The sequence below is a fragment of the Ichthyophthirius multifiliis genome (assembly GCF_000220395.1).
Source record: "Ichthyophthirius multifiliis unplaced genomic scaffold scaff_1120509251422, whole genome shotgun sequence".
NCBI classification, from domain to species: domain Eukaryota; phylum Ciliophora; class Oligohymenophorea; order Hymenostomatida; genus Ichthyophthirius; species Ichthyophthirius multifiliis.
This window is the reverse complement of record NW_004085889.1, coordinates 1-60818: the sequence shown is the minus strand read 5'-3', so window position 1 is coordinate 60818 and position 60818 is coordinate 1. Positions and strand designations below refer to the sequence as shown.

General features: G+C 15.7%; 12 protein-coding genes across 12 annotated transcripts, besides 109 other annotated features; 5 read left to right on the top strand and 7 right to left on the bottom strand. All coding sequences in view use genetic code 6, as the record gives it.

The window, feature by feature from the left end:
- Positions 1-5: 5 nt before the first annotated feature.
- Positions 6-51: a microsatellite.
- Positions 50-101: a microsatellite.
- Positions 102-162: 61 nt separating this feature from the next.
- Positions 163-222: a microsatellite.
- A 327-nt stretch (positions 223-549) lies between these two features.
- Positions 550-617: a microsatellite.
- Positions 555-618: a microsatellite.
- Positions 619-1038: 420 nt separating this feature from the next.
- Positions 1039-1122: a microsatellite.
- Positions 1123-1465: 343 nt separating this feature from the next.
- Positions 1466-1495: a microsatellite.
- Positions 1496-1913: 418 nt separating this feature from the next.
- Positions 1914-1963: a microsatellite.
- Positions 1918-1965: a microsatellite.
- A 522-nt stretch (positions 1966-2487) lies between these two features.
- Positions 2488-2537: a microsatellite.
- Positions 2538-2740: 203 nt separating this feature from the next.
- Positions 2741-2800: a microsatellite.
- Positions 2801-3971: 1171 nt separating this feature from the next.
- Positions 3972-4023: a microsatellite.
- A 198-nt stretch (positions 4024-4221) lies between these two features.
- Positions 4222-4249: a microsatellite.
- A 1282-nt stretch (positions 4250-5531) lies between these two features.
- Positions 5532-5613: a microsatellite.
- Positions 5574-9306, bottom strand: IMG5_200630 (ubiquitin-activating enzyme e1, putative; the record flags this gene model as incomplete). The annotated part of the gene is made up of 13 exons (XM_004024022.1): positions 5574-5881; positions 5925-6201; positions 6247-6365; positions 6421-6640; positions 6707-6754; positions 6808-7242; positions 7287-7442; positions 7497-7710; positions 7765-8284; positions 8336-8510; positions 8569-8640; positions 8707-9090; positions 9142-9306. The coding sequence occupies 13 exons, from the start codon at positions 9304-9306 to the stop codon at positions 5574-5576; spliced, it is 3093 nt and encodes a 1030-aa protein (XP_004024071.1).
- Positions 5877-5922: a microsatellite.
- Positions 6643-6705: a microsatellite.
- Positions 6653-6703: a microsatellite.
- Positions 6760-6796: a microsatellite.
- A 1047-nt stretch (positions 9307-10353) lies between the features above and the next one.
- Positions 10354-10421: a microsatellite.
- An 898-nt stretch (positions 10422-11319) lies between these two features.
- Positions 11320-11419: a microsatellite.
- A 169-nt stretch (positions 11420-11588) lies between these two features.
- Positions 11589-11638: a microsatellite.
- A 245-nt stretch (positions 11639-11883) lies between these two features.
- Positions 11884-11941: a microsatellite.
- Positions 11893-11946: a microsatellite.
- A 23-nt stretch (positions 11947-11969) lies between these two features.
- Positions 11970-13988, top strand: IMG5_200620 (vacuolar import and degradation protein, putative; the record flags this gene model as incomplete). The annotated part of the gene is made up of 6 exons (XM_004024021.1): positions 11970-12140; positions 12233-12307; positions 12624-12920; positions 12983-13147; positions 13198-13824; positions 13863-13988. 6 exons carry the CDS (start codon positions 11970-11972, stop codon positions 13986-13988), a joined length of 1461 nt encoding a protein of 486 aa, XP_004024070.1.
- Positions 12159-12220: a microsatellite.
- A 188-nt stretch (positions 13989-14176) lies between the features above and the next one.
- Positions 14177-14254: a microsatellite.
- A 290-nt stretch (positions 14255-14544) lies between these two features.
- Positions 14545-14605: a microsatellite.
- Positions 14578-14623: a microsatellite.
- A 110-nt stretch (positions 14624-14733) lies between these two features.
- Positions 14734-14768: a microsatellite.
- Positions 14769-15726: 958 nt separating this feature from the next.
- Positions 15727-15764: a microsatellite.
- Positions 15765-16078: 314 nt separating this feature from the next.
- Positions 16079-16107: a microsatellite.
- Positions 16108-17524: 1417 nt separating this feature from the next.
- Positions 17525-17613: a microsatellite.
- Positions 17535-17648: a microsatellite.
- Positions 17604-17648: a microsatellite.
- A 379-nt stretch (positions 17649-18027) lies between these two features.
- Positions 18028-18081: a microsatellite.
- Positions 18082-19767: 1686 nt separating this feature from the next.
- Positions 19768-19850: a microsatellite.
- Positions 19780-19850: a microsatellite.
- Positions 19851-20565: 715 nt separating this feature from the next.
- Positions 20566-20607: a microsatellite.
- Positions 20602-20659: a microsatellite.
- A 713-nt stretch (positions 20660-21372) lies between these two features.
- Positions 21373-21411: a microsatellite.
- A 605-nt stretch (positions 21412-22016) lies between these two features.
- Positions 22017-22054: a microsatellite.
- Positions 22055-22481: 427 nt separating this feature from the next.
- Positions 22482-22538: a microsatellite.
- Positions 22521-22571: a microsatellite.
- Positions 22532-22569: a microsatellite.
- Positions 22572-22597: 26 nt separating the features above from the next.
- Positions 22598-22653: a microsatellite.
- Positions 22654-22743: 90 nt separating this feature from the next.
- Positions 22744-22800: a microsatellite.
- Positions 22801-23074: 274 nt separating this feature from the next.
- Positions 23075-23112: a microsatellite.
- Positions 23080-23120: a microsatellite.
- Positions 23121-23276: 156 nt separating this feature from the next.
- On the bottom strand, positions 23277-24350 carry IMG5_200610 (hypothetical protein). The gene has a single exon (XM_004024020.1). The coding sequence runs from the start codon at positions 24245-24247 to the stop codon at positions 23636-23638; it is 612 nt and encodes a 203-aa protein (XP_004024069.1). The 5' UTR covers positions 24248-24350; the 3' UTR covers positions 23277-23635.
- Positions 23508-23549: a microsatellite.
- Positions 24351-24980: 630 nt separating the features above from the next.
- IMG5_200600 (protein kinase domain protein) lies at positions 24981-28399 on the top strand (the record flags this gene model as incomplete). The annotated part of the gene is made up of 5 exons (XM_004024019.1): positions 24981-24983; positions 25325-26015; positions 26321-26638; positions 27647-27696; positions 28166-28399. The coding sequence occupies 5 exons, from the start codon at positions 24981-24983 to the stop codon at positions 28397-28399; spliced, it is 1296 nt and encodes a 431-aa protein (XP_004024068.1).
- Positions 27271-27342: a microsatellite.
- Positions 27703-27742: a microsatellite.
- Positions 27922-27972: a microsatellite.
- Positions 27923-27972: a microsatellite.
- Positions 27927-27972: a microsatellite.
- Positions 28109-28153: a microsatellite.
- A 372-nt stretch (positions 28400-28771) lies between the features above and the next one.
- Positions 28772-28857: a microsatellite.
- Positions 28801-28840: a microsatellite.
- Positions 28803-28857: a microsatellite.
- Positions 28858-31166: 2309 nt separating this feature from the next.
- Positions 31167-31210: a microsatellite.
- A 75-nt stretch (positions 31211-31285) lies between these two features.
- Positions 31286-31314: a microsatellite.
- Positions 31315-32269: 955 nt separating this feature from the next.
- IMG5_200590 (threonine aldolase, putative) lies at positions 32270-33184 on the top strand (the record flags this gene model as incomplete). Its single annotated transcript, XM_004024018.1, has 1 exon — positions 32270-33184. One exon carries the CDS (start codon positions 32270-32272, stop codon positions 33182-33184), a length of 915 nt encoding a protein of 304 aa, XP_004024067.1.
- Positions 33185-33447: 263 nt separating this feature from the next.
- Positions 33448-33490: a microsatellite.
- Positions 33491-33647: 157 nt separating this feature from the next.
- IMG5_200580 (hypothetical protein) lies at positions 33648-37780 on the top strand (the record flags this gene model as incomplete). The annotated part of the gene is made up of 9 exons (XM_004024017.1): positions 33648-33720; positions 33772-33944; positions 33989-34357; positions 34475-35476; positions 35558-35758; positions 35811-36401; positions 36438-36617; positions 36673-37071; positions 37115-37780. The coding sequence occupies 9 exons, from the start codon at positions 33648-33650 to the stop codon at positions 37778-37780; spliced, it is 3654 nt and encodes a 1217-aa protein (XP_004024066.1).
- A 230-nt stretch (positions 37781-38010) lies between these two features.
- Positions 38011-38051: a microsatellite.
- Positions 38052-38576: 525 nt separating this feature from the next.
- On the top strand, positions 38577-39308 carry IMG5_200570 (hypothetical protein; the record flags this gene model as incomplete). Its single annotated transcript, XM_004024016.1, has 3 exons — positions 38577-38651; positions 38761-39028; positions 39277-39308. The coding sequence occupies 3 exons, from the start codon at positions 38577-38579 to the stop codon at positions 39306-39308; spliced, it is 375 nt and encodes a 124-aa protein (XP_004024065.1).
- Positions 38653-38714: a microsatellite.
- Positions 38812-38856: a microsatellite.
- A 120-nt stretch (positions 39309-39428) lies between the features above and the next one.
- Positions 39429-41912, bottom strand: IMG5_200560 (WD repeat protein; the record flags this gene model as incomplete). The annotated part of the gene is made up of 9 exons (XM_004024015.1): positions 39429-39448; positions 39507-39526; positions 39899-40120; positions 40234-40298; positions 40342-40602; positions 40749-41094; positions 41165-41426; positions 41530-41705; positions 41851-41912. The coding sequence occupies 9 exons, from the start codon at positions 41910-41912 to the stop codon at positions 39429-39431; spliced, it is 1434 nt and encodes a 477-aa protein (XP_004024064.1).
- Positions 40160-40223: a microsatellite.
- Positions 41460-41516: a microsatellite.
- Positions 41471-41518: a microsatellite.
- Positions 41478-41518: a microsatellite.
- Positions 41479-41518: a microsatellite.
- Positions 41711-41749: a microsatellite.
- Positions 41719-41757: a microsatellite.
- Positions 41911-41962: a microsatellite.
- Positions 41912-41960: a microsatellite.
- A 164-nt stretch (positions 41963-42126) lies between the features above and the next one.
- Positions 42127-42179: a microsatellite.
- A 726-nt stretch (positions 42180-42905) lies between these two features.
- Positions 42906-42984: a microsatellite.
- Positions 42916-42985: a microsatellite.
- Positions 42947-42981: a microsatellite.
- Positions 42986-44371: 1386 nt separating the features above from the next.
- Positions 44372-44397: a microsatellite.
- Positions 44398-45124: 727 nt separating this feature from the next.
- Positions 45125-46640, bottom strand: IMG5_200550 (nucleoside diphosphate kinase 7, putative). The gene is made up of 7 exons (XM_004024014.1): positions 46532-46640; positions 46302-46468; positions 45979-46246; positions 45789-45929; positions 45560-45733; positions 45277-45507; positions 45125-45235 (listed from the first exon to the last, which is right to left on the bottom strand). The coding sequence occupies exons 1-7, from the start codon at positions 46637-46639 to the stop codon at positions 45200-45202; spliced, it is 1125 nt and encodes a 374-aa protein (XP_004024063.1). The 5' UTR covers position 46640; the 3' UTR covers positions 45125-45199.
- Positions 46641-46824: 184 nt separating this feature from the next.
- Positions 46825-46861: a microsatellite.
- A 1040-nt stretch (positions 46862-47901) lies between these two features.
- Positions 47902-47937: a microsatellite.
- Positions 47938-48130: 193 nt separating this feature from the next.
- Positions 48131-48165: a microsatellite.
- Positions 48133-48165: a microsatellite.
- Positions 48166-48267: 102 nt separating this feature from the next.
- Positions 48268-49130, bottom strand: IMG5_200540 (ribosomal protein, putative). Its single transcript, XM_004024013.1, has 4 exons — positions 49020-49130; positions 48810-48868; positions 48599-48760; positions 48268-48543 (listed from the first exon to the last, which is right to left on the bottom strand). Exons 1-4 carry the CDS (start codon positions 49090-49092, stop codon positions 48388-48390), a joined length of 450 nt encoding a protein of 149 aa, XP_004024062.1. The 5' UTR covers positions 49093-49130; the 3' UTR covers positions 48268-48387.
- Positions 48915-49009: a microsatellite.
- Positions 48917-49004: a microsatellite.
- Positions 48927-49005: a microsatellite.
- A 333-nt stretch (positions 49131-49463) lies between the features above and the next one.
- Positions 49464-49506: a microsatellite.
- A 29-nt stretch (positions 49507-49535) lies between these two features.
- Positions 49536-49581: a microsatellite.
- A 473-nt stretch (positions 49582-50054) lies between these two features.
- Positions 50055-50088: a microsatellite.
- Positions 50082-51336, bottom strand: IMG5_200530 (hypothetical protein). Its single transcript, XM_004024012.1, has one exon. It carries the CDS (start codon positions 50568-50570, stop codon positions 50148-50150), a length of 423 nt encoding a protein of 140 aa, XP_004024061.1. The 5' UTR covers positions 50571-51336; the 3' UTR covers positions 50082-50147.
- Positions 51337-51367: 31 nt separating this feature from the next.
- Positions 51368-51407: a microsatellite.
- Positions 51408-51514: 107 nt separating this feature from the next.
- Positions 51515-51552: a microsatellite.
- Positions 51517-51549: a microsatellite.
- Positions 51553-52652: 1100 nt separating the features above from the next.
- Positions 52653-52734: a microsatellite.
- Positions 52667-52732: a microsatellite.
- Positions 52735-52805: 71 nt separating the features above from the next.
- Positions 52806-52845: a microsatellite.
- A 368-nt stretch (positions 52846-53213) lies between these two features.
- Positions 53214-53266: a microsatellite.
- Positions 53258-53316: a microsatellite.
- Positions 53317-54866: 1550 nt separating this feature from the next.
- Positions 54867-54902: a microsatellite.
- A 1720-nt stretch (positions 54903-56622) lies between these two features.
- Positions 56623-57634, bottom strand: IMG5_200520 (hypothetical protein). The gene has a single exon (XM_004024011.1). It carries the CDS (start codon positions 57471-57473, stop codon positions 56985-56987), a length of 489 nt encoding a protein of 162 aa, XP_004024060.1. The 5' UTR covers positions 57474-57634; the 3' UTR covers positions 56623-56984.
- Positions 57635-57677: 43 nt separating this feature from the next.
- Positions 57678-57705: a microsatellite.
- A 274-nt stretch (positions 57706-57979) lies between these two features.
- Positions 57980-58009: a microsatellite.
- Positions 58010-58017: 8 nt separating this feature from the next.
- Positions 58018-58082: a microsatellite.
- A 578-nt stretch (positions 58083-58660) lies between these two features.
- Positions 58661-58746: a microsatellite.
- Positions 58747-59453: 707 nt separating this feature from the next.
- Positions 59454-59552: a microsatellite.
- Positions 59463-59536: a microsatellite.
- Positions 59497-59540: a microsatellite.
- Positions 59553-59582: 30 nt separating the features above from the next.
- Positions 59583-59674: a microsatellite.
- Positions 59641-59674: a microsatellite.
- A 979-nt stretch (positions 59675-60653) lies between these two features.
- Positions 60654-60698: a microsatellite.
- Positions 60658-60691: a microsatellite.
- Positions 60658-60700: a microsatellite.
- Positions 60701-60757: 57 nt separating this feature from the next.
- Positions 60758-60795: a microsatellite.
- Positions 60796-60818: the final 23 nt, after the last annotated feature.

Here is a 60818-nt window from a genome sequence, read left to right as displayed (position 1 = left end):
TAGATATTAAAAATAATTTTAATTTTTTAATTATAAATACATTTTTTTTTTATTTTATTATTATTATTATTATTATTATTATTATTATTATTATTATTATTTTAATAAGATTAAAATTATTATAATTATAATTTAATTTTTATATTTATTTAATAATTTTCAATTTTTTTTTTAATATATTTTTATATTTAATTATTTTATATTATTAAACTTATATTTTTAAAGATTAAATTTTAATTTTTTTCTTTAATTTAATAGTTTAAAATTTATAATTATATATATAATTACATTATAATTTTTTTTACAAATTTACCTTATTTACCATATTTTATGTTAAACATTTATATATTTATTTGAAATATTTTTTTTATCATTAATTTTGTTTATTAATAAAATAAATTTTTTTTGATTTTAATAATTTTAAATTTATTTATCAAATATATTGTATTTAATAAATTAAATATTAAAAAAATTATATTTAAATTTATATAAAATATATTTAATTTTTACTAATTAAAATATTATAGATTTTAAAATATTTAATATTTTTATTTTTTTTAAATATATTAATTTTTAATATATATAATTTATTTAATATTATAATTTTTAATATATATATTTAACAAATTATTATAAATTCATACATAAAATTAACAAATAAAATAATAATATAAGTTTTAAATATTATTATATAATTTTTTATTATTTAAAATTAAAAATATATATTAAATTTTCTAATATTTATATTAATTAGTTATTTAATATTTAATTAAAGGTAAATTAATCATTTTTTTAAAATAAGAAGACTAAATATATTATAAAATAAATATAAAATTTATTATATTTTATAATTTAATAATATATTCCAATATATTGTATTTAAAATTTATATATTTATCTAATATATACTTTTATTTTTTAAAATAATTTAATTTAACAAAATAAAAATTATTAATAATAAAAACTAATAAATTTATGCATAAAAATTGATAAATATTAAAAATATTAAAATTTGTATATAAAAACAAAAACAAACATTAATTTATTTTATAAATATATAATTTTAATTTAAATAAACAATTTTTTTTTTAAATCATATTATTTATTATTTTATAATATATATATATATTTATCATATTTTATTTTTTCATAATTATATACTTTCTGAAATTTCTTTCCATCTATATATAAAATAATTTTTATTTAATATAAAAAAAAACTGTTACTCTTATGTTTATTATTAATCTTTTTCAGTTTAAAATATCATATCTCTTATATATTATAATTATAGTACTCTTTTCTTTAATATTTTTCCAACTTTTTATTTATTTTAATTTGTCTAAAAACTGCAATAATACATTATTTAAGAACTACTTTAGGAAAAATTATTCATAATAATAAAAATTTCACTCATTTAAAATAGTTTATTTTAAACATCAAAAATAACAAAATACCTAAACATAAAAATTATTTAAAAATAATTATTAAAAATAATATAAAAAAAACTTTTTAAATGAATTTAATGCAAACTTGTATAGTTTTACATCAGATTTAATTTGTTTTTCGTTTTTATTAAATTAATAAATATAATCAGAATTTTTAGTATAGAAATTAATCTTTTCTTTTTTTTCATATTAAATCATTTATTTATCGATTTATTTTTTAAAGTTATTATTTTTTAAATGTCCAAATATAATTTCAGCAGCCTTATTTATTATTGTAGAAGCATAAATTTCATGAGAATGATTATTTCTTTAATTTGTTTTATGCCTAAAAGCAAAAAGTGACAAAACTATAATAATAAATCCAATAAATCCTTATGCAAAAATTTAATAAAAATTTTATGTTGGTATTTTCATATTTTATAAAACAAAATAATATAAAATTCCAACAAAAAACTAAAAAAATAAATTAAACTATATTAAAATAAAAAACATATATATAAGAAAAAGAACTATATATATTTTTTTACTTAAACATTTTTTAATTTTAGTTGTTGCTTTTTCATATATTCTAACTCCATTTCTAAATTTGCTTAATATCCATTATTAATTTGAATTATTATTATTATAATGCCTTTCTAATTAAAAAATAATATTTTCATATTATTTAAGTTCAGGAGGGAATTCTTACATATAATAATCTTAATATTTTGACTTTATTTTATTTTTTTAAAAAAAAATAAAAAATTTTTATTTAAAATAATTACTATTTCAGGAGGTTAACTTTCAAGAATATTAACATTAAATTTTATTTATTTATTTGTTTTTTTTATAACAGTAGAATTATCTAAATAAACACTTTCTTTAAAAGCATTATTCTAGTGAAACATATAAATAATTTATATATTTATAAAAAAAATACATTAAATTAAGCTTAATTATGAATAGTTTAAAGCCATTTTTCAGTTTCTTGATATGTATTTGCACTAAAATAATATCTTTTATTCGGCTTATTAACTTCAATAAAAAATGCATATTCTCTTTCCTTTTAATAAAAAATAAATATCTTTTATAAAAAATGAATGTCTTATTATACATTTTCTAATTTTATTATATTTGAAACTGTACAATTCTATAAATCTATGATTCCTCGAGGGTATTTATCAAATTAAGTCTTAAAATATATTAGACTTTAATTATGAATAATTACATATCTTTCGTTCCAATCATAATTTATTGGACCATCTCCTTTTTTTAATAAAACACCAGCCGTTTTATTAATAATATTCTATTAAATATAAAAAACTTGATTTATATATATTTTTTTAAAAAAATTATATATAATACTTTTTTGAAAACTATATTTGTTTTCTTTTAGCTATTTGTTTAATCTTTTATTTAGTCATTATATTTTGTATTTGATTAGATTTCTACTTTAGAAATAACAGAATCTTAATCAAATATTCGGTTATTTTTTTCTACAATACTAAATTTTTTATTTCAATTAAAATAAATAAAGTAATAATAAAAAATACTATTAATAATTTGTAAAATTTATAAGATTAATAAAGGAATCAATTTTTTAATTAAATATCTGATAAGAGTTAATAAAATTATTTTAAATATTTAAGTATTTTTTATGTTTCTATTCTATTTATTATATTGTTAAATTCTTCCATTTGTTAATTGTTATTAGCATTGATTTATAATAGTAATTATAGTTTCTTTTTAACGAATCTAACATTAAATCTTCAAGCTTTATACGATTTTATTTTTTTTATAAATGTAATATTTATTAACAATATTAATTACATATTAGTTAGCTTAATCGTAACCAATTTTATATTTAATTATTTTATTTATTTACAATATACCATTAAAACTATTTTTCCAATTCTTTAAATTTTCAATATTAAATTATTTTTAAATTGATAAACCTATTTAAGTATCATATCCATTAAAATAATCAATAGTTTCATTAATTATATCAATGTTAATAGGTTTCTAACTATTTTAGAAATTTTAAATAATACCCTATTTATTAACTTATGAGTCGATTTAACAATTAAAAAGGTTGAAAGCTTAAAACTTTTAATTTTTTTTTTTTTTTTATCTTTAATAAAATTTAATTTGAGTTTATAATAAAAATACATTAAAGACTTAAATGTAGTTGTATTGAGAATATTATTTTTTTGAAGTTAATTTTATATATTTACCAAAAATCATTTCATTTATAAAACTTGGTAAAGGAGAATTTATTATGTAATCTTTATCTTCGAAACTTCTAAAAATAACTGCATCTTTTTGTAATTTTAAAATATCAGTATCAATAATATAATCAATATACTTCTGTCCTATTTCTAATTACTTTTTAAAAATAAAACAATTTTAATGTAAAAAAATAAAATAATTATTTTAATAGCTAAAATTTTATATGTTTATTTATTTACATTAATATTTAATGGAAGTTATATTGAATAGGTAATTTGTTTCATTTTTTTTATTTTTAATTTTGTGTTTTTTTACTATATATAAGAGTTAATATAAAAATATAACATATAAGCTTTAAAAAAAAAATATATATATTATATTTTATATATAAAAAAAAGAAAATAATAATAAATTTTTACAATAATTATTTATAAACTAATTTTATTAATTCATACAAAAATAAATTTTAAAAAGTTTTCATTTATTTTATTATTTAATTTAAATACCTTTAAATAAATTTAAAATAAAAGAATGTTATTATTATACAGTTTTTTATTAACTCCATTAATATTAATATATATCTATTAATATATATCCTTTTTAATAAACATCTTGATTTAATTTCAGATATTCCTGATTTTCTATTATGGTAATAATGTTATCTTCCATTTGCTTCGACAATAATTTTATCATTAATTAAGAAGTCTACATTATAAATATCAATTTAATAGTTACATTTTATGTCCTCATCTTTAAATATATTTTGTAAAACTTTTTAAACATCAATTTGCCAATTACTTTCTCTTAAAACTCTAGTTAAATTATTAAGAAAATTTTTTAAGTTTTCAGGAATACTTTTTTAAGGAGTATATAAACTTCTAGAATACAAAAACCTTCCTAAAGATTTTTATATAAAATCAACATTATCATATTTTTAAATATATTCAAATAAAATATCATGTTTATCAGATGTTTATTAATAAAACAAATTATAGAAATCTATAATTTCATTTAAATATAAAAATAAATTTTAGTCAAAAGTTTGAAAACTAATAAGATTTTAATTTATAATATCTATGATATATTAAAAGAATTCTTTATTAAAAAAATTTGCATAAACAAATGTTTTTAAATAAATTTTAAAAAGCGTATAATTATTAATAGACTAATTATTTTCCTTAAATAACTCTAATAGTCTTTTTTATATAGCGTCATAAAATTAAGTAGCTCCCATAGTGTTTTCGAAATAATTATTCATAACTTACCGTATTTAATGTTCATTCATATTTTTAAAATTAAGAATATAGTAATTTTCTAAATTTACGTGATATTATTTATTATTTTTTTATTATTAAAAATATTCGTAAAATAGCTCCATATATTCAAAATTATTATTTAAATTAAATTATTTTAATTAGTTTATCATACAATCTCTTATTTCATTTTCTCTTATTTAATGTTAGTTTAAAAATTACAAGCATTATATGTAAGTTTCTTTGTCTTAACAATTTCTTATGTTATATAATATTTTTTGTTTTATTTATGTTTTTAAATCAATATTTAACTTTTGTTTATTTAATATTTTGTTTAAATCTATAAAATACTATGGTTTAAACTCAAATTATTAAAGCTTTTTTATAACTTAATATTATTATAATTTTTAATTTATGTTTATTTATTTAATTTAAGAATTTGAGTAATTATGAATGCATTAATTTATAAAAATTTTCAACATTTTATTTTTGTTAAATATTTTTTATTTTATTTTAAAAATAATTAAATTTATACTCTTTATTCATTTTTTAAAAATAAATATGAAGAAATAATAAATACAATTATTTATATTAATAAAAAATTTAATTTTTTAAATAAAAATTTTCATTTAATTCATTATTTAATAAAAGGCCATATTACAGTCTATCATTTAATTCTATATTTAATAACAGGCATATTACAGTCTGTACTATCATCTAATGTTTCTCCATTAACAATAATTTCTAAAAAAGCTTTACTTGCGGGAACCTTTTATTTTTAAAGTTTTTAGTACAATTCTAGAATATCTTAGTTTAGCAAATCTTATTATTGTTATCCTCCATATACATTATAAATACATAGCTTTCCAACTGAAATAATTGATAATTTAACTTTATATTAATCTTTAAAATTATCTATTAATTAACTTAATTTCATAGGTCCATTAATTTCAATTTTATCCCAATTAGTAAATCCTTAAAAAAAAAAAAAAAATTATAAAAAAAAAAAAAAAAATACCTGGAGGTATAGCCTTAACAGGGCCTAAAACAATTTCATCATATTCTTTATCTTTTTAAGCAATAGGGGCTAATGTATCAGCAAACAAATATAATGGAATTGCTAAATTAATAAAAGAATTTTTCTATTGATAAACATTCTTTTATTAAATTTAATTTTTTAAATATTTTATAATTTAAATAATATTTAAACTAGCACCTAAAGAAGCCATAATAGCTGTTGAAGGTACTGTTTTATTAGAAATCATTTTTATTTTTTATTTAGATGCCTCTTCTATCTTTTTATATTATTTTAAATATTATTATTAAATTATTTTTCTTACTTTGTAATTTCTTGCTCTTAAATTAGATGTAGTATAAATAAAATTTTATTATAATTCTTATTATTCATCATTTTCTAATTATAACAGATAAACCTTTTATGAATGTTTTATTTTCAATTCTTTTATAATATTTAAATAAAAAATAAGCCTAATATAAAAAATAACATATATTACTTTAAAGCTCAGCTATTAGATTTAAATTAATTTAATCATCATCAATATTTTTTTTCTCTACTTAAAAAAGTTTTTATAAAGTTTCTTTATTCTAACCTAAATACTTAGCTATTTTATCTTTTGGTAATTATCCTTTTATATCAAATGAATAAGCAATTATATTAGAAACTGATAAAATAAAATCTAGATGTAATTAATCTTCATAATTAAGTTCTAAGGCCTAAAAATAAATAAAATAAAAAAAAGAAAACAAAACAAAAAAAAGAAAAGAAAAAAAAAAAAAAACTTAAGGTAATCTCTTATGTCCACTCCAGAAAGGTTTTCCATCTTCATTCTATATATATATAAAAACAAAAGTATATTAAATAAAAAAGTAAAAAAGGATACTTTATGATCAATAGGAAATCCTTATAACAATTAAATAATTTAATCATAAAAGTTTTAATAAAACAATTTAAACGCAATATTAATACATTATTCATAATTAGGTTATAATAAAACAGTAGCATAAGTTTATAAATTTAGTAATTTTTATTTCAAAAAGCCACTTTTATCTTAAAATTCATTTTTTAAATTTTAGATATGTTATTGTCCATTTTTTACAAATTTGCTTATTTCTTCAATCCCTTCAACAAAAAAAACTTAAAATTAGTCTGAACTCCATTAAACTGTATGTTATATTATATGAGGAAAATTACTCAAAACACATAAAGGTGCACTTTCTTCACTAATATCATGAGAATCTTAATAACATTAAGTCTATTTTGGGACTATTACTTAAGTATGGCATTTACTTTCTTAAATTCCAGAATCGAATAATGGCTTTTGTTTATTAACACAAAAATAAAAAATATATTTTTTTTTACTTTTCCAAACCAAACGCATTAAGCATCTATTAATGCTCTAGTTTATGTATTATCAACTGATGTTATAACTATATTAAGGTTATCCCAAAACAAATCATCGAAAATTTATTAATTTTTAAGATTAAAAGATTTATTAAAGTTTTTAATTTTAATTTACTTTTTTATATAAATATTTATTGTTTTATTTTTTTGTTAAAACAAAAAAATTACTTTATTTATTAATTTTATTTAATTAGCTATAACTTCAGATTTACTTTTCCCTAAAAATTGATTAGTATATAAAAATTAAGTATTTAAATTCGAAAAGTTAACTTTATCGAAATCTGTAATAAATATTTATCCATCTAAACTACAATTATTCAAAAGTAAGCTTATATTTTTCAAATATTCACATCCTAAAGATCCAGCCCCTACTAAAAATATGCTTTTATAAAAAAAAAAAAAATTAAATTATTATTACAAATATTAAAAAAATTACTTTTAATTTCCTAATTTATTAAAAAAAACTTTCCCAAGAACCGAAAGTTAATAATTATCATTTAAAACTTATAAATTTTATTAAGGACATAAAATATCAAGCATTTCACAATGAATAATTTATTTTATTGGTTTATATAAACCTATATATTTTATCACTTCTTAAGAAACTAAAGCTCCCCATATATAACATATTGGTATGATATTAGCTTATGAATACAATACAATATTTTTTATTAAAGATTCATTTATTTAATTTGCATTAAGATTTTTATATTTTCCTTATATCTTATTTATTATTCCAATCACTTATTTTGCATTATCTTCATTTAAAAATTACGGTAATTTTTTATTTTCTTAATAATATTCAAATAATCCATTTAATATAATATGCAAATCTTAACTTTAGGAAGTTTAAGTAGAATCAAAAAGCATAAAATCATCTTTTTGGGGATTTTCAAGTATTTCTTATAAAGACTTGAATGTTATTTATTAAGGAACTTTAACTTAATATACAATTCCTTTTATAAATTAAATAAATTATCATAAAAAAAACATTTTTAATTATATACCATTAGATTTATAAGGAGTAAATTTCGTTGTATCTTATTTTATTGTAAATTTATAAGCCGATTTTATTTCAATTTAAAATTATTTTCCATTCAACTCTGTCATTCCTTATACTTCTTAAAACTAAACAGTATCTCCATTTTAAAATTTTAATTTTTTATCATCTTCTACAGTAATCTATTTTTTAAAATAAAAATTAAAAAAAATTATTTAAAGCAAAAAAAAATTAATTTACTTATGCCTACTTATCTTAAGAAATAGAGCTAATACTTGCCTATTTTATTTATTCTCCATCTATATCTTAAACCTTTTTTTTTAAATAAAAAAAAGAAAAGTATAAATATATATTAGGAAGGATTTATTTTTTAATAACTAAATGTTTATCCCCAAAATCAACAAAAAGGAAACCATATAAACCTAAATTAGCACTCAAAATAAATCCTATATTATTTTTTCTACAAAAGTTATTATATTCAATAAGTTTCTATTTATCGTAAAAATCTGTAAATACAACGACATTAAACTAAGATAGAAATTCATTATTAATTTCTTCTTTATGAACTTTAATTTAGCAATATAAACTTAATTATTAAAGAGTTTCCAAACTGGCATCAGCTCTTGAATTTTTATTTTTAATATGATTATCTCTAATACAAAAATTAACATTTTAATCATTTTTATCGCATATTTTATTATCATATATAACTAATTAATTAACTCCTGATAAAATTAAATTCTTTGCTATTTCAATACCAACCTTTTTTTTTTTTTTTTTTTTCAAAATATTTTTTATTTAAATTTTATTTACACCAAAAACTCCATATAAAAAAATATTTAATTTTCGAATTTTACATTAGTTTTCAACACCATATACTGCTGTTTATCTAGAAAAATATTCGTCTTCTTTTTCTTAACTACTTAATTGATTTTAATTATGGTCTACTTTTTTTGGATTTGAATTTCCACAACCCATGTATGTTAATAGTTTTTATTTAAATGGTATATATATATATATTTTTTTAAGTTATAAAAAAAAAAATTAAAATTGTTTTTGATTATTATTCCTAAATATATTTAGATTTTTTTGTAAATTATAATTTATATTTTAAACAAATATATTAAGAAAAAAATTATTATATATTTTTTAATTAATATTATATATTAATTCTTTATAAAATTATAAAAAAGTTCTTTTTAAAAATGACTTTTTAAATAATCATATATAATTAATATTAACAAAAAATATAATATACTAAAAGAAAAAAATAAACGAATTATTATCTTTAAAAACATTTTAAGATAATTTTATTGGAAATCCTTTTTTTATGAAAAGAATTGTATGAATATTTAATAAAATATTCTTCAAAACGTAAAATTAATCCATTAAACGATTACTGATATACGTATAAAATACATTTTTAAATATTAATAAAAATAAATAAATTTAAATTAATATGCCGTAAGTATTCTATAAACAAAATCTTTTTTTAAAAATACGGAAAATACAAAAAAGTCGAACTTTTATCGATGATATTAAACAAATAAATAATATAAAAGAATAATATCCTAACTAAATAAGCTAGTAATAATAAATTATAATAAAACCTTCAATTTTATATTTATAATATTTAAATTGTTCAATGAGAAATAAAAAATATTTACAAACGAATATACAATATTTTCAAATATATATATTTTATTCCTTCTTAAAATCTGAAAAATAGGCTTGTTATATTTTTATATACTAATAAGCAAATACTTAACTTTATTAAAATTAGTAATCTAAAAATATTTTGAAATTATATTTCTATAATCTAAGAAATCATTTAATCTTCTCAAAATAATTCAAGCATCAGCTGTATTATTTTTAAATAATTAATATTTCTAAAAAAATACAATCTATAATTTGCTATATATCAAACAAACGAGTAAAATTACTGGTTTAAAAATCAACAAAAAACCTCTAATAGATTTAACCATTAAATTGCATATTTTCTATTTATCAATAAAAAGAGAAATAAAATAAATTCATTAAAAAATAAATAATTTAAAGAAATAAATAAAACAATAAATAAATATTTAAAGAAAATATTAGTCAAAATAAATTAAAAAAAAAAAATTATAAAAAATAATATATAATATATATATATTAAAATTTTATAATAGAATCAATTTTATTATATATTATTTTTACTATAATTTTTTCTATAAAATATAATTTATAAATAGATTTTTATTAAAAAAAAACAAAAACATTATAAGTATATAAATTAAACATTTTAATTTTTATCCAAAAAAAATAATAAAAATATTATAATATAATTAAAAAAAAAAAAAAAAAAATGAATTTCATTAAAGGCTTATTTGGAAAAGGAGAAGAAAAAAATAATATGCCTTAATACATGAAGAATTTTCAAGTTTAAGCTGAAGTATATAAAAGAGAAAATAAAAGTTCATAAGTGATGTAATTAAACAAAAAAAATTAATAATTAAATATTTTATATTTTTTTTTAAATATAAATATAGAATGAATAAAGCAGTTTTAACCTTTATGAATGATAATAAAACCAATTATTCTTTTTATTTATATTGTAAAGAAGAAGAATAAGAACTTTTTTTCCCAATCACTGCAAAACTTGATTTAAGATAGTATTAACAAATTCAAAAGATTTTTTTTTTTATAAAATAATATTTAAATTAAAAAAAAAAAAAAAGATAAACATTTGAAAATGGTGACACTAAAATTATTAAATATGTATTTGATTTAGAAAATAGGTAAAAATAATAATTTTTAAAATATATAATTTCGAAAAAAAGCCTACAAATAAGATTAGAATTTGATACATCAATAATAGATGAAGAATAAGTACGATTATTCGAAAGATATTTTTCGGAACTAATTTTCTTAAATATCTAATAAAGGCCAATAAAAGACGATGATGAAGAAAAAATAAAATCTAACTGCAAGTAATTATATTAATTTTTAATATATATATATATATATATATATATATATATATATATATATATATATATATATATATATATATATATATATATATATATATATATATATATATATATATTTAAAAAAAAATAAATTTATATTTTCTATACACGTGTTAAAAAAGATTTAAAAGATAGCAATAAAAACACTCTTTCAGATGTTTTCTCTGTTTAACACGTAAAAAAAAATAAAGATATATCCCACACACAACGCACGAGTGAGATTATATGTGTGTAAAAAAAAAAAAAATATATATATATATATATATATATATATATATATATATATATATATATATTTTTAAAATTAAAAAATAAAATTAAAATTAAATTTTACTAAATANACNCTAGTTAAAAAAGTAAATTTTTTAAAAAAAAGTAAAGTTAAGACCGAAAATTTAAATAAAAATTAAACCTTATTTACTAGATTTAGTTTTTCTTTAAGTTTTAAAAAACGTTTAAAAAAAAGTTAAAAAGTAAATTAATAACCGAAACTAAAATAAAGAACAATAGTAGTATAATTAAAGTAGTAATAAAAGTAAAAAATAAAATAATATATATATATATAATAAATATATATATATATATATATATATATATATTTATAAAAAAAAAAAGCTTGAAAAAAAAATGTAAAATCTTTAACTTTCTTAAACTAAAAAAAACTCATCAAAATAAGAAGAATAAAAAAAAGAAGAAGAAACATCAAAAAATGAAGATAAATAATATTAGTAAATAATAAAAGATAACTTAAATAACTAAGAATTATAAAATGCTTATATAGAAATATTAAATTAAGAAGTAAAAAAAATCTAAAATTATATATAAATATATATAATATATATATATATATATATATATATTATATTTTATATATATATTTTATACAAAAGGGTATAAGATTTGCATAAATTGGTACTTTATATTAATTATAAGAACATTTAAATTAAATGTTGCCAAAATCATATGTACTTAAAATAATTAAACTAATATTTTATAAATAATTAATTTTAGGGAATAATATTTGCAATAAAATAATATGAAAATTTTAATTTTAAGTTTTAAATATATAATTCTTCAAAATAAGTTATTCATTAATGTACTTTAAGTGATGGACATTGTCTAAATATTGATTAATAACAAAATACCATTAAATGGTTAGAATTTACAGAAAAAGTTGAAATGTATTTAGTCAAATTCGATAAAAAATATATTGCTAATGAAGCAAATTTTATGATTCATTAATGCTTGTATGAAAAAAATAATAAAATACCATTTTTAAAGGCCTTTAATGAGGACGAAATTGAATATTAAAGAAGATTCGCCGAAGAAGATGAAGAAGAAATTAATAATAATTACAAAGAAGACAACCGAGAATATATAAAAGACGAAGAAGAAGTTCAAAATTAAATAATCGAATTTGACAATTCACTTGTATCATAATTTTCTTAATCGAACTATAAATCTAATGTTAAAAATATTCAATAAGCAAAGATTTATGACAGAACTTTTGTTTCTAAAGGCTAATACATTGAAATTTTCAGAGTTAAGGAAGATAATGAAAACCAAGATAATTTAGAAGTTTAAAATAATTTTTATTAGATATAATTTTTTTTTTTTTTTTTAAATAACAAAAAAAATAGCATCTATGTTAACTTCCTATAATAAAAGGATTAGATGGTTAATCATTTGAACCACGAAAAATTCTTTTATAAGACGAAGATACTAAAATTCTATTATTAAATGAACTAGAATAAAAAAAAATATATTATTATGATATAGAATCTGGAAAAATAATATAAGAATTCGTAAAAAATAAAAAGAAATATTTAAAATAAAATATATATAACAAAAAAAGAAATGTAATGAAAATACAGTTTAAGATTTTGCTCCTTAATAGAAACATCCTGAAAACACATGTTTCTATGGTATAAATAGTAAAAATATATTTTTAATGGATCCTAGAAAAGCAGAAGGAAAAGCTACAAGTGATGTAGTTTAAAAGAGCAAAATATATGATTAAAATAATAAATTTACATGTGTTTAGAGCAATGAGAAAGGAAATTTTGTAATAGGAAGTGAAGACGGAAGTATTCGTTTGTTTTCGGAAATTGGAAAAATGGCTAAAAATAAATTTGTTGGTTTTGGAGATCCTATTTTAAGTATTGACACTTCTAAAGATTTGAAATGGATATTGGCTACATGTAAGACTTATTTAATTTTATTGCCAAGTTATTCGGCTAAAGATTAATAAAAAGATCTTTATAATAATAAAGTTAATTACTAAGATAGAAGAATTCCTAAAAAACTAACTCTTAATTAGGAAGATCTTAAAGCTTTAATGGTTAATTAAATAGGATTCACATCTGCTAAATTCGATGATTCAATTAATTCTTTGGAAAGATTTATTGTTACTTCTATTGGAAACTTTACAGTTGTTTGGGATTTCTAGAAAATCATTAAAGGTGTTAAAGATTGTTATGAAGTTATTTTTTTTTTTTTTATTTTATTTAATTTTATTAGATTACTAGATCAGATGAAATTATTTAATGTGCAGAATTCAAGTTTAACTCAGAAAATAAAATATTTTCAGCTTCTAAAAGTAAATTGGAGGTTTAGAAAATTCATAAATCTAAAAAGAAAAATTGATTAAAGGACATAGAGTAGAATTTAATAAGAAAAAAATATTATTATCTTATATTAAAATTTTTAATATTATAAATAATATTTTTTATTATTTTTTATTATAGAAATAACTTTAGTATTAATTTAAAAAATACATAAAACAAAAAAAATTTAATTGAATATAAAAAAAAAAAAAATTATTAATTATTATTTATATATATATATATATATATATTTATATATATATATATATATATATAAATAAATATTCATATAGATATATATGATATTATTCTACATATTTATGACAAAGAATTTAATATTAATTTTTTTTTTAAAAAATTATAACTATCTTTAGTGTTTTTTTTTTTTCAAAATAATTTTTATTATATTAAAATTAAATAATCTTTAATTCTCACTAATCGATATTTTAGTTTTTTAATTACAGAAGTTTTATTAATATATCGAAAGAAATAAATTAAAATTTATAATTATCTAATCTTAAAAATATATCTTCTTTCTTTTTTTTATATGGAGTAAGTATATTTTTTTTTTTCAAATGTAAATTTTTATAATAATATTATTTTATATTTTAATTATCACTATTATTCCATTATTTTATTATTATTTTTATTTTATTAATATTTTATGTTTTATTACAAATAATATTTCTATCAAGATTATTCTTAAAGCTTTTTTTTTATTATTGTTCAGTTTTGTTTTAAAAAATATTATATACCCTATTTTATTATTTATATAATTAATTGCTTATGTAACTATTTTATATATGTGAACTTTTTATATTATATATAAGAGAATCTAATATAGCAAATTTTTAAACAGCTTATAAAATATTATCTCCTTTTTTTTATTTGTAAAGCCTCTTCACTATTTTAATTTATTCTAAAATTTATACATATATATATAATATTATATTTTTATTATAAATGCTAAATTATTTTTATGTTTTATAGATATTTCGTCCTTATAAAAAGCTATAATATATTTTATTCAGTTAAAAAGTAAAAAAAAATTTAATAGATATAATATATTAAATCTTTATTTAAAATAAAAAAAATATATATTATTTATTAATATGAATTATTATAAACGAATTATTAATATTTCAATTTTTCATTAAAAAATAAATGTATTAATATAAAAATATAAAAAATTTGAAATAATAATATACATAACCCATTAAATTTTATATTATTATTAATAAAAATATATAAATACATATAAAAAAGATTTAATTAAAAAAAAAAAAAAAAGTAAAAAGTTTATCTAAAAAAATAAATAAAATAATATAACCAAAATTAACTAACAAAAATCACCAATTTTATCTCATATCAACACATCTTTCAATTAGAATTTTATTAAGCCTGTCATTTTCTGTCGCTAAATATTTTATTTTATCTTCTAATTCACAAATAACATTCGGGAAATTAATTTCGGCTCTTTTTTAAGTTGCGAAAAGTTCCTCGTTTTTTTCAACCAATTTTTATTCTAGATTGTCTATATAACTTTTCATCTAATTCATTTCGTTTTCAGTTTATTTTAATTATTAAGCTTTTGAAGAATAACTTTGAAAACTTTTTAATTAAACTTGAAGATTTTCTATTGTTTATCTTAATTATTATAATTCATGGTTTAAATAATTGTTTCTTTATTCAAAATTTGCATTTTTTTATATTTGTATTTATAATTCTTCTTTTGAATCTTCTTAATATTATAGTCTTTGTTACATTTTTTGGAATTCTTTACTTAATTAATTATAGTTTTATTTAAATAATTATATTTAGCTTTGATTTTCTGCTTATTATATTGTTAAATCTTCTATTTCTATATCTTTTTTATCACATAAATCCATTAATTTCATTTAATCATCTTATAATTATTATATTGTTTTTTATTATTCATTTACAACTATTTATAGTTAACCTTTTTTTATTTGTAAATAAAAATAAAAAATATTTTTTTTTTTTTTATAAAAAATAATTATTTTATTTATTTAACTAATTTTTCTTTAAAGTTATTAATTATCAAATTTTGCATAAGCATCTATTTTTTCAACATTTTATTCAATTTATACTTTATTATTATTATCTTTGATATTATTATTAATTATATTTTATTAATTTTAATAAAATTCTTCCCTTTTAAAATCGATTTTATTTTAATTAATATTCTCTTTAGTAGGCTAATAAGAAGAATCAATTTTTTGAGGAAATAACATTGTATTATTTGCCTATTTGAAATTATCATTTACATAATTACTTTATTATCCTTATTATATTGCATATTATTTATTATTAAGTTATATAGGATTATTTAATGTTGAATTAAATTATTATCGAACATTAAGTATTTATTACTATTGGAATTAATTTTATTATTATAAATTTTATATTAATTCTTAATGTTAGTGAAGCATTTATTATTTTTAATCGCTTTAATAACTTATTGGAAGTATTTATAGCTGTTAATATTTTTATTGCATTTTTTTATGTTTACTTTTTATTTAATAACAAATTAATTTATATATTATTTTATTGTTTTCTTTTTAAATTTGATAATATAGTAAATCAGTATTTATTTTAAAATAATGTCTTTAAATTATAAATATATTTTTAAAACAAAATATATATATTTTATTTTTTAATATAATTAAATTCAAAATCATAAAATAAATATTAAAAAGAAAAAAAAACATATATATATTTTATAAAATATTTATATAATAATATATTTATTATTTCTTTATTTATAATTTTTTTTTTTTTTCACATTTATTAAATACTTATATTTTTTTCTGATTAATAGTAATTCTATTTTTCAAAATTATACTTTTCTTAATTAAAATAAGAATCACTAGAATTATCATAAATCATTTTATCTTATTAACCTGATGTGTTTTTATTTTAAAAAATATGCTTTTCTATTCTTTTATTAGATTTAACAAAAGAAATATGCTTTAATTTTCTTTAAGTTATATTTTCAATATCTTCGGTAGAATAAAATTTCTTCTTTTTATTAAAAAAATATTCTTAAAGATGATAAAAATACAACTCAGGAGCGTTTTCTTTTATTTTACTTAGCCTAATTAAATAAATATAAATATAAAAAAAAAATATATAAAAAATACTTCTAAACAGATTTTTAAGGTTAATAATCTTATTCTTCTTTCCAATAAACCCAGTAAAAAGCTTCTTATAAATTATAAGGTTCTATTTTAACAGCTGTATTTCCTAAATCGAAATCACCTAATTTCAATTATTATTATTAAACTTTTCGTTATTAAAGATTATCTTAAGAAGAATTTACTTCTATCATCTATGAACTTAAATCGTTTTTTCTTTTTAGACTACTCAATTAAGATTCATTGTCATATTGAAGTGCTTAAGATTAATTTATCTATTCTTTTTTTTTTTAATCATCGTGAGTAATAACTTTCTTTTGCAATTATTATTAATTGCTAAAAAGAATGGAATTATTTTTGATTATTTATTATTTCTATAAATTTATTTAATGAACTTATTATTACTGTTTTTAATGACTTTATTATACTTATTATTATAAAATTTTTTACTTTTATTAAAGTTATTATTATAATAAATTTTACTATTTCTATTATATTTATTATTATTATTATTATTATTATTATTATTATTATTATTATTACTAAGTCTTTTACTTTTTTATTAATTATTGATTTTGTAGATTTTAAAAATCTGAGTTCACTAAAGAATTTTATTATATTTAGTTTTCAAATTGCTTTATTGATTTAATTACTTTTATCTTTTTTTACTAATTCATTTTTTTTTTATTTAATTTTTTTAATTTATAAAAATAAATTATAATTTATATATTTATAAAAGTTTATAAAATTGTAAATTGATTATATTTTTCTAATTATTTATTATTATTAAATATTCTAAAAATTTATTATTTATAATCGCATTTTTATTAAATTATTTTAATTATTTTTTTAATTATAATATTTAAATTTTATAATGTATATAAAATAAATATTAATATCTTTTTTTTATTTTATTATATGCAATAAAATTTATTTTTAAATAAATATAATTTAATTTTTTAGTCAATATTATTTTATATATATTATTTTCATAAAATATAAATATATTTTACCAAAATTATATTTTTTCTTTTAGTTATAGTATATAAATATAGAAATATTATATATATGATAAATTAAATATTTTATTTTTTTTATATTAATACAAAATATATTTCTACATCAAATTTATTAAAAAATAAGTAAGAAATAATTTTATAATTTTTATTTATTAATCAGTATATATTTATAATAATTAATATACAAATATTTTTATATATTATTATTTAAAAAATTCTAAATATAAAAATAAAGTTCTTATTATTTATAAAATAATATTTATTTAAATTATATTTATGAATAAATTTTATATATTTAATTAATTTAAAATTTTATAAAATATATACCAAAAAATAGTCTTTTTATAAATTTTTATTTTATTTTTTCATATTGAGTTTTAACTAAAAATATGACCGTAATATAATTTTATTTTCTTAAAATATATTTAATAAAAATCATTTTATTATAGTATTTCAAAGTTTATTAAACATAATATAAATTACTATAAAATATTTTATTTTATATAAATAGTTTTTATTAAAACTTAATAATGCTACTTCCTATTGTTTTTTATATTTTTGTAACAAAAAAATTAAAATTAAATATAAAATAAAAAAATAATATGAATAAATAATAAATAAACTATTAGTAATATATAAGTATTTATATTTTTGTATTTATTTCTGTAATATTATTATTAGATAATATCTTCATTAAAATTTTATTTTAGATTTTTCAGAATGAAATAATATTAAAGGTTTTTTTATTTATATATCGAGATTGAGTAGATTGTAATAATAATCATCTTCATAAAAGTCATTTAAATTGCAGATTTATGGTTTTTTTTAAACTAATATTAGCATTAATATTATTTAAATATATTATTAAATCAGATTTCATTATAAAGGTTTTTTTTTATAATTAGCAGTTTATGTTTTTAAAAATTGTGTCTAGTATCTTTATTTCCTTTTAATATTAATTTTATTCAACAAAAAATTATTTTTCATTTATTTAAGAATAGAATACCTCATTTAAAGCTTTCTAAATATTTGCATTAAGTAATTAAATTTCCTAATTTTTTACAAAAAAGATATTACACATTCAATTATAATAATAATATTATAAAATTAATTTTTTCTTTTTTAAATACAAATTTTTGAAAATTTAGTACTTTTACATAAAGACATCTTTTTTTTTTAATCGAAAAAAAAATCAATTAATCCTTTTTTTAATTTTTATAAAAAAAATAAAATATTATATAATAACAAAAAACTTCTAAAGAATTTAATAAAATTAAAGCTTAGTCATAATAACTATTATATCTATATATAATCTCATCAGGAAAAAAGAGTTTCTTCTTATAAAATAAGAGTCATATATAAAACAAAATTATTCAATTAAATACACGTATTAATAAAAAATTATTCCATTATAGGACCATTTTATAGAGAAATGCTTTTTTTGTCAACTAAAGATTTATTGTCTATTGTATTTTTATTGTTTCTCTACGACATAATTTATATATATTTCGATTCTTAGTTAAATATCGATATCGTTATTTTACATTATACATATTTTTACTAAACTATTCATTATCAATATAATAATATACAGTATCAATACTATAAATAACATAAGAAAAAATATCACAAAAAGAGTTACATAAATATATTCATATAAATAAATATAAATATATATATAAATATATATATATATATATATATATATATATATATATATATATAATCTTATTAAATTCATTTTTTTATTATTTTTATAACGAAATAAATGCTAAATATATGTACATTAATGAAATATAAAATAACTATTATGTATAATTTAAAAAAATCAAGTAAATTATATTATATTTTTAGAACGTTTATATTTTCTATTATTCATTTTTTAAAAATCTCAAATTAAAAAAAGGTTATACATAATCCATTTTTATCACCTTTTTTTAGATTGTGTTTTTAAAAATACCAATATTTAATATAATTTTATTTTTAAACAAATAAGAATAAGAAATATCATTAAATAATATAAAAAAATAGAAAATCTTGCATTAATCTATCTTAAAAATCAAGTTAATTCCTATTTTGAATGAATTAACAAATCAAAGTTATTTTTTCATTTATGTAAAATAAAAACTTTATTGGTTTATAAATTAATAATTTTATTTTAATTTTAAGATAATATTAATATATGTTAGCGGATTTTTTATTATTATATAAAATATGAATTATGTTTATTTTAGTAGAATTTTCTTTTTTATTTTCAATAACTGGATCATTAAATATTTTGTAAAAAAAATAATTGATTTAAATTTAAAATAATTATATTAAAACAATGTTTGCTTTTATATCAAAAAAAAATTATTAAATTTAAATAATATATAATATTAGCATATTAAATTAAATAATGATTAAATATATATATTAATTTGAAAATTGAATAAACTTAATAAAAAATATTATAAAGCAATTATTAAAAAATTATTATAAATATATATATATATATATATATATATATATATATATATATATATATATTTATAAATTATATTTAATAATACTAATATTTTTAAAAAATTAATTAAAATAATCATTAAATTTATATTTAAGAAATATAATTTACACAAGACATTATTGTTATTAATAAATAGCCAGATATACTATTTAAAGTATCCTTAGTAGTAAAGTTTTCAATAATTTTGCAATGGGTAATAATATCATAAATTGAACTTTTTATGATAACAAATGAAAAAATACCAATAAGTTCATCTGCATCATAAAATATTTCATCTTAATAATAATCTTTTATACATTAATTAATAGCATCTTATGTTTTAACGATTATTTTTAACTTATGGACAGGGCTTCTTTAAAATTTAATTTATTCAAGTTATAAATAAGCTTATTAATAAGGAAATTCCTATTAAAATGAATAAAAATTATGGATAAAAACAAAAAATTACTTAATTTATTAGACAAAATTTCTCAGATATATTAAGAAAATTTGGTTTAATATTAATTTTATTCAATTAAGAAACTACAATAAAAAATTAATTGGCTAAATCTTTTTCATAAATAGAATGAGAAACATAAATAATAGAATAAATATAATCATCTTTAAACAAAATCGAACATAAAAAATTAATTAAATTTTCATATGTAATAAATTCTTCGGCATATTTACATTAACAAATTAAATCATCTAATTTATAATATTCTCGAATAAGTTCAATATATAAAATAACAAATTCTTTTAAATTACTTATTATTTATTTCAATTAATTTTATTTTATTTTTTAAATACATTTACCATATTCATTTATATAATACTAAACAAAATTATCTTTTATAACTCTCAAAGGCTTTTATTATTCGTAATTATTTTCTTCTTATAAATGATTTTCGATTAATAAAGTAATTGATTTATAATAAATAGCAGCTTAAAATAATTCATAATTACATTTTTTTAAATTCTCACTATTTATTAACAAAGTATTTGCATTAAAAAACTATATTTTTTCATCTTCTTTTTATTATTATAATAATTTCTTTTTTATTTTTTATTTTTTAGTACTTTTCATTGATATATTTTATGATTTATTTTTTACCAAATATTCTATTGTATCACCTATAATGGTTTCATGTATATTGCTTATTTTTTCATTTAAAATAGAAGAGTTTACCAAAATTTACTAAGATTTTTCTAAATATTAAGGCAGGCTAAAAGAAGAGGAAGAAGAACATGAATTACAATTTTTTTTTTTTTTTTAATCTTTTGCAATTACTTTTTTATTAATCGCATTATTATTTGAAGATATAGATTAATTTTAAACATTTTAATTATTCTGTTTATTTCCATCTTTTTAAAAACATATTTCACTATTTTTATTTATTGAATGGTTATTGTTATTATTATTATTATTATTACTATTATTATTTTAAATTTATATTTTATCTAATGTAAACCTTGCATTTTAATGTAATTCTTCTATATCTTTTATGTTTTCAGGAGTATTTTAATATTGTTAATTTATTAAATTAAATATATAAGCAGACCATTCCTAATTCTTAAATCTATTTGTTTTTATTAAAAGCTTAAAATGATAAAGCCATTCGTTTACATTTTTTTTCTTTTTTTAATAACACAAACATGATGGACATTTTTTTTTTATTTATTTCTAGGATAATAATTATTCGTGTAATTCATCTCCGTCAAAATAGCTTAAGCTTTAATCTTTTGATATTTTTTCTATGAAATTAATTTTATGTATTGTTTATTTATTTATTTATGAATTTTATGAGTATTAATCTTCTTGATTTATATAATTCATTTTTATTTATTTGGATTTTTAATGAAATTTTCTATATTTTTTGTATTATATTATTATTATTTTTTATATGATATTATACTTATTTTTTATAAATAAATTTTATAATAATATTTTATATATAAATGCTTTGTTTTTTAATACATAATCAACAAATAATAGTCATATAACATATAAAATAAATAATCAAATACTATATATAAAATAATCAATTTTATTATAATAATACTATACATTTTTATTAATATTAAAATAGTTATTAAATTTTTATCTTAAACATTTATATAAGATATATTTTATTTTATATATATTTTATTAAATTTTTTTAATTAATATATTAAATTTTTAATATATATAAGAAAGTTTTATAATCATACTATATGATATTTAAAAAATATTAAAGTTAATTAAAGTAATTCAAGCTTTTTTATACTTTTAAAATATTATTTTTATAATTATCAATGATGATTAAGATACAGAATAATTTTAATTACTCAATATTGTATATAAATTTAATTATATTCAAATAAAAATAGTTTTAAAAAGATCCAAAATATAGCATGCTAAAAAAATTTTTATAAATTTAATATACTTTTAATTATATCAATTAACATATATATATATATATATTAATAATAAAAATAAAAACATAATAATTAAAACAAAAAAATTAAAAAGTGATTAAAAATAAAAATGCAATAAATAAACAAACGATAAAATTACGATAGATTTATACCTAGAATAATTCATTAAAACTTTTATTAAATTGAGTTTAACCCATACAGCTAAGAATCTAAAAATCCTCTCAAAATACTAAACTTCGGAAAACAAATAGTATAACCCTAAACCAAATATTAATAATAATATTTCAAAGATTCATAACCAGATCTTTAATCATAAAAGAAAGATTAAAAAAAATTTGATCTAGTCCCTTCTCAAATTCTGGAAACACCGCCTTTACGTGACGATTTTTATCTCAACTTAATAAGTTATAACAATTAAAAAACTCTTTCAATATCAGTTAATTAGAAAGTATATCTATATAACACATCATCTAAAGAGTAAATAATAAAAAAAAATCTTAAAAAAAAATAAAAATAAAAAAGTATAAAATCAATAAACATATGTAAATCAACCGAATACGTTAGTTGCTTAAAATTTCATGAATATAATGAAAACCAATTAGCCATATCAGACAGTAAAGGAATTGTTTAGCTTTGGGACTTAAACAAGCTCCAAGCGATATCTACATTACAAAAATAAGGAAAAAGAGTTGGCGTATTAGCCTGGTAAAATGCATTCGTATTAACAGCAGCAGGAAAACAAAGAAGTATTTATAATTTAGACGTGAGATAAAAACAATCTATTTGTTAATCTTTCGAAAGCGGAGGTCATTAAAGGGAAGTATGTAGTTTAGCCTGGAGTTTCGATTCTAATTATTTACTTTCCGGGGGAAATGATAATAAGGTTTTTGTTTGGAATAAATTTAATTAACAAAGGCCTATTCACAAATTGAGTTAACATAAAGCAGGTGTTAAAGGGTTAAGTTGGAGTAGTTTAAAACATAGCCATTTTATTACTGGCGGAGGAAAGTTTGATGGCACTTTAAGACTTTGGGATTCTTTTAGTGGGGAAAATTTATAAGTTGTCAATACTGGGGCTTAAATATGTAATATTGTTTGCTCGAAAAATAATTATCCAGGCTTTTTTTTATGTACTTTTGGATTTCCTAGTAATAAAGTTATGGTTTGGTAAGAAAAAAAAACATAAAAAATCGAAAAAATTAGCGAAACGGAAGGACATTAGGGAAGAGTTTTATATTCTACAATTAATAGTAAAAACGAAGAAATAGTTACCTCGGCTAATGATGGATTTATTAAATTTTGGGATTGTTTTACTGATTTTCAAAAAAAAGAAAATGAAAATTAAACTTATAGTTTACTTTCTTAATTTTATTATTAATTAAGATGATTAGCTGATTTTTTATTTTTTAAAGATATTTTTATGTTTTAATTATTATTTGTGAATATAGAAAATAAAAATATAAATTATTTATTAAATTAATTTATATTTAAGATTTTAATTAATTATGAAGTGTTTATTAATATTAATCAATATATAAAAATATATTAAATTATAAATAATTATTATTTTTATCTTTTTAAGTTTTTTATTTTAATATATAAAACTGTATTTTTTTTTCTTTTTCTATAATTGTAATTATTATATTTATATCATAACATTGGATTCAAATTTTTAATAGTTTTTTTTTTTACAATTATTATTTTTATAAAAGAATAATACAATATTATTTAATTTATAAAAAAATTAAATTATATCATTATTATTATAAATATAGTTAAATATCAATGTTTATAAAAAAAGTAGTAAAATAAATTATATTTTTATAAAATTATTATAAATTTCGTAAATTTATTTAATAATAGAAATCATTTTATTTTTTACATGTAATAAATAAATTTAATTATATTTATAATATTAATATTTAAAAGTTTAAATCTATAATATAAATAAAATGGTCTTAAATAATCATAAATTAATATATTCATTAAAATAAATACATGATTGTTTTTTATAATTTTATATATTTAATTATAATATAAAAAATATGTTTTTGATTCATAAAAAAATTAAAAAATATACTTGTTAATCTCCTCAAATAAATAAAAAGGAATAAATAATTAATATATATAATATATAAAAATATTATATTATATTAATCATAATTAATTATAAAAAAAATTATTATAATTTATATTTAATCACAACACAATAATATAAAAAAGAAAAAAAACATCATATTGCTTTTTTAAAGATAAAAAAAAAACTAAAAAATCTAATATCCAAAATAAAAAAAAGAAACCTCCTAATACAATGGATAAAAAAGACTACAAAAAAATAAAACTACTTGGTGAAGGTTCTTATGGCAAAGCATATTTAGTCGAACGTATAATCGATAATTAATTATGTGTAATAAAATAAATTGATATTTCCCATATGACCGACTAAGAGAAATGCGATGCAATAAACGAGGCAAACATATTATAAATATTAAATCATCATAATATAATAAAATACCACGAATAATTTAAGACTAAAAAAAATAAATTATGTATAGTAATGGATTATGCTGAGGGTGGAGATTTATCTCAAATAATCTAAAAATAATAAATTATAAAAGAAGAGTAAATTATAGATTGGTTAACTTAAATTTGCTGTGCATTAAATTTAGTTCATTCCAAAAATATTATCCATAGAGATATTAAATCATAAAATATTTTCCTTACTTAAAATAAAATTATTAAACTTGCTGATTTTGGTATTGCAAAAATACTATCATGTACACGTGATAAAGCAAAAACCTTTATAGGTACACCCTATTATTTAGCCCCTGAATTAATCCAAAACAAACCCTATACTACTAAGGTTGATATTTGGTCTTTGGGGGTCCTTATATACGAACTTTGTGCTTTAAAGCAGCCTTTTGATGCGGGAAATATGCATGCTCTGGTACTTAAAATTATAAAAGGGGTTTATAACCCAATACCTGGTTAATATTCAAAAGAATTAAAATAGATAATATCTGAAATGTTAACAATTGACCCAGATAAAAGATTAAGCGCATAATAGATTTTATAAAAACCAATAATAAAAAAAAGGAGCATAGCTTTTTTACAAGAAACGCAGGCTTTGATGAAAGAAATGATATCAAAAGAAGTTAATAACAATAATTAAATAGAGAAAAAATTACCTGAATTAATTATAAATATTCAAGAAAACAACAACTAAAAAAAAATATAAAAAACACTGAAAATAAAAAATTATATAGAATTTAATCTCCAGTAAATATAATAGGTGGAAATTTAAAAAATGAAGAAAGAAATAAAGACCCTCCTTTAGATAATTTCAATGATTAATTTTTCATTATTAATAAAAAAGAAAACGAATAATAACCTTCCCCTCCTTTTAATTTCGAAAAAAAAAAAAACGCACTTGAAAAAATAAACCCTGTAAATAATTTCGTTTTGTAATAATAAACACCGCCTTTTGTTCGTCCTAATAATAATGTGAGAATAGGGAGCCCTAATACACGTCTTCCTTAATTAAATTTTTAACCTCCTCAACCTATTATTCCTCCTTTGGATAAAAATAAATTATTCAATGAAGGATAAAGTAAACTTTAAGGAAATATTCAAAATTTAATTTAAGGAAATCAAATACAAGTATTAAAAAAAATGAATTTATAAAAAAATTAATCTCCAATTATAAATAAAAATAAAAGCAATTAAGATATAAAATAATACTAAATAAAGTAAAGACTACCTACTGCCTGTAGCAAAATAGGAGGAAGCAAAAATTAATTATTAAATATAATTTAATAAAATGTAAAAATTAATAATAATTTAAACGAAAATATAAATAGTAATAATTAATAAAAACAAATAACCACAAAAATATAGATAAATTAAGAAAAAAAAGACGAACTTAATAGATATAATAATTTTTTCGAAGTAAATAATACTTTAATTTCTAATTATGAAAAAACAATAATTAATGTAGTAAATAATAATTTTAATAAAAAATAAAAAAATTCTTCAGTTCATTTAACAGTTAGTTATAGTATTTCTTAAAATAGTTCAGATGATATTAAAACATAATTAATTAAAAATAATTCTAAAGAAAATATTTCTAATTTTATAATATTTTAATAGGCATAATGTTAGGATTATTTCAAGGCTTAAAATATTTAATTTATTGCAAATTCTTCTTAATAAAATCTTTATAATGATAATTAAGAAATATTAAATAATATTACTAAAAATAATAATAATAATAATAATAATAATAATAATAATAATAATAATAATAATACATAAATTTCTATTTATGAAAACACAAATTTTATATAAGCAGATGGAATATAATCAGTAGACAGTTTCTATTGTAAGCAAAAATAATAAACTATAAAAAATGATAATAATTTGCAAACACAATAAAAATCAAATTCAGACAATGAATAAAAATAAAAAAGAAAAATTATTTATAAAATACCTTTTGATGAATTAAAATAATAAAAAATTATATAAATAAAAACAAAAAAGCATATAAGTAACAATAATATTGACAATATCAAGAATTCAAATCAAAAAATAATCTAATATAATATAAATAATAACATAGAAAAAGAAGTCAAAGATGTTAAAAGAATGTTAATTGAATTCAATGAAATGGTATTTATATATAAAAAATAATAAATCATATTAAAAATATAATAAACAAAAATAGATTTCTGGAAATTATTAAAGTTAACTTTTTAATTTAAATATAGAAAAATCAAAACTAAGTTTAGATTAAATTTAGGATAAAGAAGATTATCTTGATGATGATGAAGAAATAAATATCATATAAGATTATTAAAAGTAAAACATAAAATAAGATATTATTAATGACGAGAAAATATATAATAATAATAATTAATAAAATAATAATGATATATAATAAAATAAAAGTTCAATTAATAATAATTAACTAAATATTAATACCAATTAAAATTAATTATCTCAAAAATAATATACTAATTAATAAATTTAATAAATTATTTCTTCATAAAAAGTATCATAAAAACGAATATAAGTAAATATGTTTTTAAAAGTTTTTTTTTTTTTTAAAGAATTATTTTTTTTTTTTTTTTATTTTTAGAATCTTAAAAAATATTTAGAAAAAGAAATAGGAACTATGCATTTTTCAAAAGCTTATAAATTAGCACTTTCAGCTTTTGAGAAATAGGAAGATTTTTCAGAAAATAGCCCATTCTTTTATTAATTCTAAAATATGTTTCCTACCCTTAATTAAAAATATATTTCTAAATATTCTACTTTATTATATACCTTAGTTATGATTGAAAAAACTTAAGTTGCTATAAATAATAACTGATATAAATACAAATATAAATATTTAAAACAAAAAAATTGTATATATTAATATAAATTAATGTAAATTATATATTTATATTTTAAAATATTATTAATTTTTTTTTTTCTCTTTTTTCAATTTATAAAAAAAATATCACACTACCTTTTAAATTTTTGTATATTTTAATAACTTATAAAGAAATAGTTATTTTAATTAAATCAAAATTAATTTTTTTAATTATTATTAATAAAAAACATTACTCACAAAACAAAATATGAATATTAGAGACTATTAATATATGTTTTATTATTAAAGCAAAACAAAAAAATTGAAACAATTAATTATTTTTATATAAATGTAAAAGAAAAAAAGACTATATTAGTATTAATTTACTAATGAAAAATTAATAAATTTTAATCATAAATAAAATTTTAATAAAAATTATTAAAATTTTAATAAAATAATAAAAATTATTAATATTTTAGTTTAATTTTTAAACATCAAAAAATTAAAAAAACACTATTAGAATCTTTACATTAATAATAAATGCTTGAAAGAAATTTAAGTTCATAAAGAATAAGAGAAAGAATAAATTATGATAATTTTTTTAGTAATCAAAAAAGCATCAGTAGATTTTTAAGTTAATCGACAGAAAGAGGATTTACAAACAACTCAAATTCATCTAAAAATACCTAAAACACATCTCATATTCCAAAACAAAACAGCTTTTTGAAAAACTCTACTCAAAATCTATTCGAAAAGAGTAAAAACTTAAAATAAAGCATAATATTTTAAGTATAAGAATTACAATATAAAAAATAAAACTTCTAAAAATATCCACAAAAATTAAAATCTAATTAAAACTCTATATAGGAGATTCATAAACTAACTAATAAATATTAGAAACTGCTACATAATAATTTTTAAAAAGATTAAATATAAAATAAGGAAGTCGAATATGTAACAAGTATTTTGCAAAAAAAGGAAGATGATTAAAATTAAAATAGTTTTTTGGAAGATAATTAAATTCTGAAATAAAAAATATAAGAACTTGATTTATAAATATAAAAATTAAATGAAAAAATTGAATAATTTGAATAAAAAATTAATGAAATAAATATTAAAAATGAAGATTAAAAAAATTAAATAAAAAAAAAATTTTTTAAATAAATAGAATAAATAAATTAAAAAAACAAACAAAATATACTTAAAATATAATAAAAAAATCTCATAGATTAATAAAAATTAATAAAAGACTAAACACAATAATTAATATAAAATTTATTTGATAAGCTAATTATTTAAATATAAGAATCATAAAAATAAATATTAAAATAAAATCATTCAACCAAAGAAAAATAAATTGATTATCAAAAAATAGTAATTTAATAAAATTTAGAAATACTTAATTGTTTTTAATAATTATAAAATAAAATTAACTTTCCTTTTCAAGAAAATATTCATAAAAACAATATAACTTTATCTTAATAATATATTAATCATACTACAGATAATACTTCTATATAAAAACCATTTTAATAATAAGAAAACCTAAGTAATATAGAAAATCAATTAAATTAGGAATAATAAAAAACTTTATAATAGCAAATGTTGACTATTAATAATATTAATAATTAAAATGAAATTAAAATCGAAGAATTAAAATAAATTATTGACCTCTAAAATTAATAAATATAAGAATTAAAATTAAATAACTCAAAAACTTTAAATAATAATAATTAAATATAAAATTCTTAGTTAGTTAATAGTAATGAAAGTTAAATAATTTTTTTTTTTTAATTATTATTTTTTTTAAAAAAAAATAGCTATATATGAATTTAGTTCTATTAATATTACTTGTTATTGGACATTTCAAATTAATTGTTTTGGAAATTTTAATAAATTAATTAATGAAGGGTGGGAAATAAAAAGTATATAAACTGATAATAAATTTTAATATTTATAAGATTTTTATGCTATTATAGGAACTCCTTGTTCTGGAAAAACAACAATAATAAATACTTTACTCAAATCTAAAATAATAAATAATTAAGAAAATTCAACTGAAGGATGTTTTTCACCTAAATTAAATATACTAAAATTCGAAAAAAATGCATTTGTAAAATACAATATAGGAAATCCAATAAAAAATTATAATGATTAATAGAGTTAATCAAATGCAGAATAAATTAATAATTTTTGGATTGATTTTTTTATTTAAAATAGTTAAAAATTAATATTAGTAATAAATTAATTAGGTCTTAATGAATAAAATATATTTAATTACATAATAAAAAGAATCTAAAACGAAAAATAATTATAGATTAAAGAAGTCATTCTTATCCATAATTATTATAATTTAAAATTAAATAATAAAGAAAGTCTATGTTAATACTTTTATGAAAGTTTAGATTATTTATACTAAGATTTCCGTGAAAGAAAAAGAATTCAATTAAAAGATTATAAATCAATTATTATCTAAAATAAATTTGATAAATAAAAATTTGTAAATATTTCTCATTTACTTGTTGGAAATTATCAAAACGAACTTTTCGAAAGCTTTAAAAATAATACTTTTTAATATCTTAATTAATAAATAGCCGAGAATCAAAAAAATAATTTTTATATTAATTTAAAATCATTTTGTGAAAATAATATTTAATAATATTTATAATAAAATTTAGAATAAATACAATAATTTTTTTATGATGAGGAAAACGGAAAAATATTTTTAAAAGATAAATAATAATGAATTTAACATAAAATATATACGATATTAATTATTTTGTTTATTATTAAATTTTAATAATTAATTTTATTTATTAATTTTATATACAAATATAATTAAATAATAAAAATAAATTTTTTTTAATTTCATATTTAAATTTATTTAAGGAAAAAAAAAAAATATATATATATATATATATATATATATAATTGATATAATTAATTTTTATTTTATAAATTTAATTTATAAATATAATTATTTTGATAATTATATTTTTATTAGTTAATGAGAATTTAAAATACAAATATATAATAATGTATTTATTACTTTTTAATATTATTATCTTTTTTTCTGTTTCTATAAAATTTTTTTAAAACTTAATCAAAAAAATAAAAATTCGAGAAAAAATGTAATATGGCCTTTTTGATAAATTTAATAATCATTTTATACCTATACCTAAACTTAAATATTTAATTTTATTTAATTTATTTTATAATTTATTAATATTTTCTTTTTACTACTTATTTATTATATAAGTTAAAAAAAAGAATGTCAATATTCCAAATTTAACGTCATAAAAATAATTTAATAACATCAAAAATTATAAAAATGATGCAAAAAAGAAAGAAAGCAGTAAAAGTAAATTAAATAAAAATTAAAAATAAAAAATTAACAAATTATATATATATAAAAATAAAATCAATAATATTATATATATTTATATAAATTTTATTTATATAAAATTTGACATCAAAAATTCGAATTAAATAAAAGGGCGGATTCAACACAAAAAAAAAGAACAAATTATTAAAATAAATAAATAATAAATAAAAAAGTAACAATCTAAATATAATAAAAGATTAAAAAATAAAGCAAACGAATAAATGCAATAATAATAATAATAACATAATAACTGCAACTACACTTAAGAAACTTCATATTCCCTAATAAATTCTGAAAAAGATATATTCGATCAACAATCAACCTCACTTATACATTTAGCTTCATTAAACACAAGATCATTTCCCTCGACTTGTGAAAACCAAAGTGTAAAACTTAGAAAAGTCCAAAAAACCAAAAAAAATATTCGAAAATAATAAAAAATAAATTAATATTAAAATATCGATCTCCGAAGTGACACTGTAACTCTTCCAACAAAAAAAATGCTAAAAAGTATCCAAAAAGCAATTTTGGGAGATGATGTATTCCGAGATGATCCTACAGTATAAAAATTACAAAATTTTGCAGCTAATTTATTTTATAAAGAGGCTGCATTATTAGTTCCTTCAGGTTGTATGGGAAATTCTTGTGCACTAATGTGTCATACATAAAGAGGTTAGGAGTTAATATGTTCAGACGAATGTCATATTATATAATAAGAAAGATCTTTTGTATCATAAATTGCATAGTTATAATCCAGAACTATAAGTACTGAACATACAAAAGGGTTATTAACACCAGAAAGTATCGAAAAAGTTATTCGAAAACTAGATTTTATAACCGAGCCTTCTACAGGACTCATAACACTTGAACAACCTACTTTTACTGGACTTGTCTATCCTTTAGAGACACTTAAATAAATATATGCAGTTGCTTAAAAATATAAAATTCCTCTCCATATTGATGGAGCAAGAGTATTTCACGCAGCCGCTGCTTTGAATTGTGAAGTAAAGGATATTACATAATATTGTGATAGTATTCAATTTTGCTTAAGTAAGGGATTATGTGCCCCTATTGGTTCAATGATAGTTGGAAAAAAAGATTTCATTGAAAAAAGTATTTTAGTAAGAAAGTTATTAGGAGGAGGAATGAGACAGGCTGGTATTTTGGCAGCTCCTGGTCTTATAGGACTAAAATATATGAGAAGATTTATGAAATTAGATATTTAAATTGCTTAAAAGTGGCTGAGGAGTTAGTAAAAATAAACGGAATAGGAGTCATTAGAAAAGTTGAAATTAACATGGTTTATTTCAAAGTTTGTAAATAAGGAGTGGATAATACATAATTAGTAGGATTTATGGAATAAAATGGAATAAAAATGCTTGGGTAAAACGGAGATGGGATTTTTAGAGTTATGACACATTATTATATAAGAGATAAAGAAATTTAATGTTTTATTGATTTATTAAAGTATTTTTTATAGATTTAAAATGTTGGATAATGATTAGTTTTGTTTGTTTCTTTTTTATTTATTTAAAAAGTGCTAGTTTTTTTTAATTTTTTAATATAATTATAATAAATTATAACAAAAATTTATATATTTCAAATTTATTTGTTTTAGTTTTATTTTTTTAAATAATTTAAATTAATTTTATAATTGAATTCCTATTCGTATTTTTTAATTTAAATAAAATAAAATAGTTAATACAATTAAATATTTAATAATCAATTTTTTAAAAAATAATTTAATAATACTTTATTTTTATTATTATATTTCATCAATTTTTATATTTAATTATTTTGTTTTTTAAAATAAAAATCTATTAATTTTATAATTTTTATTATATTTTTTAAAAAAATACATTAATTAAGTTATTAAAAATGTAATTTTTAAAAAACGAAGCATATAAATAAGAAGCAATTCCATTAATAGTACATAATCCATCTGATTAATGTACTATATAAAAATATCCAAAGAAAATTCTTTAATTAAAAATAATAAAAGGTTATTAATTAAATGATGAAGCAATAGAATATATATAATAAATACCAGGTCCCATAGGAATAATAGGAGTAGCAGGAATGTATCGTACAGGAAAAAGTTATTTACTAAATTAAATGTTATTATAGCGTTCTGATGGTTTTGGAGTAGGTCCGACTGTTAATCCTTGTACAAAAGTAAACAAAAAAAACAAAAATATAATATTTATTAAATAAAAAAGGGTTTATGGATATGGGGAACTCCATTATTTATTGAAAATGATATTGGAGAAAAAATTTATGTTTTAATTATTGATTCAGAAGGTATTGGAGCTTTAGATGAAGATTCAACCCATGATTCTCGTATATTTGCATTGACCATTTTATTAAGTTCTTGTTTTATTTATAACTCGATTGGTTCAATAGATGAACTTGCAATTCAAAATCTCTCTTTAATAGTAAATTTAACAAAAAACATACATGTTAAAAGTGGACAAAATGAAGATGCCGATTTTGAAGATTATTCTTAATATTTGCCTTCCTTTTTTTGGGTTGTTAGAGATTTTTCTTTATAATTAATTAATAATGAAGGGGAACAAATAACTTCTTAAGTATTTATATTATTTATTATTATTTTATTTTAAAATAAAATAAAAATGAAATGAAATGAATTTTTTTTTTTCTTTATGAAAATTATATATATTAATTATATGTTTATTTAAAAAAAGGAATATTTAGAAATGGCCTTATAACCATAGAAAGGATTTTCTGATAATGTTGAATAAAAAAATAGAATAAGAAGATTATTATCGACATTTTTTAAATAACGTAATTGTGCTACACTCGTCCGTCCATTAACAAATGAAGAAAATCTTCAAAATCTCGATAAATTATAATATAACTAACTTCGTCCTGAATTCTATTAATAAATTTTATTATTAAGAAAACAAATATTAACATAAATTCGTCCTAAAAAATTAAAAGAGATACCTTTATCAGGTGAAATGTACTCTACATTAATACGAAGTTATGTAAATTCAATAAATAATGGCGTAATTCCTAATGTAGAAAATGCATGGACCTATATATGCCAAAATGAATGCTATAAAGCCTAATAAAAAAGCATTTAAATATATGAATAGTTATAATCTGAAATTTGTAATACTAAACTTCCGTGTACAAATGAGGAATTAAAGAGTTTTTTAAAATCTGCAAAAAAAATTGCTTTGGAAGAATTTAAAAAAATTTCAATGGGAGAAATTTCGGAAAACTATATTTAGGAAGTAAAAAAGAAAATCAAAGTAAAATAAATTTATATTAAATGTGAAAATGATAAATTAAGTGCTAAAAATTGTAATAACTTTATTTTAAATGAATTTTAAAGTATAGAAAAAAAAATGAAAGTTAATGATTATTAAAGCTTTTTCGAATATTAATAAGATCTTAAACTATTTCTTAAGTATTATGTTGAAAATGCACCAAAAACACCTAATTTTCTTATGTTTATTTACGAATTTCTTTATAAAGTGGGAATTGAAGGAGCTTTTTATTTCATTAAATTATAAAATCATGAAAATGAAATCTAAAAGCTACTCAAAAATGAAATATAAAAAAAATTAGAAACAGAAACAACAGAACTTAAATATAAACTTAATTATGAATCTAGTATTTCTTAATAAAAAATTGCTTAATTGGAATAAGAAAAAACTAATTTTGCTGTAAAAGAATAAGTATATTTAATATATATATTTTATTGAATTCATATAAATATATATATATATATATGTATTTATATATAATGAAATTTTTAGAACTACAAAGATCAATTAACTTAATTAAAAATCGAAAAAGAAAAATTAGAATATGACATTAAAGAATAAATAAATAATGAGAAATATGAATACTAAAAGTATTTAAATGAATTAAAATAAAAAATCGTGATTTTACAAGAAGAACTGAATGAATGTGAAAGAACTAAAGTTTTACAATAATCTGAATATGAAAAGGATAAGGTTTTTTATAATTAAAACATTTTTTTAAAAAAATAAATAAATAAAAAAATAGGCTTTATTAAATTAAAAATTACATTATTATGAAAAACAAATAGAAGAATATTTAAAGAAAGACAAAGATTAATAAATTACTATAAAAAATTTAGGCAAAGACTAAAATTAATAATTAAAAGATCTTTCTTACAAATACGAAATATAAATAAAATAATTAAACTAAAAAATAAACGAATACTAAGATAAAATTAACGAACAAGAAAACGAAATACAATTAAAATAACAAAAATATGACAATGAAAGAAAAAAATTTTAAATAACAGAAAACAATTTCGTTTAATTATTAGAAGAATCAAATAACTCAATATAATAATTACACTTTTAAATAAAAGAAATGAAAAAATATGATGAATAATAATAAGAGTGTATATAAAATGATATTACTAAATATAATATAGAATTATAAGAAAAAGTTTAATATTATGAAGAAGTATTGAAAGAAAAAGAAGATACACTTATTAATTTCAAAAATAACTTCTAGAAGGAAAAAGCATTATTTTAATAAAAACTAGAATTTCTTTAATTATAATATGAAGAAACTAAATAATAATTAGAAGAAAACAAAAGAGCACATGAAGCTATTATGAAAGTAATTTCAGTTAAAAAAAAAATATAAAAAAAAAAGGCTTTAGAATCTTCAAGTTTTGATTCTTCGGCAAAATTTGATAACAAATAGTTATAAGAATTAAAGGATAATCATAACAAAGAAATAAAAGCTTTAGAAAATGACTTTGAAAAGGCAAAAAAAAGATATATATAATAAATTGAATAATTAAATGAAAAAAATAATGATTTAGAAATTAAAGTAAACTTCTTATTTTTTTAACAAAAAATACTATTTTTAATAAAAACTAAAAAAGCTTAAATTTGAAAATGCAGATCTCAGTAAAGAAATAGAATAATTAAGGGAAAAAACACTTAATTTTGAAAATTTGATATAAAAATATTAACAAAAAATTCAAATTTTAGAATTTGAGAAATCAAATTTAGCAAAGGAAAACGAAGAAAAATACTTCAAAAAAATACACGAATTAGAAGATGAAATAGAAGAAACAAAGCTAAATGCAGCAAAGGAAATTCGTGAATCTTAATAAAAATCAGAAGAAAATTTACTTTAATTAAAAAGTATTTACACAATCGAAAGAGAAACAATAGAAAGACGTTTAATAGAAGACAAAGAAAAATTTGATAAAAAATACTAATAAGCAGGTAATGAATATTAGGAATAAATAAGAGAATAATAATAAAATTATGAAGACGTATTTTTTTATTTAATTTTTTTCAATAAATAACATATAAAAGGAAATTGAAAATTTAAAAGAAGATTTGAGTTAATAAGAGTAATAATATCATGAAACAGTTTAATAATATGAGCATGAGTTAGCTTTAAAATAATAAGCAATAGATACATTAGAAAAGTATATAAAAGAAATCAAAGAAAGTCTAGTTAGTATATAATAAAATAATAATAATACAATTTAATAATAATTTAAGAATTTTGATATAGAAAGAAAAACTTTATCTTAGAAATATTATTAAATTAATAATGAACTTTAAAACAAAGAAAAGAACTAATAACTATATAATAAAAAAAGAAAATATAGAAAGCCAATTAAAGAAAAAAGAAAACAATATATTATAATTAAAATAAGATTTCTAAACGAAAAAAATACACTTCTTAGTCATATTGACGATAATAAAAATAAACTAAATTTATAAAATGAAGAATTTATCGCTCAAAAAATTGAAATTTCTAAATAGATTGCTTTAGCTAATCAAAAAGTAAAAAAAAAAAATATTATTTTTTATTATATTTTTATAATATAGAATGACTTTTTAATTAAGAAAATGAAGATTTATAAAAATAAAATTAAATAATAACAATTAATTATGAAGAAAAATTAAGTAAAAAAATATTAATATATATATTTTATAAAAATAAATTAGAATTATTAAAAAATGAAATGAATTAAGAAATAATTGATAAAACATAAAGATTATAATAACAAAAAGACTTAATGGAAGAAAAATATGATAAAGCTAGAAAATGTTTAAAAGAAATAGAAAGCACATATAATAAATAATTATCATAAATTGAAAAAGAGAAATCAATATATTAAGAAAAATTGGCAAATATAGAATAAAAAAAATCCGAATAAGAATTAAAATTGTAGGCAGAAAATTAAAATTATGTAATTTAAATTTTCTAATTAAAAGAATAAATTTCTAATGAAAAGAAATAACTATAATATGAGGCAGATAGGTATAAATAATATAATTTATAATTAGAATAAGATAAGAATGAGATTCTTACTAACTATGAAAGAGATAAAGCTTTATGGGAAGGAAAATTTGTTTTTCTTGAATAATAAAAAGAATAAGTATATTTTTATATAATAATAAAAAAATTATGTTTTTTTTTAAAAAAGGCGAAATAAGATTTGGTTGATGCTTTAAAAAAATTTGAAATGACTTTAATTCATTTATAAAAAGCAAGAAATAATGAAAAAGATGAAAATTCTAATAATTTAAATGAATTATTAATATCAATGGAAAAAAAATATTAAAATTAAATTAATGATTTAAATGAAAATCATTTAAGAATAGTATAAGATTATGAAGATAAAGTATTTTATATTTTCTAAAATCTAAATAAAATTAAAAATAGCAAAGAAAATTAAATAAAGAATTAAAATAATTGAAGGAATGCTCAATTGTAGAAAAAAAAGGAAAATTAGGAAATTAATTAATAACGGAAAAGAAAATGCAAGAATTATTAGAAGGTGAGAGAAAATTATAGTAAGAAATAGACTTTTTAAAAAACGAAAAAGATTAGAAGGTATATATATAAAGATAAATTATATATATATATATATATATATATATATATATAAATATATATTTTTTATCTTTATTTAATTTTTTTATTTTAATTATAAATAAAAAAGATTATAGAATTTTAAAAATAAATTGACTTAGAAAGAGAAAACTCTAAAAACAAAATAAATGAATTAAAATAAAAATACAAGGAATCAGAATAAAAAAGAAGTAATTTAATATTTGAACACGAAAAAGAACGATCAAAATGGAATTTAGATAGAGATTATTTATTACAATAAAAAAATGAATGTTAAGAATTAGTTGATAAATTAGAAAAAAAAAGAGATATAATCTTAAGAGAAAACGAAAAACTTAAAAACGATACTAGAGTATCCCGTAGATCAATAAATTTAATGGGAAATTCTAATTTGAATAATTAGATTTTAACTTCAAGTAAAACTTAAAGTTAGGCAAAAAGATATGGCACCTATAATTCTTAATTAAGTCCATTGTCAAATAATTCAGTATAGTAAAAAAGTATTGTTTTATAAGAGAATAACAATTATATAAGTTAATAAAATATTTATTAATAAAAAGGTGATTTTAATTATTTAGTAAATAATAATTATGATATTGCTAAATAGTAAAGCCCTTCTATCAACAAATCAGAAAATGAATAATTTGAATAAAGATAATAACTTTATTTATAATAATAATAATAATAAAAATAATAAAGTATGTATTATTAATAATAAGATTTTATGGATTAATAATAATATTAATAGCAAAATTATAATCAAAATAAACTTAAATCTCCTGATTAAATTAATAAAAATTAATAATAAGTTTAACTTAATAGTAATTATTAACATACTTAAAAAAATTATGACTTACCTTAATTTTAAATGAAAAATAATAATTAGATTTCTAATGAAAAGTTTAAATATTGCTGAAATCGAAATATTATATTATTAAATATATTTTTTTATTATAAAAAAATAAATTTTTATTAATTATATATAATTTTATAATAACACAATTATTTATTTTTTATATAAACTTTTGTTATTTTTTAAGTATTTATTAAAAAAATATGTATCATAATATATTTTTAGAAGTAATATATATAAATTCTATAAATATTACTAATAAAATAAATAAAAAAATAAATTAAACATTAAATTGGATTTGAATATAAAAATAATTTTTAATAAATTAAATAAAAATTGATATATATAAATTAAAATCAAAAACAAAATAATATACAAAACATCATTCTTAATCCTATTCTTTTTATTTTTTAACAAAATCATCATCTAAAAAATATTCAAGTTTTTAGCAGCCTCATCTTCAGGTAAATAAATTAAATCAAGAGGCCTAAATATTTACAAAGAACCTCCTCCAGAATTATCGTGATCGAATTCTTGACAAGTACTCATAATACTCCAATCACTTTCCGTATTCCAATCTAAATCATTAATAACTCCTCTATAGTAAAAAAATAATAATATTTTAAATAAATAAAACATATAAATATATATATATATATATATATATATATATATATATATATATATATAAAATATATATAAAAAATAAACTTTTATCCAAAATGAGTTAATAATGGTTTATATAAATTTTATTCATAATCAATTTGTAAATTATTCTATTTTTTTTTAAATTATAAATTTTAATCTATTATTTTTTACCAAATCATATATATAAAGATTATCTGAACCAATACTTAAATAATTTCCTTTAAATGGAGCAAATTTAATGCTCATTACAGAATATTAAGACAATTCTTCATTTAAAATTTATTCATTATTAGTTTTTATAGTAACAATTTTTTTATAATTTCTAATATCCATTACACAAGCAGTTCCGTCTGAAGAACCAGTAGCAATATAAAACTCATTAGGTATACTCCAATCGACACAATTAATATCATCATTATGTAAATCATTCACCTTTTTTTTTAATATTTATTATTTAATTAATTTTTTAAAATTAAAAATAAATATTAAAACTGAAATTTTTAAAATAAATAAAATTCTTTATATATTTTGTTTCTTTTATATGAATTTTATTTTTATTTTTAAAAAAAAATTCTTACCTCTTATTATTTTTCATGTGATACTCTTAAATCCCATAAAAGTAATTTTTTATCATCTCCAACACTTACAAGTACATCTTTTTTATTTGGTGAAAATGAAATATCTTCAATCATTTCAGTATGTCCTAATAAAGTTATATTATTTTTTAATTTAAATTATTCATTTTGATTTCCTATATGATTAAGTTCTCTTTTATTTAATAAATAATTATTTGAAAGTCTTGTCTAATAATTTTCTATATCCCAAATTAATATTGCTAAATCTTTTCCTCCACTTGCAATTCTATAACTATTTTTTGCCCAACTTAAGGCAAATGAAGGGGATTTTGTACTATGGCCTATTAATCTTTAATATTTTAAATTATTATATGCTTTTATATTTATTTTTTAATGTTTTTTTTTTAAAAAAAAAATACTTTATTTCTGGAATATTAGCATATTTAGTATTATTAAATTAAGGTTGGTTTTTATGTTTATCTAAATCCCAAATAAAAATAAAACCTGAATCATTTTTGGTAGCAATAATTTTATTATTTAATAAACATTTTTTCATTATATTTGCGTCTCCAGGATGTATTATTATTTGCTTTATTTTTAAATTTGTATGCTTTTTTAGATTTTCTTACAAATAAACATTTCTTAATTCTTAATTGAAGCATTTTCCATGTTAAGGTATATCTATTTATCAAAATTATATATTATAAAAAAAACTATTTTTTTCAATTTAATTTTTTTTTTATTTTATTTTATTTTATTTTTATTTTTTTTTAAAAAAAAGAACCTATTTGTGCTACAATTAATTAACTTGGTTATTTTTACCATGAATTTTCTTATTCAATATATGTTCCATCAGTTCTGCAAGCAAAAAAAATATTTTATTTAATGTATTAGGAATTTTGTTAAATAACTGGACCCCATTAACATGTTGTACATGGCCAATCTAAATTATTATCTAAACTTTATATTTAATTTTTTTATTTAATTTTTTTTATATATTTTTTATATATATAAGAAGTTTAGTATAATAATAATTCGTAATAAAATGCCTTATAATAATTATTTTATAATTTTTTTTAAAGAATTTAAAAAGTAACTTATATACATATAATCATATAAGTAAGGGTTATAAAGTTTCCATTTTTATTGTTTTTCATTAAAATTCATTTTATTTTATTTTTATATTTTTTTTTTTTTATTATTATTAGTTTTTTTATAGAAGATTTTTTTAATTTTTTTTGCTTTAATTTAAATATCGGTATTTTGTTAATTAAAAATATAAAATTAAATTTACAAATTAAAAGTTAGATATTTATAAAAATAATATTTTGTGTTTTTACTTAATCATTATAAGTAAATATTATTTTTTTATTAATATAATTATTAAATAAAACAAAAAATGTGAGATTTAAATAAAAAATATTAAATATAAATCAATTTTAATAAATATGAAATTATATTATAAATAAAATATTATTTATTTATAAAAAAATCTATGTTAATTTTACATAATTTTAATCATTAATTATTATGATATATGATATGTAATTTTTTAAATAAAGACCATTAAATACGAGTATAAAAAAGTTAATTTGTTTGATATAATCAATATAGGAATTAACCAAAAATAAAATTAAATATAAACTTGAATATGTATGTATATATATTATTATAAAAATAAATTTTATTAAAATAAAGAAATAAATATAGATTAAATATTATCAATTTTTGTTGAACCTAAATAAATTCATTATTAATATTTATTTATGAGGTTATAGATATCTTTCAATCCATAATATTCATCAAAATGGATTATAAAATATATAAATGATTCTTAATATTTAGAATTTATAAAGGAACTTTTTTAGTTTTTTTCTTCTAAATTATTTTTTTAATTATAATAGAAGAAATACCTTAAACATTATTTTTAAACATTTTTTAAAACAGAATCACTCTCTTTCTTTTTTAATTTTAAAAAATTTTATAGTTTCAATAGGCTATTTAATTTTTTATTAATTTCAATTCCTTATGATTATAAATGCTTTTATAATCTATAAATTATTATTTGATATATATTTTTTGTTTCTTAATATATAAAATATTTGAATTAATAATTTTTCCTTTTTATCCTAGTTTTTATTTAATTTACAATAGTATCAGTATTATTTAAATTACTATTATTATTATTAAAATAATTTATATTATTTATATTATTATTTTTATTAATATTATTATTATTACCTTAGTTTATTAAACATTAGGGGTTTTATTCTTATTGATAATTTAAAAATGTTGAAGAGTGATCTTATGTGGATTAATTACTTTAATTATTTGTTTATTCTTAAAAATTATCAAAATTGGTTAATTTCTTTAAATGACCATCATTAAAAAGGTTTTCAAGTTCTTATCTGTATTAATTTATCTAATTTTCTTGATAAATTTAATTAAGTTCTTAATATTTCATTTGATTTTTTTATATATAATATGTTTTTAATAAATATTTTATTTTTATAAAATCGATTTTTAAATTATATATAATTATAATTTTTTTATAACAAGATTATAAAATATTTTTATAATAAAATACTTTATACTAAAGAATTAATCAAATTTAATTCTTATATAAAAACAATAAATTTATACTATATTTATATAAGATATTAAATAATATTTTATATAAAAATTATGTAATTAAATAAAGATTAATTATTAAAATATTTTTTTTAAAAAATATTAAAGTTGATACTTAAGAATATTTCAAATTAAAAGTAATATAATTATTTAATTATATTTTTTCCTTAAATAGATTATAAATTATAATATATGGTAATTTTTTTATAATTAGATGTTTTATTCTTTAATCAAATTCAAACCATTATTACTTTTTTATTTTCACAATAGATATTATATTAAAACTTTTATTATACTGGAAAAAACCATTTCCAACTGAAATCATCACCAAAAATTTCTTTTAAATTTTTATATTTAGATCCTCTATCAAAAGGATTCTAATTCTATAAATTTTGTAATTATTATAAAAATAACATGTTTGAAATATATATTATTATTTTACAAATTAAAGTTTTTAAAATTCAACTGTCGTTCTATTATATATACTTAAATAAATCTAAAATAAAAGTAAAACTAGCAAAGAAATACTCATTGCAAAACAGAATACTAATAAAACAGAAAGTAATCCGAATTTATAAGCTTCGAAATGAATAAAACCATCTTAATCTATAAATTCTTTTAACAAAGGTATTGCTACTAAGCTTTATGCAATAAAACTATAAAAACAAAATAAAATAAAAAATTTATGATTCTTAAGTCCTATACAAGTACCAAGCCAAGGACAATGATGATCTTTTCTATAAATGCATCTTTTTTTAAAAAACTAATTTTTATTTTTGTTTTAAAATATTTACACTTAACATTCTCTACAATGATGGGTACGTGAAATTTTAATATTTGGGCAGTATAAGCATTTTTATGGTTCATATGTTTAAATGATTTCTTCATTCAAAATTCTTATTTTTAAATTAAAATTAATTTATACTTATATGATATTTTTTAATATATACTTATAATATAAATTTTATTCTTTTCGCTTGTCTGTTTATTCGTCGTATTCTTATTCTTATTCTTATTCTTAATCATAAGAATTATTTTATATATATTATGTACTTACTTGAGGTATTTCATTTGTCTTTTATTTTTTTTTTGTTAAAAATCATTAGTTTTCTTAAATAAAAACTTCATCAAATTTAGGTGTCCCTGGAGGTGTCAAAGCAGTTTTCCAATAACAAATAAAAGTTAATATAAAAAAATAATTAAATGATATTTCTAATAATATTGCTAAAGGAATATTTCTCTAATAGGATTTAAAATAAAATATTTTATTATTTATTTTTATATTTTAACCATAAAAAGATTTGGAATATAAAAAAAATTATATATAATAGCAATCGAAAAAATTATAAAGTTTGTTATAAAGTAAAATAGTATTTAAAGTGAATTCATAATATATTAATTTTTTTTTTATAATATCACAGAAAAAATAATTTTAAAAAGTGAATTATAATATATATATATTATTTAATTTTAGAAATTTGTTTTTATTATCAATAAAAATCTTATAAGATGATTAGTTAATTGATAAAAAACATATTGTTATTATCATAAAACTCAATAATTATATTTTTTTATAAATAAATTAATTTATTAAAAATATTTATTTTCTTTAAATAAAATTATGTTAAATTTAACAAAAAATTATAAAGACTTCAAATATTAATTTTTTTTAAATTTTATTTATTAAAATTTTGTTTTATATATATAGAAATATAAAATAATATTAATTATTCAAAATATTTGATAAATTAAGTATATATATTGTAAAAGTTTAATATAAATGATAAATAAATAAAGTCTTTAAATATTTTTTTTAAAAAAAATCAAATCTTTTATAAAATATTAAAGAAAAACTCCACCTTTTTTTATAAAAAATAAAATAATAATATTAATATTATACTTCTAATTATCCATCTTCTGGTAAATCTGTACAATGAACAGCATTTCTAATTCTATCTATTCCATAAATTGCCCTAATACTTGAAGGCTATGATATTTTAGCAATTTCAGGATCCATCGGTCCACAAATATCTCTAAATAACTAGACAACATTTTCTTACCTAATCTCCATTACAATTGATGTTCCAGAAGAAATATGATCTGCAATTTAATTAAACTCAGGTAAAACTCCCTTTAAATTAATTCTTATATATTACTAATCTTAATAAAAATTTATATTTTACTTTATAAATTTCAAGAAACTCTTCTGCTGTCGGTCTATTTAAATTGAAAGATTACATAGCACTAATTTCGAATCCTTCATTAAGAATAACTTATATTATTTATCCTATTTTCCTTTATTTAAGTATATGTGGTTTAATAAGACATATAGTACAATTATTAAATATAGCACATGGCTTTTTTTTTATATTTTAATATAAATTATATGTGTTTTTTAAAATAATAAGTAACTTTTATATCTGATTTTTCTGAAAAAAAGAAATCTAATTCAAAACTAGCTTTTTATTTATTTTCACTACAATGTAAACCATTTCTTACTCCATCTGATCCAAACTATGCTCTTAGGCTTTTAGGAGCATCTACTCTAGCAACCTTTTGGTTTTTCATTTATTTTATTTTATTTTTTTTAAAAAAATAATACTTAACAATTTGTTGGTCCAACTAATTTCTTTAAATTATTAACACAATCGTTTGTTACTAGTTCTATTGCAACTATTAAATCAGAACAAATAAATTATGTTAAATCTGCAAAAAACGATTTGCCTTTATGTTCAGCATAAAATTCTTCGGCTTCTTTTAATGATAATTTTGTCATTTTTATTTAATTTATATTGAAATTATTTTATTCTATTTATTCGATAATGTTTCCTATTTTTAAATAGGCATCTGGTTTTATTATTAATAATGATCTATAGTTTATATTTTGTATTTATTTTATTTAAAATAAAAAAATTAAATACATACTTTGCTGCTTATGAAGAAAATTTTTAACGAGTAAATTAATCGGCATAATCCAAAATTTTATGTTATCTACTATAAATATTTAAAATGCTTCCTATATATAAATTAGAAATTTAAATTTAAGGATATTCGCATTTTTTTAAAAATATTCTTTTGTTTTTTAAGTCATACTTTTTTGTTTTAAAAAAAAAAAAAAATACTAATTTATAATATATTAATTATTTATTTTTTACTATTTCAATTAAATTATCGTTTATAAAGTAATAAAGATGAAATTAACGAACTATTCCAGCATTTGTATCATACCATTCAGTTATAAAAGTGTATCTTTCTTCACTCATGTTTTTATATAAATATTTTTTTTTAAAATGAAATTAAAAATAAAATTTATTAATTCTTATATTATATTTTAATTATTGTATGTAAATTTTTTTGTGGAAAATATTATATTTAAGAGTTTTAAATTTGAAATAGCATATATTATTTTATTTATAATTTAAACTAATATTTAATATTATTATTTTCTTTTTTTAAGAATATTTATTTTTTATAAATATTTATTTAATATTTTATATTAATTCTTAATAAAAAACAATTACTTATTTTAATAAATATTTAAATTTAAATAAAGAATAAAAGACAATTTTTTTAAAAAAAAATATTTTTATTTATTAATATTTAGTTAATTAATTTAATTATATATGTTTTTCACAAATATGTATAAACATAAACTCTTTACTTATATAAATTTGATCTATATATTTATATTAATTCATAATTAAATAACTTTTATTATATTTAATAACACAAAAACCAAATCTTAATAAAAATTTTAAAAAGATTTCATTTATTCATTATTTTTTAGTATTAACTTATATTTATTCAATAATTTTATTTATTTTATTTTTTTTAATATTTTTTTCTTTATATTTTTGTCTGAATATTCCTATATTAAATTATCATACTAATAAGAAATACAAGTATCTATATTTTTAACAGTACTATCAAAGAAATCATTTTACCTTTTTTATTCATCATCCTCTTAAAGCTTAATAGCGTAAATATCTGAATAAATATCATTAATTTAAAGCCAATTATTATTTCTTATATAATCAAGTTATTAATCTAATTAAATACAAATATTAAACACAAACTAAGGGTTGAACTCTATAAAATTATCAGCAATATCTTCTAATTATTTTACTTAACTATCTATTTATTCGAAAACAAACCAATTGAACTCTTCATATTTTTATGAGTTTTAATTTAATTTATTCCTTACATGTTAAAGTTTATAAGAAAGCTTTTCTACTTCTACTTATAAATAATTATGATCAAGACATTCAAACAATTCATTTTCATTTTTTTCTAAAACTATCTTTTAAATATTTTCTGTATAAATTTCTTCCTTAGTTAATATGTTAGTTATTAATGAAATTTCCATTTAACAAATCGGACATTTATTTTTATATTTCATCCAATTTTAAATGCAATCAAAACAAAATTTATGATTACAGCAGTCTAATTATGCTTCTTCTTTTATTATATCTAGCATACATATTAAACAATTATTGGACATTAAGTTTATTATATTAGTCGTAAATAAAAAAAATACAAAATTAAAAAAAAAAAAAATTAATAATATATTAATAATGATTAATTTATATATTTTTAAATTTATAAAATAAAAAAATATAAATTTAACTTTATTTATAAATATTTATTATATAAAATAATAATAATTGCTCTTTTTTAAAATATTTTATTTTTTCTTCTTATAATTAATAAACAAAACAAAACAAAAAGTTTTTGAATAAATTATTTGCATCTAGATAAATAAAAAATAAAAATAAAAAAAAAATAAAAAAGAAAATATTTATAAAATATATATTAATTTTTTTTTATAAAATCTCAAATACTAATATATATATATATATATTTATAATATAATTAATTAGTTTATAAATTTAAATTAAATTTTCGTTTATATGCGTTTAAATAGAAAAATAAATATAAAAAACAAACATATTCATAAAACAAACATCAAAATAATTATTTTAAAATATAATAAATATATTGTTTTTCGAAATCAAGCAATTAAAACACAAGCTCCACCTACAGCCTTAATTCTTCTTTCAGCTGTTTTAGAGAAAAATTTAGCTTTAACAACAACAGGTTAGGCTGGAAGTCTTCCCTTACCTAAAACTTTGAAAAAACCAGCTTTTGTTACGTCAATAACAGGTGCCTATAAAATATAAAATAATTTAAAAATTAAATATTATTTTTTTAATATATGTTGCCTTATCTTTAACTAAAGCGTATTTTGTTCTGGTTTCTTCAGAAACTAAAGACCATAATTTATCAATGTTAACAACAGGTTAATGATGAGCATTTTTATTGTAATGGAAAGTTCTAATTCCTTTTTTACCAAAATATCCAGGATGCCATTTTTACATCAAAATCTTAATTTTTTTAATATTAATAAAAATAAAAAAAAGTATCTATGTTTACTCTGTGATGATGCATACCACCAGCTAAACCACGACCACCTCTACAACCTCCCTTTCTGTCTATATATTTTTATTTAAAAATTATTATTAATAAGATTGAATTTTAATTAAATATTATTATATTTATATAAAAATATATATTTATATATATTTAAATATATATATATATATATATATATTATTAAATATATATATATTATTTTATTTTTACGCTTTCCAATTCTTCCGTGACCATGTGAAACGTGTCCTCTTAATTTTCTTGAATGTTTAAGTCTTGTAACCATTTTTATTTTATTTTATTTTTATTGCTTTATATATTTATTTTTTTTAGTATTTTTTTTTTAATTTATTATTTTATGTTTCTTTTTACCTTTTTTCTCTTAATTTTTTTTAGCCTTTTTTATTATTTTAAATTAATTTTTATTTAATTAAAAAATATGCTTATAAAATATTTAACATTCTATTTAATTTTTTAGTTATTATGATAAATAATTTTTTTATATGTTTGATTTGCAAAACATCAAATAAAATAAATCTTGTTTAAATATTATTTTATAAACCATATATCATATAATACTTTATTTTAGAACAATAAAATTATATAAATAAATTAAATTATATACTTATTTAATTTATAATTAACTATGATTAAATAATATTTACTCATTATATATTATATTTAATATTAAATTTTATATATTTTTATTTAAAAACTATATATTTTATTATTATTTATTATTTAAGAAGATTATTAATTTTTAGAAGATATTTATCACTTTTAATATAATATTCTATAAATGCTTTAAATTTATTTTCATTATTTATATTATATATAAATAAAAAATGATTAAATTATTTTGATTTATATTATGTTTTAGAAAGCAAATCAATTTTTCATTTTAGTTTATATATTTTATCATTTTTAAATAAATAACATTAATTAAAAATCTTTAAAAATAAAAAATAAATATTTAAATAAACTTTAATTATTATAAATAGTCTATATTATAGAAAAATTAAAAAACTAAAATATAAAATTATAAAATCTTACACAAATAAAAAATATGAATTTATAATCAAATTATAATAAATAAACATCAGTAAATCTCGACTAGAATTAAATCTAAATCATGAAATATAAAAAGAAACTACTAAAAGTATTAGTAGGGATATCCTTTATATTTTTCTTAATAATAATAGAAAGAATATTTTACGAAATGATAATAGATTACGAAACATCATGGTTAAATTAACTTTAAATAAAATTAAATTTAATAAAACTAGAAACAAATCCTAAAACAGGCGAATAAATAAATACATATTAAACCAATAAAATATTTCAATTTTTATTAAAATTAGATTACCAAAAATATAATTTTATATTATTTACAGCATATATTTAATTATTTTACTATTCTATAGATTCAATCATAGCAATAAAAGTTGCCTACATGACCTTAGTTTCAGATTACTTAATATCAATAATAGCAATAATATATGGAGGAGTTCGTCCCTTTTGGATTTCTTTAAGTGATAATCCTTAAATAAATGCAGTAGCAAGTCCTATATGCCTAAATACTTTCAACCATCCATCCAAAAGTATATTTTTGTTATTTTTATTAGTATTTTATACTGTATTCTGTTTCAAAAAGAGAATACTTAATCGTGATTCTGACGAGTTTTAAAGTAAATTAACTAAATATAGGATTTTATAAATAATATTGGTTTTTTTTACATTTTGTGTATCTTTTTCGAAATACATATCAGGTTAAGATTATATAAGCAACTTTTTATTAAGTTTATTATATTTTTAAATCTTTTATTTCAGTTTGAAATTTCTAGACAATTATATTGATAATATAATTCACAATTCAAGCATTTAAATCCGTTTAGTAAAAAAATATGTAGTTTATTGGTTTTTAAGCATTACAATCTCATAACTTATCACAATAATTTTCGTTAATGTAATTAGTGATATACCTTAAGTGATTTGGGTTCGTAATTATACAAAATGTTCCCAAAAAAATGGAAATAACTTGAATTGGAATATTCCTTTTTATCAAATTATTGGTATTTGGCCCACTTTTGCATAAACCTCTTGCCTATATGGGCTTATTGGGGCTGTTTTTGGAGTAGCTTATACTTATTAGGAAACTATGAAAAATTATATGTGGTTTGCTGGAAGTATCAAAAAAAGGTTTTTTAGAGTTTTCATTGGTTGGTGCTTTTTAATTCCTTCATGGATTTTTAACAATTTTATTGAAGATATTGCATATCATTAAACTGTTAGTTTAGTAGGGCTTAGTTTTTATTTAGTTGATTGTATACATTACATGATACTTTATTTAATGGTTTTTGGGGGGTTACCAATATTGTTTAAAAAAATGAAATTAACTAATGATTTTGAAAATGAACATGATTAATTTACAAATTAAATTGAAAAACCGATGTCATAAAAATCATTAAATTAAATTCCAATATAATCAGAATTAATATAAAATTGAATTGTTATTCATATTTTTAAATAAAAAGTAATAAATTTTTATTTAAACTTTTTTTTTTTTATACAAATGATATTTTCATAAAATTATATTTTTATTTATTTGCAGAAAAAAGAAAAAAAAATGTAATGAAATTAAAATAAAATTCTTTATAATTAATATCATTTTATTAAAAAATAAATTAATCTATTTTTTTTTAGTTTATTTAAATTAAAAAAAAAAAAATTAAATAAAAAAAAAAAACTATTATAAACACATGATTACTAGTGACATAAATTAAAATAAATTTGAATATAATTCATTTAACTAAAATAATTCTAAAATTTTCTATCAAGAAACTAAGCCAATATAATTTATATCATAAAAAAAAAAAACTTAACAAATATAAATATAGAAAAAAACAAATTTTAAAAAATCAGAAATGAATAAGTTAATACAGCTTAATAGTAAATCTATTATACTTTATTTTTTTTAAAAAAAAAAATATTAAAAATAAATTAATGATTTATTAAAAATATATATATATTATAGGGGAAAAAGACTTATTAAAGTATAATCAAAAAATAAGTTTCCAATAGATTTTTTCCCTATAATAAATGATTAATAATCGTAAGAAGAATAATTAACTTAACAAAACTAAGAAAAATAAAACTAAACAAATATAACTACAAATAATTCTCGATCAAATAATAATTCTCAATAATATGAAATTAATGAGTTTTTATAAGAAAACAATAATTAAATATATTTAAATTATCCTACGGAGTATTAATAATATAATAATTTTTAAAAAAAAGAACTTAATAATTTTTTTAATTTTAAATTTTAATAAAACTAAACAATTAATAATAATAATAATTAGTAAATCAAATATGTTGAAAAGTAAAAAAGTTTAACTGAAATGAAAGAAAACAACTAATTAATCAAAACAAATAAACTAAGCTTAAAAAATTTGAAAAATGCATTAGATATAAATATTTCTAAAAACTCATTTCAATTAGTATTAAAAGCAAATTCATAAAATAAAGTATTGCCTAAAATAAATTAAAATTTATAAAAAATTGAAAGTTAAGCTTAAAAAGTATTCTTTTAGAGATAAGTAAATAGCCAAAATAGTATTAGAATAAAGAATATTAATGTAATAAATCCGATTACATCATTGAAAAATATAAAAAGTATAATATCAACACCTACTATATTACCATCTAATGAGCAATTGAATTCATATGATTTTAGCTTTAGTAATTGAAAAATATGTGTGAACAAAAAATAAAATATATATAAAAATTATTAATAAAATAAACTTATTAAATTTAATATGAATAAATATAAATAGTAAAATTAAATATTTAAATAAATAAATTTTATTAAATAAAAAATATATATATAAATATATATTATAAAAAAAATTATTTGATAAATAAAAAACAATAAATTAATTGTAAAACATATTATAGAAACTAACATATAGACATATTAATATAATAGATACATAAATATATATATATATGAAAATATATATATATATATATATATTATTTTAAATAATAAAAAATTAGACTATTTTTTAATAAATCAATCATTTAATATTAATTTGTTTAATATATTTTATATATAATATATTAACTCTATTCATATATAAAAAAAATTTATTTATTTATTAAAATAATACATTACTTGTTTATATTTTTTTTTTTTTCATCTTTTATTACAATTTTAAATTTATTTTAAAAAAATTTACAAAACATCATAAAATATATTTTGAAATCAATATACATATTCTTTTCTTATATTTCATTAAAATTATACTAATTTCATATTTAAACTTATGATTTATATAATTATTAATTTTTTTTAAATTTTCATAATATGGATAAAACAGTATATTTTATATCTTATTTTTTTTTTAATTATTTATATATAAATATTTTATTAATTATAAATCAATAATTTTATTTTTGTTTTTATTTATTTATTTAAATTTTAATTTTATTATTATTTTTTATTCAATTATCTAAATGTTCAAATTTAGATATCTAGTCTTAAAATTGAATTTCATGATCCCAATGCTATATTTTATTTTTAAGTAAATTTATTTTTTAATATGCATAACTCATTTTTTCTTAAAATAGTTCTTTATATTTATCAAATTATTTATTAATCTATTTCAGAACTTTTTCATTATCTTATTGCTTAACATAATATTTCAAAATCTTTTCTAAGGTTATATATGTTTTAAAAAATAAATATTTTAAAATGAAATAATACATGGTTAAAATTGTTCTTTTTCTTCATTTTATTTTATATTTTAAATATTTTGATTGCTTTAACAGCGCTTTAGACATTTACAATATTTAAATGTTTATTTTTATATATTTTAATAATTAGATTAACTTTTTTTTTTATTATAGTATTCTAAATTTTCGGATATATTAATTAATCCGCTTTTTAAACGTTATATTGACCTATTTATGGTTGGCATGATTTATTTTTCTTTATTTAAAATTAAAGGTTAAATATACATGTATTTAAATAAAAAACAATATATATATTTTTTTTATTTACAATTAGTATTTTTTTTAAGTCTAACTTTCATATTATAATCTTAAATTTTAAATTTAATTTTAATCTTATTTATCAAAAAACTATTAAAATTCATTATATTATACTAAACTGTGAAATTTTTGATGTTTATTAATAGTTTTTTTCTAAATATCTTCCTATTTATTTTTTCTTTTATAAAATAGTTTTTATTATTAAATACTTTTAATATATCAATAAGTTATTTGCTTTTATTTTTCAGTCTATTTTCAACTAAATACTAATTTAGTTGTAACAAAGCTATATTATTTATCTTCTTGCCATTCTGAATTTTTATATAATAAATAATATTGATTAAACTTTATTATTGTTATATTTTTTTAACTTTTGGCATTTGTTAGTATAATTGCATATTTAATTAGTCTATTGCTTGTAAATCATTTTATTTATTCATATAATGATAAGTTTTTTTTATTTTTTGGATTTTTAACGTCTAAGTTATTTTAAACATTTGGTTAATTAAATTCACTACATAAGGTTCTTACATTTGAGTTTAAATTCTAAGAAAATTATTAATTGAACTTTTCTTCATTTTTAGATTAATTATTATGAATATTATATTAAATCGATTTTCTAAAAGAATCTCTTTCACATTAAAAAGGATTAAATTAATTATATTTTTTTTTCTCATTAAAAATAAAATATATATATATAAATTTAAAATATAAAAATCTTTATTTGCATTTACATTTTCTTTTAATCATTATTAATTTATTAATTTATAATATCATATTTTTAAGTAAAACATTAATTAAGTTCGGGTAATGTATGTTTATTTTATTTTTCTTTTTTAAAAAAAATAGGTGAATCTTTATAACATTTCATAATATTTAAATTTTTATATTCTGAATTTTTTAATATATTTTTTTTTTTTAACAATAAAAAATATAAAATTTAAAAAATCATTTTTTAATAAAATTTGTTAATATAAAAATAAATTAAATATATTCAATTTAATAAAATTTTATAATTATAAAATTTTTTATATTATATATTAATATATATATTCTTTCTTTTTTTTTTGAAAAAAAAAAAAAACTTTTATATATAGTTTTTATTTTTTTCATAACAATTGATTTTAGATAAATAATCAAATATTTTCCTTATTATTACTCCTTTTTCTATTTTTTTTAAATAAAATTCTATTATTAAAATCAATCAATATTAAAAAAATACACTTATTTGTATTAATTCAAAATCATAATAATTTAGGAAATTTTATAATTATTTATAATTATACTAAAATCAATTGCCTTATAATCAATGCTCCTCAAGAGCATTTTTAATTAATATCATTAGTAAAATCGTACATAAAATGATCTTCCTAATCACTTTCCTATTTTAATTTTAAAAAACATAAATATTAAATCCAAATTAAAACAAATAATATAAAAACCAACATACCACAATCATTTAGGCTTCCTGATTTTTTCCTAACATTCTTTCAAAATCTTCAAAAATGTTATTAAAATTTTAATGCCTTCGACTTTTATTAAGCGCTTCATATCCCTTACAACAACACTTTACTTCTTAATGATCACTAAAATTATTAGAAAATTAGTGTTAATCGTAGTCTGAATAAGAATCATTCGTACTACAAAAACCATTATCTGAATTAGGTTTTTCTAAAGCAAAATTATCATTGCTAGATCCACCTAAACTATTACTTCCTAAATTAAATTCTAATTATTCTTCTTATAGTTGCGGTTTACATTAAATTTGAAGCCTTTTTTTTAAAAAAAAAAATTAAATAAAATTTAATATTTTTAAAACTTATTATAAATTTTAAATTTACGGGCTACGCGAAAGCTAAATATTTTCTTTAGTTAAATCATAACTATCAAAAATATGCCTGCATATCCTTGTATCTTCAAAATTATTGTTTTCTAAGTATTCATTTTTGCTAATATTTTCATTAGAAATTTACTCCTGAACTTTTTTGTACTCTATTATAGCCCCTTTTATCTCATTATCATACTTTTCTATAATTATATCTATTTGACTCTCATTTATCCCTTAAGAAATTAAAAAATGTTTCAATTCTTTTTCTTATTCTCGCAATGAAACTATTTTTCTTTTATAATTTATTATAAAATCATTTATTTATTTTTCGTTCTCCTACAAAATATAATTCTTTAAATTTTCCTTTACTAAGTTCATACTTAAATCCACTATTTTCTATAAAGTCTATTCCTTAATAATTTTTTTTGAAAATTAAAGATCAGAAATTAAATAATTTAAGAAATAACTATATAAATATTTTTTTTAAAAAATATATATAAATGAAACATATATATATATATAATAAAAATACTTCAAATTCAGTTTGACTGAAAATATTAGTTAATTAAACTATGAATAGAATTATTTTGATTCATTTAGATATAAATTATCTAATTATTTATAATAAAATCCAATTAAATTATCCGAATGCCCAATCCATTTGGCATTCTTTTCATTAACAGATAAATCTAAAATGCATTCACTAAAATTTGTTAATAAAGAATCTATATAATATCCGTTTTTAATAAAGAAACTATTAAAATTCTAAATTTAAATTTAGCTTGTAAATGCTTATATGTATTTATTAATACTAAAATTGATATCTTAGTTTATTCGCTTTGGAGTATAATTCATATAAATTAATTTTGGATCAATATCTTCGTTTACTTTTAACATATAAAGTAGATTTTCTATTCTTCTAAATAAAAGAAGTTAAGAAAAAGACTTAAATAGCTTATTCCAAAGATTTTATAAAATAATTCTATTCCAATTAGAGACAGCCATCCTTAAAAAAGAATACTAAGGTTAATTATGATTTGTAGATGAGCAAAAAAAGCTATTTTGTTTCTTCTTTTCTTCTTCGTAAATAACATTAAATTAATCATAAATATTTTAAGTTATATTTTATATTTAATATATGGAAGCCGAAAAGGCATTCCATCTATTATTATACTCAGAAATCAATAAATCAAAATCATTGATATTATAAAGTAATTAATAAATAAAATCACATTAATTAACAATGATATCATTCAATGTTAAAATACACATAACTACATCATTTTATTTAATCATCTCTATATTTTCAAAAATTATTTATTAATAATTTCTTATTTACTCTAGAATTTCAAAGTTAATATTTTAATTAATTTTTTATTATGTTTTATTTTTTTGTTTCCTTTAATACTATTATTCATTTAAATATCTAATAACATATTTTAAAACCAAGTATTTGAATAAGTTCCTATATTTGCTCTTCTAATTGTCATATTTGGGATTTGTGGATCAAATAAACAATTAAATATTTAATTTGGAATATTTTTTAATAAAAACAAGTCTTTTTGTAATTTAGAATATTTTTATAAATAAAATAAAGAATTTTCCATATTTTATGAAGCTAGAAATAATCGTTTTTCTCTTAAATTTTTGAATTCATCTTCATCCCCATATTCTACTAATGTATCTAATTATGTATTTACAAATAATTTTAAAGCAAATTGTGAAAATTACGGTTTATTAAATTATTATATTTTTTTATATAATTGTGAATTCGTTAACATTAATTAACATATCTCTATAGGGTTTAAAAATGCACAAATAATATTAAAAGCATTCTTTTATATTTATTCTAAACTGTTAGTTAAATATTGATGTTACTATATTTTAAAAACAAATCGTTATATTTAATCTTCAAATTGTATATTTTTGTGCCTGATTTCACTTTCGATTTCCATCATTTCAATTTTTAATTTTAATTTTATTACAATTTTTTTATTTTAATTTTTTTATTTTTTTTTTAAAGTTTTTGTTTAATGTTTATATACAGAATATTTATAATTATTTATTTTAATAATATTTTCTTTTAATTGACAAAAATTATTATGTTTATAACTTTATTAATTAATATTTTTTTTTTTTATATATTTTATAGACAAAATAAATATAATATAGATAATAATTTTTATTATATTAAAAATATTAACTTAAATTAAAACAAGAATTTTGTACTTTTTATTCTTATTTTGTTTTAATTAATAAAATTATTACAAAATTATATTTATTATATTTTTAAATTTTTTAATTTTAAATATTTTTATTAAATTTTGTTGTTTTATTTTTATAAAAAAATATATTCTATATTTTTATTAATAAAAATATGTTATTTATATATTATTTGCTCATATTGTTTTTTTCATTATTGCTGTAACCTTTTTTTTATATAATTAATAAATAAAAACTATTAACAAATTATTTTTTAATTTTAAAATTTTACAGTATTTTTTTTTTGATATAATTGTGAATAAAAATTAAATTATTTTTAATTTATAAGAATATATATATAAAATAATTTTTTTTTTATTAATTTTTTATTATAAATTAAATTAATTTCAAATATAATTATTTTATCATATATATTTCTGTTTGTACTATAATTATGTTTAATTTATTTTAATATTGAAACTATTATTTTCCTCATTAAGACATAATTTATTTATATATTTTATAATTAAAATAGAGTAATAATTTTTCAGTAAATATTTTATTTAAACTATTAAATTTAAAAAAAATTAATTGATTTTCGATATTTGTATCTATATAGAAAATCAATAAAATTAATTTATTTAAGAATAATATTTATTATGTATTCAAATTTAATTAAAAGAGAAAAACAATAATCAAATTATTCTCCTTAAATAATAAAATGATTTAAAGAAGAAATAATTTGGAATCATCAATAATAATTCATAATAAAAATATAATTAAAAAAATTATTACTAATTAAATACAATATATAAATTAAATATAATTATATTCATAAATAAATAATAAATTTATATATTTTTATTTTTTTCAAAAATTATGCTTTGGTTAATGCTTATCTCCTGTAGCTTCACAATTACCAATATTATTTATAGCTATTTTATAACTTTAACCACAATTTATACATTCGTTTTCATTATTTATTTTCATAATATGAATTAACTTTTATTAATTTTCTTAATACACTTATTAATAATATTCAAATTCATTTTGATTTATATGTTTAGAATTAAATAACTTTTTTTATAATATTTATAATTAAAATTATTAAATTAATTTAAAAATACTTAGTATATTTAATCTTCAGGCTTAAATTTTATTACCATACTATCAATAATAAAAAAAGGATATTTTATTTGTTTTAAGCACTATTCTAAATTACCATATTACTTTCTATACATATTGATTTCACTAGTTGTTGGCAATTTTTAGATTTCCTTAGTTATATCTCCAATAACCATTTGCATACGAGTACCTCCATTCTTAAGTATCAAACGGAAAATGTAAGAAATAAAAATTTGTTCTAAAGATTAATTATACATATTAGCAAAAATTAATATATAAAATTAAATAATAAATTTTTATATAATATAATAGATTTTTGTAATTATAAAAATATTAATATAATTAAGAAATAAAAAAATAAAATAAAAAGAATTAATATAGAAAAAATATATATATATATATTTATATCAATTATTATTTAATGAATATAATGTATTTAAATTAATTAAATATATATAATTTAAATTATATTAAAAAAAATATATTTGAATGAAATTAAATATATATAAATTAAATAAATAAAATATATTAATATATTAATTTATTTTTACATAAATTCATTATTTTTTTTATATATATATTTTTAAATTTTTTACTTTTTTCTATTACTTATTTTCAACATTTTATTTTATTTTTTATTATTATTTTTAATTTTGTATATTTACATATTTTACGAATAACCTTTAATTTTTTTATTATTATATAAAATAAATTATCATATATTAATATTAAATTGATACGATAAACCTTACAATAATTTTTGATTTATATTACAATATTTTTAAATATTAATACTTTATTAATTATTCTTTTTTAATATATCAATAAATTTATAGAAAGTATATAATATTTTAATAATAATCATCTTTTATTTTAAAATCTAATGAATAATTATTAATTATTAAATTTTTTATTTTTTTCTTCATATTTTACTTTAGTTATTTATTCATAAAATAATTTTTTTTAAATGTATTATACAATTTTTTAAATATGAATTATAATAAAAAAAAATTTAATTTAATATATATATATGATATGTATGAATAATTAAAAAAAAAAAATGTGTATTTATTTTATATATATATAAAAAAAGATTACAAAAATCTACTTTTAAATAAAAAAAAATATATATACTTATCGAAACAATATGTTTTTTTACTGAAATTTATTAACTTAATAAAATCTTAAGAATGTCATGAAAATAATTTACATAAATTATAAATTAAAAATCCAAAAATTTAACATTTATATTATCCAAAAAAAATACTTTAGTAATATTTCTTATAAGCAATATATATGAATATATAGGAATTCACTATAACGGTCTTTTACAAAAAAATTAGCATAAAAATTTAAGTTTTAGTATTTTAGTAGAACGTATTTTTTATGGGATAAATTTAATTTTTTTAATATTAAAATAAATAATATTTTTAAAAATTCATAAAAATAAATAGGATTATTGTGAAATATTAAAAAAATAATAACAAAATAATAATATTATGACTAAAATAAATAAATAAAAAGACTATTAATTAAAAAAAACTAATAAAGTGTTGAAAAAAAAGAATTAAAATTTAAATTGTTAAAATTAACAATAAATTTAAAAAACTTTAGTATTTAAATGATATAAACTTTAATAAAAAAATAAAATAAAAATAAAAAAAATATAAAATAATAAATATAATATTTAATTTATATTAATGTAATTATAATTTTTATAATAATATTATATATATAGATTATTATTATTATTATTATTATTATTATTATTATTATCATTTATATTACTATTACTTTTT